Raw genomic sequence first — 68,193 nt, forward strand, 5'->3', positions numbered from 1 at the left:
TCCCCCCTAACTTTGTAATTCTTACTCAATTTAAAGGACATGGCGTATTCCCCAGGATCCAGAGATGGTAATAGGTTCTCTGCTTGATGTAGCTAAACACCTGGGCTCATTAAAGTTTCAAATCTGGGAGAGAATGCAGGAAATCATTCAATATAGTAAGTACTGTATATTCAGTATCAAATATTGTACATACTGAATATGGTCTATCTTTATACATGCTGTGATGTGTATTTTTAAATGCTGAAGTATTTATATACTGTACCATGTACATTTCAAAGCATTTTTAAGGGATTTTTTGACCATTATTGGTGTAGTAGTCATGTAAAAAATTAATTCATTGGACACTTTTATTTTATTTCTCCACACTTTATTGGACGACAACGTTTTTGACCACCTTCATTTGGCCTGATAGCCGGAGATCAAAAAGTCACTGTTGAATAAAATTTTAGAGCAACAACATTAGTGGGCCTCATCCATGAAATACACTATATGGCCAAAAGTTTGTGGACACCATATGTGCTTGATGAACATTTGATTTCAAAACCTTAGGCATCAATTTCCCCCTTTGCTGAAATAACAGCTTCCACTCTTTTGGGAAGGCTTTCCACTATACTGTATGTAGTAACATGGCTGCAGGGATTTGCTCTCATTCAGACACAAGGCTATCAGTGAGGTCCGGAACTGATGTTGGTCGATGGGGTCTGACTTTCAGTTGCTGTTCCAGTTCACCTCAAAAGTGATCAGTGGGGTTCAGGTCTGGGCTTTGTGCAGGCCAGTCAATTTCTTCCACGCCAGACACAGTAAACCATTTCTTTATGGACCTCACTTTGTTCACAGGGGCACTGTCATGCTGGAACAGAAAAGGGCTATCCCCAAACAGTTGCCACAAATTTGGAAGCACACAAAGCCCAAGCCATTACATAAAGAAACATTAAGATTTTTCTTTACTGGATTTAAAGGAGTAACCAAATTCGTTAATTAGAAGGGGGTGTCCACAAACTTTTGGCCATATAGTGTATGAGCAGAACAAATTTCTGTATGTCGTTCGTAAAGACATTATGTAAATAGTTTGAATTGGATATATTCGTGTTATATTAATGAGGCTCTTTTAGTCTGCATTGCAAGTTTGCTGCATTGTGTCCTGGACTCAACTTGATTTGGATGTGCACATTTTTTTATGTCTCATTAATAAGGGATAATGTACGGTCAGCCGGTCATCATTGCAAAATAAACCCAGACGGGGTGATCATGACCCTGGCACAAGTGGAGGGGTCTTGTAACTTTATTTTGCAATAATGACCAACTGACTCTACATTTATAGCTACTTACCAAATCGATAAAGATGGTGCCAGTTTGCTATTCTAACTTGCACTGGTATGAAAAGAAGCCTTGAAATGATACAAGAGACATAACAGTAGCACCTGTATGTTGCCATAGACAACGGCCAAATATACAGTTCAGTGATCACAAAAATATTTGAAAGCCACAACTGACCAATCAGAATCAAGTATTCCAGAGCAATGTTAACTTTTCGAAGTCACAGTAACAGCGGATTTAACCTTTCAAGCAATTGTTGTTCTGCAGCTCCTGTAACCCTCGACCCAAACACAGCTGCAAGCTGCTTCCTCCTGTCAGAAGATCTGACTACATTACAGTGGTGTTCTGAGACCTTTAAACTTCCAGACAACCCTGAGCGCTTTGACATAGGTGCAGAGATGCTGGGCAGTGAGGGCTTCAGATCTGGCCGACACAGCTGGGATGTGGAGGTAAAAAACAACACCTACTGGGTCATTGGAGTTGCAAGTGCATCCATCAACCGGAAGGGAAAGCACGTGCTGACCCCTGCAGAGGGATTCTGGACCATTCGACTGCGTAACGGGGAGTATAAAGCCTGTACTGCCCCATGGTCACCACTTACTATGAATAAGGAGCCGCTGGTGGTAGTGCGAGTTGTATTAGACATGGACAGGTCCAAGGTCACTTTCTACAACCCGCGAGAGAGGACAGCTCTATTCACCTTCACAGACATCATCGCTCAGAGAGCATTCCCTTATTTCTGCAGTGCCTGCAAGGAGCACCCATTAAAAGTGTTACCAGGGAGGCTGTCTGTTACGGTAGACTGATAGGACTGCAAAGAATGTCTCTCTCAGCATTTCTATCCCAAGACCGTCCCTCTCATGTTACATGTGTTGCGTGTGGGAGAGGTAGACAGAAATAACCATTTAGTTCCACTTGCTTTGGTTTTGCAAAATCTGATACACAGTACTGTGCAAAAGTTTTAGGCACTTAAGATGTTTCACAAAAACATTTGTCATGATTATTTATATCTTCAGTTTTAGTGTGTCAATAGGAAAAATACATTTTAGACTCCCAAACATTACTTTTACAAATTGAAAAGATTAGAATGGAAGAAAAGGGCGCTCTGCAAGAGATGGCATTGCCCCCACAAAGCCCCCCACTGAACATCAAGTCAATCTGGGATTACATAAAGAGACAGAAGCAACTGAGACAGCCTAAATAGATAGAAGAACTGTGGTGAATTCTCCAAGAAGCTTGATACATCCTATCTGCCAAAGACATCCTCACAATGCAACATTTTTCACAAGTGCCTAAAACTTTTGCACTGTAATATATCTGGATGACAGGAAGAATTTCACGAAAATGGTCAAGCAATATCAGTCATATTAACCCCAAAACAAATAAAATAAAAATTAGTTTTGAAAAAAATAAAATAAAATACAGTACGTATATCAAGCAGTTAAGCAAAATTCTTCCATTAAAAAGGTTTTTTTGTTTTAGAAACAAAATTGTTCAAACCTTTAATAGTGCAAATAAATGTACAAAATACATTTGTAAAGTACTATTTCTATACAATAAGTATAACGCTATATAGAAGTGTACTTCAAATATAAATCATGGTAGCATTTGTTGACTTACATTTATAATATAGCATATAATATATTTGTAATATATTTACAGCATTTCTTAAACTAAATGAAGTTTCCAGATATGTGAGTGTGTATACACCGATCAGCCACACCATTAAAACCACCTGCCTAATATTGTGTAGGTCCCCTTCGTGCCGCCAAAACAGTGCCAACCCGCATCTAAGAATAGCATTCTGAGATGCTATTCTTCTCACCACAATTGTACAGAGAGAGGTACAATTGTTGATGAGTGGTCAACAGAGAATGGCCAGACTGGTTCGATCTGACAAAGTCTACGGTAACTCAGGTAACTGCTCTGTAGAATTCTGAGATGCGGGTTGGCGCTGTTTTGGCGACACGAGGGGGACCTATAAAATATTAGGCAGGTGGTTTTAATGTTGTGGCTGATCAACATGACACACACACACACACACACACACACACACACACACACACACACACACACACACACACACACTAGAGAAAATCATCATACCCCTTTGGAATAATCACTTTTATTTGTCTTAAAGCCTGAAATCAAAACCCATTACAAAAAAAAAAAAACAACAACATTATTTTCCAGCTTTATTTACAAATCGTGCCTTACAACATTCAAGTAACAAACAAGGCATCAGTTCCAAAAATGTATAAAAGATGAAAAACTAGGATAACAAGGGTTGAATACTTTAATACTTGTAGAGCTATCTTTTACTTTAATGACAGCCATAAGTCTGTTTGGATATGTCTCTACTAGCTTCGCACACCTAGATTGGGGAATATTAGCCCATTCTTCCTAGCAGAATTGTTAGAGTTCAGTCAAATTGTGGGGTGAGTGGCGATGGACTGCTCTAAGTCCATTCACAGGTTTTCTATTGGATTTAGGTCAGGGCTCTGACTTTGTCACTCAAGGACTTTGATCTTCCTATTCTTAAGCCACTGTGTTGTTGTTGTTTAGGGTCATTGTCATGCTGAATATGAACCACCAGCCCATCTTCAGTTGTCGAGCAGAGCGCCACAGATTTTCCTCAAGAATTTGGGTGTACATGGCAGCATCCATTTTACCTTCAATACTTACCAATTGCCCAGTTCCCGCCGAAGAGAAACAATGCTGCCACCACCATGCTTCACAGTAGGACTGGGTATCACCTGGCATCTCACAATACGATACGGTTTGCAATACACATCACAATATGTTATATTGCAATACATCACAATATCATAATTTGATTAGATTACGAAGCAATTCCAATTCATTTGGGTATATTTCAGTTATATACTGATGTCTGATGAAGAGCATGTAACTCAAAACATCCCATTTTTCCATTTTTGTCTCTCAGTCACCTCATTAAATTGATTTGGAAGTAACAGTGCGCCAAGTTCGTTGTGTGTTTACATGATATGATATGAATACACAAGTAGTTGAATATAAAAATCAATGCATGGATCTAAAGTATCAATACAGAATCATGAGAAATGTTATTGCAATGTATCGATATTTGATTGTATCAACACAGCCCTACTTCACAGTAGGTATGGTATATTCTTGGTGGTGTGCTGTGTTTGGTTTTTCCAAATATAGCGCTTGGATATATAGCACCACACTGCCATACAGGCCAGCTTTGTGTAAAGCTTGGGAGATTGTTGTCACATGCACAGACCGATCAATCTCAGACATAATGGCTTGTAAATCCTTTAAAGTTGCATTTGGCCTCTTGATAGCTTCCCTGATCAATATCCTCCTGGCACAGTCATCCGGTTTGGAGGGATGGCCCGATCTAGGCAAGGTTTTGGTGGTGCCAACCATGGTGAATTCTTGAATTCATTACTAAGCACTACTAGTAATGGAATCCTCATGGAACAGCTGGTTTTATTCTGAAATAATCAAAACCACTACAACTGATGTCAGGTGGGGGACAATAAGCCAGGTATGTGATCTGAAAGGTGATAAGTTGCACCTGAGCAAGTCTGTAATGCTTACTCTTAGAGGGCTGATCACTTATCTAAATCATGTATTGTACTAATTAATTTATAATAATTGTTCAGAATTTTTTTTTAAAGTCATAAAGTGTAAATACAGCTGGAAAAGGTTAGATAGAATTTATTAAAATTTCCAGGGTGTAATGTGACAAATGATAAGGATTTTGACAAGGTATGATGACTTTCTATAGGCACTGTATATATATATATATATATATATATATATATATATATATATATATATATATATATATATATATATATGCACTGATGTGCCGCCAAAACAGCGCCGACCCGCCAAGGCATGGACTCTACAAGACCCTTGAAGGTGTCCTGTGGTATCTGGCACCCAAAACATTAGCAGTAGATCCTTCAAGTCCTGTAATTTGTGAGGTGGAGCCAACGTGGATCAGACTTGTTGGTCCAAAACATCCCACAGATGCTCAATCGGATTGAGATCTGAGGAATTTGGAGGCCAGGGCAACACCTTGAACTCTTCATCATGTTCCTCAAACCATTCCTGAACATTGTGTGCAGTGTGGCAGGGCGCATTATCCTGCTGAAAGAGGTCACTGCCATCAGGGAATACCACTGCCATGAAGGGGTGCAACAATGTTTAGGTAGGTGGCACATGTCAAATTGACGTCCACATGAATGGCCGGACCTAGGGTTTCCCAGCAGAACATTACCCAGAGCATCACACTCCTTCCACCAACTTGTTGTCTTCCTACAGTGCATCCTGGTGCCATAACTTCACCAGGTAAACGGCGCACACATACATACGTGATGTAAAAGAACTGTAGCATGATTGTTGGTGCCAGATGGGTTGGTTCGAGTTCACATCAATTATCAGAATGGGGAAAAAATGTGATCTCAGTGATTTGGACTGTGGCATGATTGTTGGTGCCAGATGGGCTGGTTTGAGTATTTCTGTAATTGCTGATCTCCTGGGATTTTCACACACAACAGTCTCTAGAATTTACTCTGAACGGTGCCAAAAACAAAAAACATCCAATGAGTGGCAGTCTGCGGATGGAAACACCTTGTTGATAAGAGAGGTCAACAGAGAATGGCCAGATTGGTTCGAACTGATAAAGTCTACGGTAACTCAGATAACCGCTCTGTACAGTTGTAATGAGAAGAATATCATCTCTGAATGCTATTCTGTCAGTGTGTTTTGTTTTAATTTTGGGGTGAAATATGATTGACAGTTCTTTGTGAGATTCACTCAACAATAAAAGTCCAAGATAATTTGAAACAAAAATGAGAATGTGTCTATAATAGTAAGAACTTTTATTTATTCATTGCATCATTCTGAACTCTTCAAATGATTAATATGATTACTCTAAATTAGTTTTCAAAACTTTTTTTTTTAAATCTAAACTGACTCATTAAATCAGTATCAGGGTACTGAATAGATCTCATTTCACACATGGGTAAAGAGGTAAAATCTAAGGCACTTTGTTGTGGCTCTTTATAAAGATACTCTGTATCTTCAGCCTTTCTAAAATCAAGTCACTCTGGAGATGAAAAATCAATTTTAGGCATTTTAACAATGTTTATGTAATAAAAGACTTAAGTCCGTTAACATCCACTCTTAATCATCTATTCAGTTAAAATATTCAGTCCTGCAATCAGCATGTATTGTTGCTATGATGTTAAACACTTTACAGTACATAGACCTCAGACATTCTAGTGGAGTTCCATCTGTCATTCTGTCGGCTTTAGTGTCTTTTGTAAAACTGGTTAAATTGGGAGTGCATATGTCCAGCAGTATATATTAGTTTGTACACTACCATAAAATCAGAACACATTAAAATAATCGTTCACTCTTAATGGTCTCATCTATTGCATATCAGACAAATTCAGTTTGTCATTTGCAAGGCACAGCTTGTGCTTTCTAATACTAAATTGAGGAAACCTCTTCAAATGCCATACTATTAATTAAAATAAACAGAAATGTGTCTGAATTCTAGCAGGACAAATCTCAGTGGCTTCAATTGCATTTTGGCGCATGGGCAGGTTAGAAGATGATCAGGTGTGTTCAGACTACCTGATCTTCATCTCAAAGGGACATCCTGCCCTCCTCGAAAGCATTGAACATCTGCTCATCCACAAGCTCATAACAACCTGCTCTGGTGTTGAGAACGTAGATCTGGTCAGTTGTGAGTCGTGGATCGTATCCCTCTCTCTGTAATCTGGTCTTCTGAATTTTAAAGGTTCCTGTGAAAGAAAGGGAGTAGGAAATAATGCTACAGACAAACTTTTAAAAAATATCTGATAAAACAGATACAGAACTAGGACTGGGTAATATAGCTAAACAATTTTATCACTATATTTTTTTAGCCTTTTGACATTATGTATTTGCTCTGAAATGGTATAAAAGGGTTGTTTTTGTTAAAATCAGAGGAACATTATTTCAACCAAATAGCAATTGAAGCAAGTGCATTCACAATGTTTAATACAAGAAGTAAAATACGTTAAAAATCTTGTTATACATTATCAAGGCATGTTTTTCACTACATGAACACAAGGAAAGAATGTTATTTAACCTTATAAAGCGTCACGTATCATATTTGATACATGTTTTTCTAAAGCCACTACATCACGAACATGATGAATATTTGGCTAAAAAACCTGTTGTATGCAATGTACCAGATGTCTACTGCCTCCTGGTTAAAGTTTCCATGATCTTCTGGAAGTAGAAGACCTTGTAATCCATTTCCAATATGTCTGCCTTCGTATTGTGATGCACATATTATATTGGCCAATAAAAAAATATTGTACATAGTAATAAACAGTAATATCTATCTACATATACGTATATTTTACGGAAACATTTAAATACATACTTTACATATATTTACTATGTAAAAAAATAAGATAAAATGCAGGGCCTTTAATAACCATTTTTAAGTGATGACGCAACAAATCGCTGAATCACCGTTTGGACTCGATTTACTGAAATGGACAGTTTGAACACATTCATGGAAATTAATCAAATTTATCAACTCTAACGCCACTTTTGCAACTAAATTACAAATCAGAGATGCTATTAAAACATAAAAAGTATATAAAACATAATTGCAATATTCATGGTGTTGCTTAATTTTATATCGCCATCAAAATCATTGTGAATATTCAATACACCGACCGCCCTGCCCTACGCAGAACATACTGTTAAAAAGTGTTCCATCTATGTCTAAGTGATATTTGCTAATCTGCCCTCACCTGTAGTATCTACACATGGCGAGATGCGTAGAAATACTGGCCGTGCGTATGGAGGCAGAGCTTGCTGAACCTCTCTCAGGAAAGATGCACAGTTAAAACTTCCTGTTGAGTCAGCGATGGCAGCCATACCAGCCTTCCCCTCCACACCTGCAGCGCACACACATCCACATTTATTCATTCATCGAATCTGAGTAGTTGTGAGTCCATGTAGCTTTAGGACAAAAGTTATTATTTCCCTTACCTGGTACTGCTACTCCAAACACTGCCACATCTGTCTGTCCCAACAGGCTGCTCAGTGTTCCTTCCACCTCAGTAGTGGAGACGTTCTCACCTTTCCAACGGAACGTGTCACCACTCCGGTCCCGGAAATACATGTACCCAAGCTCATCCATAACTAAAACATCACCTGAAAGACACCAAACCAACATAGACCAAAGTATTTCTTGAACTACCCAGTAAACTAAGTATGCCTAGTGCCTGAAACAATGAAGATATTTTTATATACTGCTACGATTTGTTTTTTATTTATCATTTTCTGAAGACAATGTGCGTGGCGCTTGCTTGTGCAATACTCGCTGCTATGATGCAAGGATGATATGGGCAGTTGCTAGGTTATTTTAGGTAGTAACAAGGGCTTAGCTAGCCAGTTGCCAGGGTGTTGCTAGGCAGTATCTATGATTTTCTGGGTGGTTGCAAGAACATTGCTAGGGTGATCTGGGTGGTTGTTAGGGTGTTTCTAGGTGATCGCCAAGCTATGCAAAAAGTTGCATGGTGAAATTTTGGGCAGAAGCATAATAATAATAGTTACAATAGTTATGGCTAAAACAAGCTTTGTAGAGACAGACAGAATCTTTTACTCCAAAAACATCCACAATATTTAACTTTGACACTTTTATACTGTTTTAGACACCGGCACTTCTTTGCAGAATGTTGAGGGCACACCTGACAGATATGCAGAGTCGTTTTTCTTGAATACATTATGGGCAATCTTCTTCCTGGTGGCATCCTGACTAGCATACCCATCAAACCGTCGCAGCGGATCCTGCTGATTAATTCTCCCCACTAGCAGACCGGGCTCTCCTGTGAGTGCAAGTAATGCATGAAGAGAATAATTAATGATACGGGAACAAAAAGACAGGAAAAGCTGTGGGAGAATATAAATTTGTTTCACATCGTTACTATATGATAGACTTCTATTAAAAAGATTAGATCTAAAAAATTATCCCAAACCTTTTGTATGAACATATTTTCAGGAAAATCAAGTAAATAAACTATATTTGCATTTCCAGAAAGAAAATACTAGTGCTTAAATATGCAAGGCAGATAAATATACGTTTGAAAAGCTTTTTGGCTTTGGTTCTGCACAAATGAAACCCTTTGCTGTTGTCATGACACAGTCACTGTGCAGTGTAATGGTGGCTATATATGGTAAAATATATGCAAAAAAGACAAGTCAGAATCACAGTTGAGTATGCAAATACATGCAAAAACAAAAAGACTTACATATCAGTTTGCAAATAATATGATGATGTCATCGCTTTCAGTTACTGACAGTCATTTTAAATGGTGAACATTTTATCAAGTCAATGGGAGGTCTTCAAACTTCCCCCTAAATTTCTTGCAAAGTTTAACATTTACAAATAACAAAAATAGACAGAACACTTAAGGCTGAAATTATCTACAAAACCAAGTTTGAATGGAGTCTGAATGGAGAATTGCAGAAGTTTGATAATTAGAGTTAGTGGTTTAGAACAAACCCTAACCAGAATGCAAGCACTGTAATAAAACAAACAGGAAACGTTCTTGGTTGTAAACGCACCAGGTTGGCAGGGCACACACAGTCCCTGCTTGTCTCGAACCAGTTCCATGGTTTCCTCATTTACTTTCACCAGACAGATGGGGTAGACATTTGGCAGAATGCGACTGTTAAACCCACATGCTCCAATCTGGTGAGTAGACAATGACACTGAAGTTACCAGTAAGTTTAACTGTTCAAAAAGCTACAAAACGGACAAAATGAATCTACATTTTTACAGAAAAACACTTATATTTGACCTTGCCATCCATGTTGGCAATGCTGCAGTTACACTCAGTGGCTCCATAGAACTCGCCGATCTGTTTGACCCCAAAACGCTCCATGAAGGCCTCCCACACGCTGGGCCGCAGTCCATTCCCCACAGCCAAACGAACCTGGTGCTGTCGCTCTGAGGGCTTCACAGGCTGGGACAGCAAATAACGACAAATCTCACCAATGTACTGCACAACCTGGAGGGGGAGGGTTGAAAAATGAGAAATGAACAGTTTTATAATTATGTTGGCTTGACCAACATCAACATATTGATGTTCTATTGCACTTTTAATCTTCTTTTGAGAACAAATCTGCTGTGGTGGGAGTTTAAGCATCACAAACCTTCAGGCTGTTGTGACTTAGTGTGCTTTATTTTTGTCTAACTGATCAGATTTATGGTGTTACCATGGGAAAAAAAATCCCCTGAAATCTCAAAATGCCTGTAGACTTTTCAAGTTATGTCCACCAAACTTCGCACAGAGCTTCACACCGTTTCTGAATTAGACTTTCCAACTGATCAGACTTTTCTGTATTAAACAATCCAAAATCTATCCATCCAATCTCAAATGACCTTCAAATTTTTACTTTCAAACTTAAAAGCTTCTTAAACATTTTGAAACTTTCAAACAAGGCCTTGTCAAGCCAACATCAAAACATCTGCTTTGATGAACAGTCCTTTTCTAGTTACTCATTAGTCATAATTCTATGCTAGAGCTGTCAATTGATTACAATTTTTAATCATGATTAATCACAGATTTTGAAAGTGCTCAAATTGGGGCTTGGCAAAATGGCAAAAAAAAATAAAATAAAGTCTTGATTTTTATCAAACTTATTCACGATTCTATTTTTCAACTTTTACATGTACTCCAACATGATTCAAATTGCATGTTCTTTTTTACAATGCAAGGCAACCTGGTTAGAGAAATCCAAGTTCTTTTCATTATAGGAAACAAAGGTGTGCAAGAACAATGTGCAAATGCACCACAGGGGGAAGTTGTCAACAGAGTGAAAATGTAAAATAAAATAAACCCAGATGTTCAGAAATAATAGAATAAGTAAATGGCAAAATAATTCTTAGCCAGTGTAGGTATTCATTTTATCTAAACCAAGTCTGTCTAAAAAGTTATCTAGAAATCAATATCTATAAATTATCAAGTTTACCTAGAAAGTACTTATTGTATATCAAACAATTTGTGTGTATATTCATAAACCCCTGCAGATAGAGAAATAATTTATCATAATTCAACTAGCAAAGTTTGTCAAAATGCTAGCTTGCCAAATGTTGGCTATAGACGCAGTACACTTGAAACACATCACAGAAAAAGCAATAATTAGCGATCTCTCTGAATCATCATGGCAAAAGGAGCAGTGGATGTTTGATTCCCCATATATAGCCTCTCCATGATTTGAAATGAAGTGCAATAACTGTCACGTATCTAACGCTTTTTTATGGGTAAAAAGAAAAGAAAGAGCCGAGGCTAGTTATGGTCTTTAGCCGGTGTATACCTGCATGATGGACGAAGCTGAGCTACAATCGCACGGTGTACAATCGTACTGGGAATATTACCACAGTCTCCATGTTGTTAACCTGTCACGTTCATTGGAGCGCCACACACGTGAAGCTGATCAGATCGGGAGTAGCATTAAGACCAGCTCTATTAATTCTTTTTCTCTTCCTTATTCAGCCTTTGGTGGATTTACAATGTATCTAATTTAAGCGTTTGCAATATTTTTTTGAAAAATCTCGATTTAAAAAAATAATTATATATATATTATATAATTATATTATATATATATATATATATATATATATATATATATATATATATATATATATATATTAGTCAAAACACAAATTCAAATTAATTGGAAAAATCTGAAAAACCGCCCAGCCCTAGCTCAAATGTGACTTTAAATATCCACTTTGCTACAGCAACCGTGAAGCCGCATTCACGATTCGCATCAGGGTGTCAAAGCCAGCACCAAGCGCCACTTTGAACTCCACATGAAAAGCCTTAGCAAACAATGTCTCCTTCTACATTTTCGTGATAGTTAAGACTTGACATGCTTCTGTGGTAATTAAACTGTACCTTACAGAGACTGCAAAGTACTTTTGTCCCATCTGGGCTTGTTTTGTACAACAAATAGTGTTAACAGGTCCTTTCCCCATCATTTGATCACTGACACAGCTGTCGTGTGTGTGTTTGTGAAGTGTGCGTCAGTGTAATGACTCCGGGCAGACACACCGACACATTACAACGGTTCCGCCCTTACAACCAGTGTCTATGCTGGTTTATGCTTTACTAACGGTATATGCATAAATCGTGATTAAGAAATAACGCGTTAAACTTTTTCTCCCAATTTGGAATGCCCAATTCCCAATGCGTTCTATGTCCTCGTGGTGGTGTAGTGACTCGCCTCAGTCCAGGTGGCAGAGGACGAATTTCAGTCGCCTCCGCGTCTGAGACCATCAATCCGCACATCTTATCACGTGGCTTGTTGAGTGCGTTACCACGGAGACATAGCGTGTGTGGAGGCTTCACGCTATTCTCCACGGCATCCACGCACAACTCACCACGTGCCCCACCGAGAGCGAGAACCACATTATAGCGACTATGAGGAGGTTACCTCATGTGACTCTACTCTTCCTAGCAACCGGGCCAATTTGGTTGCTTAGAAGACCTGGCTGGAGTCACTCAGCACACCCTGGATTCGAACTCATGACTCCAGGGGTGGTAGTTAGCGTCTTTACTCGCTGAGCTACACAGGCCCCCGCGTTAAATTTTTTTAATAAATCGCATGCGTTAACTTTGACAGCTCTAGTCTATACTTATAAATATTAGTGACTTACAGTACAGTTGTGTTTGATGCAGTCTTCCCAAAAGCGACTCGCAGAAAACTTCTTCTTGACCACCACAGTTAGACCATTAATGAGACACTGGCCCACCCCCATAATATTACCTGTAAAATACAAATGATATAGAAAGCATACGATGGCCAATCTGTAAAAAAAATAGCTATATTAATTTAATTAAATTTGAAATCAATAACTTTCAAATTCTTATAAAATATTCAAAACAATATGAAGCCCCTATGCATAACATACCTGCTGAGTGGTAAAGGGGTAAACAGTCATAGATAATGTCGTCAGGCCGCATTCGAAAAGAATAATACCCAAAAGCAGCAATCCTGTAATATCTAGAAAATAACAGTTGTTTATGAAAATTCAGTCCAAAATGGGCTTAAAAGTATGAATGTATCTGTTTGACACATGTATTCCATTTGTTTGTGAGCAGTTGTAGTTTTCAGGCTGACTTACCGACTGTGCACCACTATTGCAGCTTTAGGGAGTCCTGTGGTGCCAGAAGTGTAGATATAGAACAAATGATCTGTAAGGATGTCAAGAGAAAGGGTAAAACATTGATGAGACACAGGCAAAGTTTATAATACAAATGTACAGCTTACTCTGCAGTATGTACTATATAGTGTCAACTATTTCTTAAAAAAAAAAAAAAAAAAAAAAAAAAAGACGACATTTGCTGTGCCATGAAGGTTCTAAGGATCTGGGGCTGGATTCACGATATGTTCTTAGGAAGAAAATTCTTCTTAACTACCATTTTCTGCTTAATTTCTGTCTTTCTGGTTAGGATAACCTCACACTTGTCTAAAATTCTAAAAGGTTAAAGGTTTAATGAATTTACTGGGTCATTTCAAATGTGATGCGTTCTATCATGTTTTGGGAGACGCAATGGGCTGTTTATGTAGAAATTTGATTTTAGACCAAAACACTTTTTTGGGCTGTTTTGTGTTTTATGTTATTTTTATTTTCAGGTAATAAACCATGTAAATGTTATCACCAAATTCAAACAATAAATGTTGTTTTGAAGCTTCTTAATATTAATGCTAGTCAATTCAAACGGATGCGCTGCATAGCGCTCTCTCTCTGCGATCTTTAGAGTCCACAGAAACATAACAATTACATAATTAGAAAGCTGAGACTTTCTTTTTAATTAATCTCCGACACCCTTTTCCATACCCACCTCTTACTTTCTGACGTGATCTAATTATAATGCTTCCCAAGTAGAACTTTTTTCCTTGCAGTATTTTCCCCAACAAGAACCTCCAGCTCTTGTCTACTGAAGTTTTTGTTTCTTTTCTTTCGCTCCATGTCAAATTGTTACCAGCTAGTAAATTCTCCTTTGATGGGTATTGTTGTTAAACTAACACATCTCACACACTTTACATAAAAAAGAAAATAAAAATGATCGCGAGGTGCTTACTACTTTAAAAAAAAAATTAATAGATGCATTTATTGTTACAATTTACCAGTGTTGAAGTATTGCATTTGTTGTAGGCTATTAGATGAGATAACTTCATGAGCAGGCTAATCTGATCAGACAACGTCAAAGCCTATCAATTTATTCTTAAGAAAAGAAATCAAGATTTTCTTAAGAAAATCTTTGAGAACTTAAGAAATTTTCAAGAGTTGCACTTAGGAACATTCTTACGAACTTCTTATAATTTATCCGTAGAACTTTCTTAAGATTTAAATTGTTTAAATTTTTGGCCCGATTTTCCTAAAAGTAACCTGTGTGTTGTGTGTTATCTGAGAGTTTCTGTTTTAACTCCAGCTTCTAGACAACACGCATCTGTGATGTACTTTATTTATGTCCTTTCTTAATTTATTTTATATATCTTTTATTATAATTCATTTTATGTTTTTGCTATTGTCGTTTAATCCAGAGGTGGGAACAAATCACACGTGCAAGTCTCAAGTCCTATCCTTAAACTACCAAGTCAAGTCAGCACTGCATACAGTCAAGCAAGACAAGTCAGTCTTAAATCGAGTCAAGTCACAGAACAAAACAGAATCAAGGAGAGCGGTTATATTATTTATAGTTCACCCAGAAATTATGGAATTTCTCAATTATACATATCTGAGAACTATATTAATACTGGAAAATGGTTGAAGTATACTGTATATATATATACAGTTGAAGTCAGAAGTTTACATACACCTTAGCCAAATACATTTAAACTCAGTTCTTCACAAATCTTGAAATTTAATTGTAAAAAACATTCCCTGTCTTAGGTCAGTTAGGATCACTACTTTATTTTAAGAATGTGAAATGTCAGAATAATAGTAGAGAGAATTATTTATTTCAGCTTTTATTTCTTCATCACATTCTCAGTGGGTAAGAAGCTTACATACACTTTGTTAGTACTTGGTAGCATTGCCTTTAAATTGTTTAATTTGGGTCAAATGTTTTGGGTAGCCTTCCACAAGCTTCTCACAATAAGCTGCTGGAATTTTGTCCCATTCCTCCAGACAGAACTGGTGTAACTGAGTCAGGTTTGTAGGCGTCCTTGTTCGCAGTTGCTTTTTCAGTTCTGCTCACAAATTTTCTATCGGATTGAGGTCAGGGCTTTGTGATGGCCACTCCAATACCCTGATTTTGTTGTCCTTAAGCCATTTTGCCACAACTTTGGAGGTATGCTTGGGGGTCATTGTCCATTTGGAAGACCCATTTGCGACCAAGCTTTAAATTTATGGCTGATATCTTGAGATGTTGCTTCAATATATCCACATAATATTTCTTCCTCATGATGCCATCTATTTTGTGAAGTGCACCAGTCCCTCCTGCAGCAAAGCACCCTCACAACACGAGGCGGCCACCCCCATGCTTCAAGGTTGGGATGGTGTTTTTTTTCCTCCAAACATAACGATGGTCATTATGGCCAAACAGTTCAAATTTTGTTTCATCAGACTAGAGGAAATTTCTCCAAAAAGTAAGATCTTTGTTCCCATGTGCACTTGCAAACTGTAGTCTGGCTTTTTTATGGTGGTTTGTGCATTGACTTCCTTGCTGAGCAGCCTTTCAGGTTATGTCAATACAGTACTTGTTTTTCTGTGGATATAGATACTTGTCTACATCAGTGTTTCCCAACCAAAGATTGTCAGGTGTGCCGTGGAAAATTATCAAATTCCACAAAATAAATAAATGCATGAAAATAAAATAATAATAATTTCAGGGATCCAAACTCCTTACCTTTTGGAGAAATTCGCCGTTTTGAAACCATAATCGGTCACTTTTGTGATTGTGAAGAGCAATGATTAATGTGCAAAAGTGACTGATATTTATACGCATTAAGAGTCTTTCACATGACTCGCATCAGCGCTGCAGAATACACTGAAGTCTATGAAGTGACGTCACTTTACACCAAAGTGTTTTTCACACACACGTTTTTGCTTCACCAATAATGTCTTTGAGAGTACTAAGCAACAAGAAATATTTAAAAACTGTCCAAATTTGTGAAGAGACTTTGAATGTCTCATAATTTCTTTTAACTAAATATTACCTTATCGTTTACGAATATCAGAGACCCCAGTTATTGAACTAATTTAAATTCACCAAGAAAACGCTTAGACCTAAACATAAACGAGTCCTTTTATTACTTTCTGCTATCAAAAAAATCATATTGGGTATTGGCAATCTCACAGTCTGACCATAGGACGATCTGACTATGGAGAAGATCGCCCAACACTACTACAGTATATACTGCATAGTATTCTGTTTGTAAGCTACTAAGTAGTATGCTAGTACAGAAGAAGTATGTTATTCTGACATGAGTGTTTCTTTATCTATTTTTTTTCCTGTGATTACTTCCATTATTTACTTTTCACAAGATATATGTCTTCAAACAGCTTATAATCTCAAATCATCTTTAGAGGTCTTAACAACAGAACTGAGGACTAACTGATCAATCATAATAGCTTCTGAAGAGTGGAAATAATTTATTTGAGCTAACGCATCCCTGTGACTTGCAAATTAAACCTCTAATTAATATGCTACTCAAACTTGTGACTGAATCAGGGTTACCATGCATAATAAGCATTTTTACAGCAAGCTTATAATAAGTTCTGTAATAGGCAATCCACTCTATTTGTAACGTGGAGAGGACGAATGCAGTAAAGGAGAAGTGGAATACATTGTTATTGGTAGTGAGGACACCTCATACATATTTTACATTCTAACAACTGACAAACAGAACTTCCCCTCGGGATAAACAGACATAATTTATCAATCATTCGAATATTTTCTGTCTTCCATATGGATTTGAAATGAATTGTCTAGAAGTTTCACAACTATCTTAACTTACACCAGTAAAAAGGTTCATAAAGGCCAATAATATGAAGGTTTGTTAAAAAACTGCGGCAGCGGAGATCATAAAAGCAGCAGTCATAAAATCAATGGAACACTCTGAGTTGATTGTCAAAGTAATATGCACTTAATGATGCCAATAATACCTCCTGATCCATGCATCAGTAAATCAAACAGCTCTAAATGAACCATTAACTGAAGCAGGGGTATCAAACACACAGCCCATGAAGGAGTCCAATATGGCCGGGATGCTTTCAGGAAGATAATTTAAATTTTTATAAAATAAATTATTTAATAAGTCAAGACTGCATTTTTTTTTTTTTTTCACTTCAGAATCCTGATGCTTTGGCCTCTTGTGGAACTATTTTAGTTGGCAGAAAAAAATAACCGAAATAACTTGTCAAATCTGTCTGAAACATATGTTTCTTTTTTTTTTTTATCCCCTTTTCTCCCAATTTGGAATGCCCAATTCCCACTACTTAGTAGGTCCTTGTAGTGGCGCGGTTACTCACCTCAATCCGGGTGGCGGAGGACAAGTCTCATTTGCCTCCGCTTATGTGACCGTCAATCCGTGCATCTTATCACGTGGCTCGTTGTGCATGACACCGCAGACACTCCCAGCATGTGAAGGCGCATGCTACACTCCACGATCCATGCACAACATACCATGCACCCCACTGAGGGCGAGAACCACTAATCGTGACCACGAGGAGGTTACCCCATGTGACTCTACCCTCCCTAGCAACCGGGTCAATTTGGTTGCTTAGGAGACCTGACTGGAGTCACTCAGCACACCCTGGATTCAAACTCGCTACTCCAGGGGTGGTAGTCAGCGTCAATACTCACTGAGCTACCCAGGCCCCCTACGTTTACATACGTTATACGAAACATACGTTTCTTGATATTTAAGGAATATTCCAGGTCCAATACAAGTTAAGCTCAATCGACAGCATTTGTAGCATTATGCTGATTACCAGTTACAACAAAAATTGACTTTTCTTTAAAAATAGCAAAAATCTAAGTTACAGTGACCACGTTTACATGCACTTTGGAAAGCGGGTGTTTTGCAGAAAGCGCCATTTTGAAACATCATGTAAACGAGAACGCCGATTTCCTTACGCTGTTTAAAGGACTAAAATAAAGCGGTTTAACACCTAGGTTTCTCCCGGAGAACGTGGCTTATGTGGCCATGTAAACACATACGTAGTTTTAACAGGTTTTTGAAGGGTGCGGATGTGCAGACCAAATAACAAATGTCATAGGATGAAGCCCAACAACATCTCAACAAACCATTTCTGGGAGTACAGTGGGAAAAGCATATACACTATAAAATATACTCATTTATAAACACCTCTGTAAAATATCAACGGTCTCTCACATTCACATTTTTGCTCCTACTTTGAGGGAATCCCGGAGATTTACATAAGAGGTAAACCCCACTATTAAAGTGCAATTCCGCTACAGATATTGCGATAGAAAGGGGAGGAAACAAACACAGCAACAACTCTGAAATATCTGAAAACAAAGCAAAGCAACAGAGAATAAAACTGTGAAGTCTTCCTCAGATACCATGTTTGTTATTTACACAAGTGTCGCGGGGTAATTACGTTGCTCTGGAGAAAGTGCTTACTGACCGAGCCGCATGTATACGTGAGTAAAGAGTACGCCGCTTATACAGTACAAAACACTGTTTTTTTTGCAATACACAGCTTTCTCGCAATAACCCGCTTTCTGTTGTCCATGTAAACGTAGTTAGTAAGGCACTTACAATGTAAGTCAATGGGGACAATTTTTTAATGTTAATTACTCACTGTTTCAAAAGTATAGCCACAAGATGTAAACAATATGCGTGTTAACATGATTTTAGTTTGATAAAATCCTTTACCTTTAACAAATTTACAGCTCAAATAATACATGAGTATTAACAGAAGAATTAATGTTAGTTTTAAGCTTCTGCTTCTAAACCCTCCAAAAATTGGCCCCACTCACTTCCATTGTAAGTGCCTCAGTTTAACCTCGATTTGTGCTTTTTTTTTTTTAAAGAGAAGGTTAATTTTTGTGGTAGTCAACATAATGCCACAAATGCTGTTGATTGAGCTTAACTTGAATTGAACCTGGAATATTCCTTTAACTTCTTGTTTTTAGAACTGTTGTAACAAAAACATCACACTCGTAATCATGCTGTTGTACAGGAATGTGTAGTTTGACTTAGAAACAGAACTGTAATTAAAATTGGCCGTACAGTTTCTTTTTTGTTTTTTTGGACTAACTTTGTGTTAATGTTCAGTTTTTATCTCATTTCAGCTCAAATTATCCAACCAAGAGCTGTGAGTGGTTCTCTTTTCTCGTCAATATTGTTTTTGATTAATTTCCTTTTATTATCATTTTTTATAATCTACAGGTCTCTGTTGAATTCAATTCTGTTTATTCCATTGTTTTAAGAACAGTTTGACACCTCTGCTCGACAGGTAAAACGTTGAAATTCTGTGAATCTTACCACTGAAGCCCTTGGACTGGGTATAGGGTGGTGGGTGTCGAGGGGTAGATGCCAGAATGTAGTCAAGAGGCTGAGATTTCAGAGTGGCCAACTGGTCTGGTCTCAGGTCACCCGTGCAGAACCGTACCATGCTCTCGCTCAAGGAAGCGCTCACTTCAGACACGGCTACAAACAGACAGGGCATGTGCAATTACTTACATGTTGCAGGTAAGAATCACATTACCCTTTTCCACCGACACAGCAAACAATTTGGAACCATTCTGGCCGTTTCCAAAGAAAAGACAGTTCTGGGCTGAAAAACATTGGCCCAGCATTTGTCTCTTAAACCTGCTGATGTCAAACCATGAACGTCCACACCGAAGGCCACACCGCACACATAATGTCCACACCAAACAAATATTTCACAGAATCAACTCAAAACAAAAGAAGACTGTTAAAAAAAATAAACAAAGCTGTCTCCACCGGAAACGGCCTATGTTATTTTTCTCATCCATCTGAAATAAATGTTTTTTATTTACATGTATCTTATGTGTGAATTGTGCAATGCCTATGTTCACAAACCTAGTAGTAAGACTTGTAAACAAAGGCTCTTATGCAGACTGTTTGTTTGTGTGCAGTTAATGTATTAAGGGATAGTTCATTTTATTTACTTTCAGTGTATTGAAAAAAAAAATGCAATGAAAGTCAATGGTGACTGAGGCTAACATTCTGCCTAACATCTCCTTTTGTGTTCCACAGAACAAAGAAAGTCATAAGGGTTTTGAACAACATGTGGGTTAGTAAATGACTGAATTTGAATTTTTGGGTGAACTCTCCCTTTAACATAGCTATGTCACCGTATGAGAAACAAGCACCTGAGAAATGGCTAAGGCACACGCACCAGTGGTATTCTGATGGAAAAAGGTTAACAAAGAACTATCTAGATTAATTACTTGTTTTGACTCACCGTCTGCCAGCTCTGCTCCAAAAACCATCCCTCGGGATGCAGACACACCCACACAGTGCAGAAGTGCATCACGTCTGAGGTTGAAGTTAATTAACGCAGCCTCCACGCCCACTTTGGCCAGGCCGAGCCAGAGTGCCACTTGGAGCGGTCGGCTCTCCATGAAAAGCGCCACCACATCCCCTGAGGTCCAGCCCTGGCTCAGTGCCCAGTGGGCCACAGAATTAGAGAGCTGATCTAACTGGGTGAAAGTCCACGTTTCCCCGGTTGCTTCATACACAAGCGCAGGTTTGTCTGGGTGCCGAGCCACAGTTTGTGCAAAGATCGAGGGTATGGTGTTGCGGTGACGGATATGATGCCAAAGTGCCAGTTTAACCCTCATGAGCACATACAGACCACTGAAGGACAAAGGAGGGAGAAATCAATTATCCACACAAGCTGAAAATATTATATCGTCATTTATGTGTTTTGCCAAATATTATGTTGTCATTTATTCACCCTCATGTCCTTACAAACCTGAATGATGTTCCTCCATGAAACACAAATGGTGAAATTTTGAAGAATACCTTGACCGCTCTTTTTTTTATGTAATGAAAATGAAAGAAGGCAGGTGCTGTTAAGCTCCAAAATGGCATCAAAGCACCCTAAAAGTAGTTCATACAACTTGTGTGCTATATTCCAAGTTTCCTGAAGCCATATTATAGCTTTAAGCTTGGAGGAATTGAAATTTAAGTCATAATTCACTGAAAATATTTCACTCCATCGAAGCTTTCAAACTAGATTTGTGCTTGTGTTCAATTCAAATATGGCATGTAAAGATGCGTATTGCCAGGTTCCACGTGTACGATTTTGGCCACGATTTTGCCATCTGAAGCAAATTTCTGGTATGGTAAATAGTGCCCGACCGATATATCGGTCGATATTAGCCTTACACCGATATATCGGTATCGGCGTATATGTTTACCGATATGAAAACTTTTTTTTCAGAACATATATTGCAGAAAACAATGCTTGAATTGGTGTCATAGCGTAGTTTGTCCAGCAGAGCGCGCTCCGACTCCATTGTTTACAGAGCTGAGCTGACCGTGGCTCTGCAGACAGGGCGGAGTTGAGCTGTGTCTCTTTATGGTAAGCTGCTAACTAGTTTGTGAAATACATACTGGAAAGTTAATAAACAATGACCCCATCATTTTCCCTTTTCAATATTACTAATATAACGTTAACCCTGTCACTCATGTCTGTTTGCTGTTAGCCAGCTATAGTTTGTCAGTGCAGTCAGTAATGTAGCAGATTGAAAGGTAAACATCAGAGCATCTTTTTGCAGCTCAGCAGACAACGGTGCGGTGGTGGATTGTGTCTGTTCAGTGTTGATTTCACGCTATGTTATTACCTAGTTGGTGAGACACAATGCTGGAAAGTAAAATAAACAATATCCGTCTTTTGCTCTCCGTGACAATGAGCTTATAGCTAACTAGCTAATCACGTAGCTACTTTCATTGTTGTCAGCTGAGTGGAAGCTAATGAATAAACATGTATTCGCCAAACTGTTGTGTTTAGGATTCACAGTTTGGTACCCCCTTCAACTGAACAATTCCAGTCGTTGCATTTACAAAATGTAATATTTAAAAGTCTGGTTTTCCACCGTTGAAAGTTTCTCCTGAACTTGTATAGCAGAATACGGTGTAACACCGCTGCCTATCTTTTTATCTTGACTCGGCAGTATTAATATAGTCAGCATTTGACTGATACTAAACAGTGATACTGATGTTTATTTAGCTATTTATTGTTTTTTATTTATTCTTTATTTTAATGGTCAGCATTTGACTGATACTAAACAGTAATACTGATGTTTATTTAGCTATTTATTGTATTTTTATTTAATTTTATTTTAATGGTCAGCAACCGACTGATACTAAACTGTACTGATGTTAATTAAGCTATTTATTTTATTTTTTATCTATTCTTTATTTTAATGGTCAGCATTTGACTGATACTAAACAGTACTGATGTTTAGCTATTTATTGTATTTTTATTTATTCTTTATTTTAATGGTCAGCATTTGACTGATACTAAACATACAGTATTGATGTTTATTAAGCTATTTATTGTATTTTTATTTATTCTTTATTTTCTCCGTGTTCATTTCTAAAATTTGTTGGCAATGTATTATAATAATAATGTCAAATATTCTTTGATAAAAATACTTAAGAAAGTAGCCTACTGAGTACCTTTGCATAGTCATATCGGTGTAAAATTGGTGAACAATCCACATAGAAAAGGTCTGTTTTCATTCCAGCTCAAAAATTTAATATATCGGCCACCATATCGGTAATCGGTGAATGTCCCCTCTCTAAAATTGGTATCGGTCTCAAAAATCCTGTATCGGTCGGGTTATAATGATAAAAGACTTCTCTCGTCATAGGGCACAATCTGCAGTTTGATCGCTCAGTGTGAGTTTCACTTAGCCTTCTGCGAAGTTCTGGTACACTGTAAATACTAATAGTAATCTCAAATTATACAAAATAGTTTACTCTACTTAAATTTTTCCTATTCTTATTAGTTTTAATTAAGTTACCATTACTCTCTAAATCCTTAAGTTGACATTAATGAAAACATTTAAGTGGTTCTAATTAAACATTATTTGAAATGTCACATTTTGGAATCATAACTTAAATACGTAAGTTCTTTAAACTTTGGCTTAGAGTACTACTAACTCAAAATTACCAAGTACAAGTGTGGAATACCCATAAACCCTTGCGCTTGAATAAATTATGTTTGTTTGGAAAAAACAAGGGAACTTATGTAGTAAAATAATATTTTTTTTTTATTTTTTTATTCTTATGACTATTGTTGTTGTTTTGTTGTAGCTGGTTGATAACTGAGATTTTTGTTAAGTCACCATCAGGGTGATTAGTGTTACCTCTGGTGAACTTGGAGCCTGTTAAGTTTAAGCCATTCTTCTTTACTCAATTGTACTTTAAAAAGTGCAGATTTATGTGCACAAAGAAGTACTGAGTAGAGTCCAGTGTGCCATATGGCTAACTTAGAGTCTAGTCATAATTTCCCTTATACTGTATAACCCAATTTAAATAATTAAATCAAAACAATGATACTTTAATCATAGATGAGTTAAGCTTAAATGTAAAAAGTTAATGTTATTTAAAAAATTAAGTTCAGTTTACTTGAGCCAAATAAGTATGTTTACTTAGAAAAAGCATGCAAACCAATTGCCTTGAAAAATCTATGGTCAACTAATTAGATTCTACAGTGTAGTGTTGGAAACTTTGTGTTGCAGTCATGCAGTGTGACCGCTCCTATGACAATCTGATGAGAGAAAACCCCTAGTCAGTGCTCTCAATCAAGATGACTGGGACCAAAGTCCTGGTTACGATATGTATCGTACAATCTGACACTGACAACGTTTACATGCACTAAAGAAAACATATTTCAGGGTTTTTGCAGAAAGCGGTGCTCTGAAACGACATGCAAACGAAAACGCCGTTTTCCTTACACCGTTTAAGGGATTAAGAGAAAGCAGTTTAACACACCCAGGTTTCTCCTGGAGAATGCATATTAATGTGGCCATGTAAAAGCATTAGCGCCGTTCTTACAGGATTTTGAAGAGTGCACATGCGCTTTGAACAGACCGGATAGCTAATGTCATAGAATGGAGCCATACATCATATCAACAAGTCAACACAGGGAGTACAGTGGAAAAAGCTATAAAATATACCCATTTATACACACCAAATTAAAATATCGACTAATGTCCCTCATGTCTACGTGTATGTGCTCGTACACTGGGGGAATCCCAGAGTTTTACGTAAGAGGTAAACCCCACTAATGCAGTGCAATTCTGCCGCAGGTTGCGATATAAAGTTGAGGAAACAAATACAGCAACAACTCTATAATGTCTGGAAATAAAGCGAAGCAACAGAGAATAAAATAGCGAAGTTTTCCTCAGATCCCATGTTTTTTATTTACAGAAGTGTTGTAGGGAAATTACGTTGCTGTGGAGAAAACTGCTTACTGGCATGTTTACAGGAGTAAAGAGAAAGCCATGAACACCTTGCATGTACACCACTTTACAGTCTTAAGCAGCTTTATCACAATTAATGGCTTTCTGGTGTCCATGTAAACGAGTTCAATGTGGCTTTCACCCAAGATCTCATAACATATCTCATATGGTCTCATAACATAGTCAGACAAGCAACAATCATAAAAGGACCGTAAAAATCATACAGTGTGCAACAGGCCTTAAGGCACGTTTTGGGTTCAATTTATGTTGAGCTCAATCGAAAGCAAAGATCCCAATTAGCCTACTATGGACACTTACAATGGAAGTAAATGGGGCAAGTCCATAAATGTTTAAATACACACAGTTTCAAAAGTATAGCCATTAGACGTAATCATCACACATGTTAACTTACTAACTTAGCCAGCAGCCATATCACCCGGCAGCTCAAGACTAGTTGCCCTCTGAAGCTAAGCAGGGTTGAGCCTGGTCAGTACCTGGATGGGAGACCTCCTGGGAAAAACTAAGGTTGATACTGGAAGAGGTATTAGGGAGGCCAGCAGGGGGTTCTCTCTCTGTGTGGGTCTTAATGCCCTAGTATAGTGACAGGGACACTATTCTGTAAAAAGGCACTGTCCTTCGGATGTGATGTTAAACTGACTCTCTGTGGTCATTAAAAATCCCAGGACACTTCTTGAAAAGCGTAGGGGTATAACTCTGGTGTCCTGGCCAAATTGGCCCTTATCTATCATGGTTTCCTAATTATCCCCATCCATTAATTGGCTCTGTAACTCTACGCTCTCCTCTCCACCAATAGCTGGTGTGGGTGAGTGCACTATGGCTACAGTCGCATCATCCAGGTGGATGCTGCACACTGGTGGTGGTTGAGGTGAGTCCCCTGTTCACTGTGTAAAGCACTTTGGGTGTAGTGTCAGAAAAGCACTATATAAATGTAATGTTCATTCATACAACTTACTAACTCACTTGCTAACCTTGGCTGGGTTTCCAGATAATGTTGCAACTTAAGCTTTAACGATCATCTTAACTTATGTAGCTTGTAATTTTACAATGGAGTAATGCCTGTTTCCCAAACCAGCACGTAGATTGCTCGTTAAAAAGTACAATTTAAGTGCTTTGTTACGGGTGCTGTCCATTCCAAAGGTGCTGATTACTTTGGCCAATATGTCCAGGTGTTTGTCTTCTCAAATGAAAATAAGGTGGAAATACTGACAAACATGGAAGTTGTTTGTAACCTTTGAGGCACCGAAATTTATTACCTAACTATTACAGAATTTAAAGAAATAATTATGAATTTAGTAAGACAGAGTTTCAGATTGATGCTCAATCATAGCGATTAATGAAAATGACGCAATAAATGCATGTAACGTGAATGTACCCTATGTGAATCATAAGGGGCTCTCATGCAGCCTAAAGTTTTGCTCCTTTGGCTGGAAACTGAACAAATGCACACAGAACAGGATTAAAATCTCCTTTGTTAACCATATTTTAAATATTAAGGTATATTTATTTAAGTTTTAAACTGCGTGGTCACATTACTCACATGTCTTCTTAATCGGTTTAAGGAGAATGTGTCGTCTTTCTATTGCCATTACAATTATGCTTATCAAAGAAGGCTAATATAACGTTATACTGTATTACGTGTCTTGTAAATTTGTGGAGACTGCGGAGACTGCCTATTGATTTCATAGTGATTTTTTTCAACACTTTTTCTTTACCTTCTGAAATAGTTTACAATGATTTTCCAATGATCAAAATATATTAATGCAATTTATTAAATGTCCCATTGTCTTTGATAAACTGTGAAAGATGCCAGAAAGATACATTTAAGTTGCACTTAATGGACTTAAGAGCGGTTCAAAGCTCTTGTTAATTTTATGAACATTTTTGCGAACTACTTAGATAACTATGCTTTTGGGAAATGCGCATTAGAGATTAAGTACTACTTAAGTGCTACTAATGTTCTACTTAGTGCTTCGGGAAACCCAGCCCTTATCTGTGTTAAGTTATATCCAATATTACAACTTTGTTTGAGGGCATCTGGTAAATGCCCTAAAACTATTAAATCCCTGATTTTATCACACTGAAATGAAGTTATAATGGTTACGTCTTATGGCTAATGCTGTTGAAACAGTGTGTATTTTAATGTTTATGGATCGGCACCATTCATTTCTATTGTAAGTGCCTTACTATAACCTCAATTTTTCTTTTTTTTTTTTTTATAAATAAGGGACACGTCAAAAATATATTTTGGTGGCAATCATTATGTCACAAATGCTGTCGACTGAGCGTAACTTGAATGGAATCACAACGTTCCTTTATGGTTCTGTATGGCTGAAGAAACAAGTTGTTTAGACCACTTGATAGTAGTGGTCTCCATTTACTTTCATAATTTGTGAAAGAGCAGCCATTGAGCCATGTGTGATTATATAATTCTAAATTTCACCTTTTGTGTTCCGTAGAAGGAAATTCATACGGGTCTGGCACAGCATGAGGGTGAACGCATGATGCCAGCACTATCCCTTAAACATAATGACTCGGGAAACATCATTAGTTTAACGCAATATGACATCCAATATATCAGTCACTCACTTGATGTCCCGTTTAGCTGTACGAACCACCACATACAGGTAACGCCACCCTCCTGTTCCTAAATAAACACTAAGACCCGCTGCGAGGCTCCAGGACCAGGACGCCCCGAAGAGACGGAGCAGGCCCAGGGAACCAAAGGACAGAGAGGCACTCGCCACATAGCGCATCCTGAGAAAGAAATATGGTGTTTAACTTACTTTTGCAAGTGTAAAATCACTGTGATGTTAAGAGACACATGGGATAGACAATATTCTAGACACTGCACCTTTATAAAGTGTATAAAACAGTGATAAAACTTACCTATGGTAGAGAGATATGGTTCAGCCAGCCCTGATCTGTCAAGACATGGGACGACCGTGCTGTGTAGTTAGAGGGTGACAACAGTTATGTCCAAACTACTGTCCCTTACGAAGATAACACGAGTGTCTGCTCGCGGAGGCGGGAAAATGTGTTACTGAAAACTGGCCTCATATGAATACAAGTATACTGCTCCGTAAATATCTTACAATGTGCAGCACGTTTTAGACAATTTTTTGTTTTTTTTTTTACAAACAAACTGCCACAGGCTGTCTGGAGCAACATGAAGCCAGTGTAGGTTGAGAAAGCGTTTCAAAATGGCTGAAAGAGTGGCTACATTCTGACATCTGCCCCTTTTTTTCAGAATAAAAGTGTGAAATTCGTTGTACGATAACATGGAAGGTGATGGTTATTGACAAAACATTTCGTCTGAATGAGCAGTCTTTTAAAAACACGTTTTAAACACGTTTTCCAAGTTCGTAGACATGTTAGTTTTATGACCTTGTTGATTTCATAAATTTTTTAAAACATTTAAATAGCATTTTCTACAATTATGTCAAGTGGTAAAAATAATACGTTTCTTGCACCTTTAATATACGTGAGTGTACACAACTTAACCCTTGTGCGTCAATTTAAAAAAGTTACTCAGAGGTCCTTAGAGGACAAAAATGTCTGCGTCAAAAAACTGCCATAAAATATTATATATTAATATTATTTTCCACTTTCACTGACTTGGATTTTTTTAACCAACATCAGTCCTGATCATAACTACCAAATATTCAATCATTTTCAGGATTTTAACCCTTTAAATTACAGTTTGGTTTTTTACACACATGCAAACACACACACACGCGCACACAAATTTCTCAATACACACATTCAAAACACACTCTGAGATTCATACCAACACACCCACACAATTTTAGCTGCATCATTTATTCAATTGGCCTGCAGTGCTCTATAATACAGCAAATAGAAAATAGGAAAAAAGCATGTATTTGCTCCATAGGCTAAACATGAGAAAAATGGTGCCATCTGGTGGAACATATATATATATATTTTTAAATTTGAAGTCAGGGCTTCGGAATGAAAGCATAATATCCAACACACTCTCACAGCGAATTCGTCAGGATCCGTACAACTTTTCTAAATTTGGCTAATTCATATGATATCGTGTGACTTTCACTACAGCCAATGACGTCGCTGGACATTGTTTCCATCTAATACACGAAAATGACTTGCTTCTGTCACACACAACAGCTTCCAATCATGTCTCTATTGATTGGCTAAGTTTAGATAAGAGGGTTGGGTAAGGGCATAATATTAATAACTATGTCCTTAACGCCTTGTGCACTGAACTCACTCTTACTTCCGCATTAGACATCCGGGAATTTGCACGTGATGAAGTCGTACGAGTTTATGCGAACAAAATCGTGCGAGATCATACGTAATAGCCAACTCATAAATTATGAATGAATTTTCATGGGATCGGGTTGATAATATCATAGAATTCATGACTTTATGCTTTAATGGCACTGGGATCAAATATTGCACTTTTAATGGGTTTCAGTGGGGACATTTTTGTCCTTAAGGTCCTGAGTTTAACAGTTTTGTGTACACAGTGTATTATAGATGTATTATAGGGTTAGGGTTAGGTTAGGGTTAGGGTTAGAGTTAACCTTTGGCAAAATTTATGCCGTTGGCATTAACACGAAATGATCAAAAAAACAAAAATGAAAAGACAGAAATGTCCCAAAGGTCACACAAGTGTTAATCATTATTTTCAAAAAAGTTTTACAATATATTTTTCCGAGTTAAAAAATAATAAATATGTTTTTAGGGTTCTCCATTTGACCTGAAAAATATGTGCCTTTTCATAAAAATGTCAAAATATCTGATTTTAAAAACTAAAAATTAAAAAAACTTCACAAGCAGAAACAAGGGTATAAAGGGGTCTTCTTTCTCTTTTTTTTTTTTTTTATGTTTATCATCACATGACAACAGAATGGCTGACGTTGACACCACCTGACTTTGATTTGGTGGACAAACATTTTTCAAATATCAATAATTTTTTTAAACAATATTGTTTCACTGCTTTTGTATTTAAAGAAATCATAATAAAATATTATTCCATACTACATATGCCAACAAGAATTTCAGCTTTTAATGAGATATTTTATTTATTTGTTATTTACAAAAAAAATAACAAATAAATAAAATATTAAAAAACGGTTATTTACCGTTTTATTTTACTTTAATCCCCAGGAAAATAAATAAATAAATGATCAAAATGACTTTGAACTCAGGAATTGAAAACATGTTCATCATAGTAAAGAGTATAAAGTAATTGTTTTGTGTGAATTGCATTTTAATGTATTTTTGAATAACAATAGATTTAAACAAAAATAAATAAATAAAAATAAAAACAGAATCACATCATCAATCCACTTGTGACTACTGCAGTTCAAGTCATGCACGTCTTGCTTTGATCAAGTTCTGATATACAGTACACACAGACAGTAAAGACATCACTGTAACTTTCATGCACAAAAGATTGTGACAATAAATAAACAGATTTAATGCTGAATAAATAAATAGACCACTTGTACCCCTCCCCCAACCCCCTTTTAAAAATGTACCATAGTATTTCCACCATAATTATTGTTACTAAGCCATAATAACATAATAAATAATATCAATAATTATTTAGATTATTACATTATAGCCTAATAAATAAATAGTTACAATGATTATTTATTTATTGATTCATTCATTGGTTTATTAATTATTTTTATGACAGAGGTGGCTAATAGTGCCAGTTTAGTATTTTTTAGTTATTTATTATTGTTATTATTATTATTATTATTAACTTTTTTATGGCACCAGTCACAGTGTCTTTGGTTTCCATAAAAATGTTGTAAGGTCAAACCCATTTTTTGTAAACTCAACACTTTCATGCTAAAAAAAGAAAAAAGTGCAACAGTTAATGAACAGATAAAAAAAAAAAGTCCTTTTCACATTCTCACTCGTTCTCTTTTGACAGCCAAACATAAACACAGAAAATAATTGATTTAAAATATTATTGGTGCCTGACCACATATGTAAACATATTCGCAATTAGCATAAACAAAAGTGTAATCAGTATAAACTAATCTGCTTTCTATTTGAGTCTGTGTAGGAGCAACTTGGTGAAAACACAACTTTTTCAGGCTGTAGCAGCTGAAGGACTCTGCGCAGAACTGCTCGCCGTAGGAGGATATAAACCCATGGATCCAGAATCTGGTTCCAGCTAGCCAAACGCAGGGCAAGTAGAAGAAGCTTCTCACACTGGTGCACCGGTCTGGTGATTCCTTCATAAAACCTGATCACAGATATGAGGATGTAGATCTGTGTAATAAAGGGGAAAGTTGTCATCAACTAGTCAATCTAGAAAATCACAAATGCAGTAAAAATAGTCTTCGAATGCTTGCGCAACTATGGCCATTTTATGTCATAGGGGTGATTTTTTTATATATAAAAAATGCTTTTCTTTTCATTATATGGTCACATTAACCCTTAAATGCATACCTCTGGTCTTTAGTGACCCAAGACCTCATTTCATCCCCTTTACCCCACAGAGCTATGCCTCTTTAATAGTCCTCAAAGAAAAACTGCAAATATGTACAGTATATACACAGCTTTGGAAAAAATAAGAGACCACTGCAAAATTATCAGTTTCTCTGGATTTACTATTTATAGGTATGTGTTTGAGTAAAAAGAACATTTTTGTATTATTCTATAAAGTACTGACAACATTTCTTCCAATTCCAAATAAAAATATTGTCATTAAGAGCATTTATTAGCAGAAAATGACAACTGGTCAAAATAACAAAAAAGATGCAGTGTTTTCAGACCTCAAATAATGTAAAGAAAACAAGTTCATATTCATTTTTAAACAACAAAATACTAATGTTTTAACTTAGTTCAGGAAGAGTTCAGAAATCAATATTTGGTGGAATAACCCTGATTTTCAATCACAGCTTTCATGCATCTTGGCATGCTCTCTACCAGTCTTTCACATTGCTGTAGGGAGACTTTATGCCAGTCCTGATGCAAAAATTCAAGCAGCTCGGCTTTGTTTGATGGCTTGTCGCCATCCATCTTCCTCTTGATCACATTCCAGAGGTTTTCAATGGGGTTCAGATCTGGAGATTGGGCTGGCCATGACAGGGTCTTGATTTGGTGCTCCTCCATTCACACCTTGATTGACCTAGCTGTGTGGCATGGAGCATTGTCCTGCTGAAAAAAAACAGTCCTCAGAGTTGGGGAACATTGTCACAGCAGAAGGATGCAAGTTTTCTGCCAGGATAACCTTGTACGTGGCTTGTTTCATGTGTCCTTCACAAAGACTAATCCGCCCGATTCCAGCCTTGCTGAAGCACCCCCAGATCATCACCAATCCTCCACCAAATTTCAAACACATACCTCTAATAGTAAATCCAGAGAAACTGATAATTTTGCAGTGGCCTCTTAATTTTTTTCCAACGCTGTATATACAATATATATATATATATATATATATATATAATTGGCAAAAGTGTATGGGGTCGTTAGTGACCAGAGATATGTAAAAGTGTTGCAATATATATTTGTGGCTCCATATTTTTATGACTATTTCATATCTGTATACGTTTACTATCACATGATATCTATTGCTTTGTTACATAACAAATGACTACTATATCATCTGTCATGTCGATTTTCTGTGCAACAATAGTAAATTATCAGTTTATGTGTATACACATACATACAGGTGCATCTCAATAAATTAGAATGTCGTGGAAAAGTTCATTTATTTCAGTAATTCAGCTCAAATTGTGAAACTCGTGTATTAAATAAATTAAATGCACACAGACTGAAGTAGTTTAAGTCTTTGGTTCTTTTAATTGTGATGATTTTGGCTCACATTTAACAAAAACCCACCAATTCACTATCTCAAAAAATTAGAATACATCATAAGACCAATAAAAAAAACATTTTTAGTGAATTGTTGGCCTTCTGGAAAGTATGTTCATTTACTGTATATGTACTCAATACTTGGTAGGGGCTCCTTTTGCTTTAATTACTGCCTCAAATCGGCATGGCATGGAGGTGATCAGTTTGTGGCACTGCTGAGGTGGTATGGAAGCCCAGGTTTCTTTGACAGTGGCCTTCAGCTCATCTGCATTTTTTGGTCTCTTGTTTCTCATTTTCCTCTTGACAATACCCCATAGATTCTCTATGGGGTTCAGGTCTGGTGAGTTTGCTGGCCAGTCAAGCACACCAACACCATGGTCATTTAACCAACTTTTGGTGCTTTTGGCAGTGTGGGCAGGTGCCAAATCCTGCTGGAAAATGAAATCAGCATCTTTAAAAAGCTGGTCAGCAGAAGGAAGCATGAAGTGCTCCAAAATTTCTTGGTAAACGGGTGCAGTGACTTTGGTTTTCAAAAAACACAATGGACCAACACCAGCAGATGACATTGCAACCCAAATCATCACAGACTGTGGAAACTTAACTCTGGACTTCAAGCAACTTGGGCTATGAGCTTCTCCACCCTTCCTCCAGACTCTAGGACCTTGGTTTCCAAATGAAATACAAAACTTGCTCTCATCTGAAAAGAGGACTTTGGAACACTGGGCAACAGTCCAGTTCTTCTTCTCCTTAGCCCAGGTAAGACGCCTCTGACGTTGTCTGTGGTTCAGGAGTGGCTTAACAAGAGGAATACGACAACTGTAGCCAAATTCCTTGACACGTCTGTGTGTGGTGGCTCTTGATGCCTTGACCCCAGCCTCAGTCCATTCCTTGTGAAGTTCACCCAAATTCTTGAATCGATTTTGCTTGACAATCATAAGGCTGCGGTTCTCTCGGTTGGTTGTGCATCTTTTTCTTCCACACTTTTTCCTTCCACTCAACTTTCTGTTAACATGCTTGGATACAGCACTCTGTGAACAGCCAGCTTCTTTGGCAATGAATGTTTGTGGCTTACCCTCCTTGTGAAGGGTGTCAATGATTGTCTTCTGGACAACTGTCAGATCAGCAGTCTTCCCCATGATTGTGTAGCCTAGTGAACCAAACTGAGAGACCATTTTGAAGGCTCAGGAAACCTTTGCAGGTGTTTTGAGTTGATTAGCTGATTGGCATGTCACCATATTCTAATTTTTTGAGATAGTGAATTGGTGGGTTTTTGTTAAATGTGAGCCAAAATCATCACAATTAAAAGAACCAAAGACTTAAACTACTTCAGTCTGTGTGCATTGAATTTATTTAATACACGAGTTTCACAATTTGAGTTGAATTACTGAAATAAATGAACTTTTCCACGACATTCTAATTTATTGAGATGCACCTGTATTATACTTGCTATTTGTAACTCAAGGTGGCACTGTTGTTTCAGTGATTGACTTGATTTACATTTGACATTGCTATTTGACAGACACAACATGGAACAAACCTATAACAAATACAACACATGAACATTATGAAATGGCTACTGCCATTTGGGTGTACTACTGAAATTATTTAAGTTGTGCATCTGACTCAATAAGTGCCTGAGAAAATATTTGGGTAGCTTATATGTTGCTTATGTGTTATGTGTATCTCTTTAAATGTACATTTCTTTACAAATTTCACAGTAATTTAGTGGAAAAGGAACCCTGTTCTATCATTTGTTGCATCATATGAAAAATAAAACATAAAAATATATCAGAATATATTATATTATATTATTTTCAAATTGTCTTGGAAATGCTTTGAATTATTACACATTCTGGGCATTTTGACAAAATTGTAGTTCCGTTAGTGATAAATATATGTGCCGGGTCGCTAAAGAACTGAGGTAACACCCTCCTGCCCAGTAGGTGACGATATGCATAAAGAATGTGAATCGCCAAAAATAAAGAGGTAAAGAAGAGAGGTAACACCCTCCTGCCCAGTAGGTGACGATATGCATAAAGAATGTGAATCGCCAAAAATAAAAGAAGAATGTGAAAGTGAAAGTGGAAATTGATGGTAAAAAAGGACTTGAATAATGATCTGTTTCTCATACACACTTATCATATAGCTTCTGAAGACAGATTTAACCACTGGAGTTTATGCTGCATATATTTGCTTTTGGAGCTTAAAAATTCTGGTCACCATTTAATTGTATTGTATAGACCTACAGAGCTGAAATATTCTTCTAAAAATCTTAATTTGTGTTCAGCAGAAGAAAGAAAGTCATACACATCTGGCATAGCATGCGGGTGTGTAAATGATGAGAGAATCGTTTTTGTTTTTGGTGAACTAACCCTTTAACGAAGAGAGAAACCACAATCCATTTCAATATCTATTGAAAATTATTTATGATTGTCCAACAATTTTGCCATTAATAAAGTTATGACAGAATTCTCCATGTACAGTATATCCACTGTTGGACATTTTTAGTGGACAAATTAAATAAACTAGTGAGAGTGTGAAAACTGTGTTTTAATAAAGATTATTTTAAGTCCACAGGGCAAAATTGCTTAAAGTTAAAGAAACAACTGTTTATCAAATGCAAAATGCCTCACTCACAAGAAAAGGATTCCAGCAGACACAGGAAACCACTGTTATCCCAGCCAGCTGTGTCATCATCTCAACATCTAATGAATGCAGAGACGAGGTCGAAAATGATCCATGTCTCCGAGCAGTTGACTTAACACGTTGGTCCTTAAGCCTTGCCTGGAGCAATTTCAGCCCACTCATAGTATTGGATAGGACTGAGACAGTCAATGCTACAAGCCCCAGTAAAGAAAAGGCCAAAGCAAGGCTTGCATCGGCTATGGAGAGTGGACCATTCACTGGTAAGAAACACCAGGTACCGGGGAACTGGGGTTTGTAGTTGCCCACATTCAGCAAGGGGAGTCCCGCCAACATGAGAGCCGTGGAGGTGATCAGGAGTACAGAGAAACGGATGTGTGCTATGGTAACAACAGTCGAGTGCAGGAGAGGTTGTGTAATGCCTATGCAACGCTCCACTGCCATTGCACTGCCTAACAGTAGAGGGCAAAGGCCAAAAAACACCATGCAAGCACCAAAGAGTTTGCAGTAATTCTGAGGAGGCTCTACTACTATTGCCGCTCCGTGATGCTTGACTCTACCTAGATGTAGGTGCAATGCCAAAGCACCAGTGATCACGTGACCCGCCAGGTCACTCAGAAGCAGGGCTGAAGCTAGCAACAGGAATGGTGCCTTGGCACGCAGACGGAAGCGGGTGTAGGAATGGGCAAGGATTGCTAGTGCCGTCAGGTTTGAGAGTGCACCGAGGGTCATAGTGAAGTAGGACATTCCAAAAGCAGGTGGGTTAACCAGACCAGGAGATGTTGAGTTGATAGTTTGGTTATCGGGACAGAACGACGTGAGATTATAGTCTCTAGAATGCTGGCATGAAACAGTGAACAGAATATCCATGGTGTGACAGTCAAGCAATTCTAGGTTAGTGTGATCTGAAAAAGATTTCAAGAAGCTGTGATAAATCATATATTTCCAGGACTGTTGTGAGTAAAAGTGGATATCTACTAACATTTCCAAAAAAAAATTCATAAAGTCTGAAACCACAAGTTTTATAGTTCGCCCCAAATTGAAAACAGTGCCATTCATATCTATTCACCGTCATGTTGTTCTAAACCTGTGCTGCTAGGTTTACTTGGAACAATAAATGAGAAACTGTAGAAGAATCTTTACAAACTCTTGCTAGTTTAGGCCTGTTTCTCACACAAATGTATTGTGTGGCTTCCGAAGACTTGGAATATAGCTCAAAAGTCATAGGATTACTAATATTCAACAATAAAATCTACTTTTGTGTTTCATGACAAAAACAACAGCATACAGATTTTGAATGACATGAGGGTGAGTAAATAATAATAATACAAATTTTGATTTACCATTACAAATTATATTTTCAGCATAGTAATTTGAGTAAAAGTTCAATTAAAAATGTATTAATTTCTTAGTATTTGGTATATCCCCTTTGAAAGCATGCATTCAAGCTGGCATGGACTGGCATGAAAGTTTGTGTAAAACCTAATGATTCATGTTATCTTGCATGATTTGAGAATCTATGTGCTTCAATGGAAACATAGAAATCTGAAATTTTTTACAAGATTTTTAATGTGATCTCAGACTTTTGGACCTCACTGTATGTATTCAATGCCTAACTCTTTATTAGAAATTAAGACCGGAATTATACTTTTAAAAAACTTTGGCATACTTTGTGTATAACAAAAATATGCTTGCACAGCGGCTATATCCTTACTTGAAGACGTGTCATGGATCATGGATAAATAATGTGTAATAAAACACATTCCAAATACTGCTGACAGAAATACACAGTGGAGAATGCTGCTTGGCATAAAATGAACTATTTTAATACAAATGTGACACTGAAAATGTGTTATTGCTGACAGGAAGAAATGGAGTAAATCTGCTTAGCTTTAAAATAAATTATACAAATTTAACACTGCAAATATGTTAACAATAATTTGAAAACCCCTCTTCAGAATCACAATCAGCCAACAGTTACATTCACCTTACTGTCAAGTGTATTTGTCTGTGCTAAAAAAATTGTTTGTCTGTAGTCTAACAAATCAAGAGCAAGACCTTTAAAAATGTATGCAACAGAATAAATAAATAAATACGAATGCATTTTAGGTTCGAATGAGATCTTTTGGTAAACTGAAGCTTTGTTCCAGCACACAAATCTGATTTGATTTTTAAATCTGATCTTCAGGACAGACTGCCTGCACTTCATTTCATGGGAATGCTCTTCTTAAACATAAGCCTCAGTAATACAAATCACCAACACAAAACTTTTATTGAGGTTTTAAAGAAGATTGGATGCTCAATTACAAAAAGAATGTAGTGTTGGAAAAACAGACTGATCTCACAGTAAATTTAAAAACAGTATATTGACTTTTCTTGAGCTAAAGTCAGTCTGTGCTAACTGCTTACCAAATCTCTAAGCACTGCCCCCAGTGGCCGATGTGTTTGTGCACCTACTGTACACTACATGACTCAAGCTCGTCTCCTGTGATGTTTTGAGTCGGCAACGAGAAGTCTCAGATCTCACGATGAACGGTCTTGTTGTGTGCACACTCCTGCAACATGCTGAGGCGAGCCCCAGATGTTACAACAGTTTTCAAAACAGCTTGATATCTAGACGTCTTGTCATCAGGTGTGTACACAGTCCCGACGAGTGAAAGACGGACAATGAGACACAGCAAATTAAATACAGAGAGAGAGCAAGAGGAGGGCAAGGTATTAGGAAGCAGAAGACAAAAAATTATTAGAAAATGAGATGAAACTTCTCCCACTTCTCCCTACCCGCTGTCTTTATTATTTTAGCTGTTTTTCTTAAATGTATCCTTTTGAAAATACCAAAAAGGGCGCAAACCGTTCTTTCATGTTTGTAGAAAGAGGAGAGCAAGGTTTGGGTAGCAGGAGACAAAAATAATTATAAAATAAAATAAAACATCATCCATATCTCCCTACCCGCTCTCTTAATTATTTTCAGCTGTTTTAATTTTTTTCCCCTTTGCAAAGGATGCCAGTATGGGCGAAATTGGGCGAGAGCCGTGCTTTCATGTTTTTTTTTTACATGTTATCAAGAATAAATTGTGCGAGTTTGTGAATGAATTTCGTTATCTTAATTTTAAGATGCATTTTAGACAATTTGAAATGGGACATTGTCAATGTTACTGCCGGTTTTTCACTGGTTACATGTGGATTTAAAGGGAAATAAGTATATGATTGGAGAATTTTTAAAAAAGCGAATGCATGATCATGCACAATAGGGACACAGATATGAGCAGCACACACATTAGAAGCTCAGTTACAGGTACTGCACTAAAATTACTCAAAATGCTCTAAACATCATGTTTGCAAATAATGATGAGAAACTGTGCACCGGTTTTTAGCGCTTTCTTTCTAGTCTTTTACTTTTTTGTGCATTATTATCATTTAGTAAAACACAGATGTAATGATTGATGTATGTCCTCATGAAAACAGAGACTCTCTTCTCGAAATCTGAAACACAAATGGTCAAAAGAGTTGACCAGTTTTAACGGTGATTTCTCACTTGTACATTTGTGACCGGATCACCCAAGATACATCTTTTTACCAGTGTACACACGGTCTCAGTTGGAGAACAATGGTCGTGTAGTTGATACTCTACAGTCCTGTAGTGTTCGCACCAGCATGACGAAAAACAGATTTCGCAGGGCGCCGACTGCAAGTAGTGTAGTGTACGCTTGGCTTAAGGACATGTATTTCTGGGTGAAATGCCTTCAGAGGGGCACCAAAAATTAATTGTAAATCAGGTTGTTTTTAGCTAAAGTATGAAATACAGTGAAATGGAATGTGTATTTTATTAACTCTACCCCCAAACCCCAACCCTAAACCTAACTGGTTTCAGGAATGTCTGATGGGAGATGGTGCTTGTCAGTAACTCGGCATAATGGGGCCAATGTCAGGGTACTGCAATATTCAGAAGCAATATTTTCCGACTTCCCATGTTATCATGTTGTGAAAAATGCATTTAAATATTTGCAAGGGTCTGTTTTATGGAAGGTCCCACTTTAGCATTATGTTAAATAAAGTGGAACACTTTTTAAAATTGTTCTGATGGATTATGATCATTATTTATCATACTATTGTGTGCTAAAATGTCACGAGCCATGTATGGCACCAGTTTGGGGACCAATGTATTTTCAATCTAAAAAAAAAAAAAAGTACATTGATTCTGAAAAATAAAAATGTAAATGTATATTTCTTTCAGGTTCAGGTTTCAAAGTTCATGTTTTATTTTCAGTAAGCAAACATAATTTTTGAGGTTGCCATTTTAAACTTTCAATTTTAATTTAAAATGTGACCATGGCATGCTGTCAGTTGATTTTGTATCGCCCGGTGGTGTAACTAGGATCTTATGGGCCCCAGTGCAAAAACGCCCCACCACCCCAACAAACAGCCTACAAAATACATTTAAAATACACAAAATAATACATTTTTGTTTACTCAATATTGCTACTATATGCCTCAAGTCTACCCCCTTAAGGCACCTTTTCACAAACTATGAGAAATTAAACTGTGTGTCCATAAATTATAAAAATAGAAATTTAAAAAAATAGTTGTGTTCATTCTCTTTGTTTATTCTGAAAGGCTGCACTTAATAAAGATACATATAGGATAGACAAATTAACTGTACCATAAATCCAACTTGGTGAAAGCTAGTGGTGTTTTTAACTATATATTTTCAAAACCAAAGAGTAGAGCTGTGGCACATTCTTAATGTTTATGCTGTTGACAGTATGCACATCAGTGTTCCTGTGGGGGCTCAGGGGGGTATTCCAGAAAGCAGAGTTAGCTACTAACCCGGGTATGTTAACTCAGAGCTGTTAACCTAAACATCTAGTTACAAAAAAACTGAAGTAACTTTCAGAGGAACCATAGCAACTTACTCTATGAACCTAACCTGCTCTGGAGCAGGTAGGGTTAGTTCGGTCTGGGCAAATGTCAATAAGTTTTAGAGCTTATTGGTGCATGCGTGCCCTTTTGGTAACAACACAGAAGCACAAATTATGCATAATATTATAATTTTACTATATTATGATATACTGTAATCTTTACCTCACAAATGTTCTTCTGCCTGGCATTTCCAGTCTCAAGCACAATGGATTTGTATTAATAAGCAAAGAAATTGTGTGCATTTATGTGTTTTGTTTTTGTTGTTGTTTTTTTATTTTTTATGGTAAGTTTTTAAACTGTAATATCGTGAAGCACTTTGTGCTAAATTGCTAATAGGTGCTATATAAATAAAGTTATTTGCATGCAGCTGTATCAATACAGTATTATACTGAAATTTACAGTAAGAACTAAAGAGCTGTACAAACAGTTAATTACATAATATATACATTACAGTAAGTGGCTGTCAACCCTGCTGACAGAACTGTACTGCACTTACTCTGAATAACAGCAGCTGGCAGTATTTGATGAATACAGTAAAAAAAAAAAAAAAAAAGTATGTATGCTTTACAATTAAGTCTACTGTATATTTGCAGTAATTGGGTGGGCCTTTCCCACCACATCATGAGCCTGGCCCACCCAATCCCGGGACGGCCACATTTTGGAAGGGGTTGTTTGGCTTAATTTTCATTCTTTGTTGAAAATCTTTGGTGGAAGAAACATTAAGGTATCCTAGCTAGGTGCAAATGAAAGCTAAGTTTCTTATTTTAAGTTATTTTAATTTGTTATGTTATTACTATTATACATTATTTTATGGAATACTGTATATGTCCATGTATGTAGAGATATTAAGTTGGTAAATAGTGTATGAAGATTATGAATTGTTATCTACTCTTTTTTTTTTATACACAATGTGCCACCCAACCCCACTTGCACTCTTTTTGTAAATTATGTTAGCCAGCTAGCATAGTTTATCACAGGCTTGCAAATCTTATTTCAAAATATAACGGATACTCATGACGATTAACTAAAAATAATATATTTTAAAAATCTTTCTAAGTATTATTTCTATAACATTTTAGCAGAAGTTTAATTTTTTTAATTAATTAAATTAAGCCTTGACAGAATCATTCAGTCTAGGTCAAAAAAGCACATTTAGATGTTATACTTTTGTGAAATTAATTACATAATTACTTTTAAATAAAATGTATCACCAAATCTGTGCCAACCGACCCCTGAAGCCAACCGACCCCAGCCTTCCCTACATACAAACAGAAGAAATGGTCTGTTTTAAAAACAATTGGATGGAACATGTTTTTTTTATTTTTTATTAGTATTTCTCAGAATGGACCAAATTAATATAATGAACTGCCATGGTTTACTGAAACCGCTTAAAGAATATAGATAAACCATATATTATCGTAATTGTCGATTTATTGGCAACACGGTTCTTCTGTCCTAATCATTCCTTTTGTTGTTTTCATTAACATCATTTTTTTTTTTTTATAGAACATGAATCATGAACATGAGCTTTCTGCATTTTATAAGAGCTAAATGCATGGCAGGATTAAGTTTGTTTTTTCATGAACTGCCATAGTGCACCCCAACATGCTTCAGAGATAGGATGGCCAGAGCTCTGGGTTAGCACAGAGTGGAACTTGCGTGAATCAGTCAGACTTCACCATATTGCGGTGGCAGATCATTATGAATGGGCTGAACTGATGGAAATGGAAGTGTAAGCGATAGTTCTCGCAGAGGACTCGTGGTAGCATTACGTCAAACATTCATTCAGTTCTGGAATCTCATCCTATCTTGATCTAGCCTGTGTCTCGTAAGGCCCACAAGTCTGTTCCTATGCTCGTACAATGCGCGTCTTTCACCCACCTCCAACCCAACTCCACCAGTTTAGGTCCCTTCCTGGTCTAGGGGTAAGCTCCTCTCCCCTGCTGTCTTCGCCTTCTGGCAGGATCTGATGGTTTGAGCGAGAATCTTGACGCTGAACCGTAGGATGGGGCTTATGCCAAAGAAAACTAATTTATCACTAACTTATGTTATTCCATACTATCGAGTCCTCTGAGAGAAGTGGAGAGACTATTTAAAGAGTTAACAACCAACCGACTCGGACATCACCACTTTTGGTCACGTCCATATCAAAATGAACGTGAAATGACTTGAAACATGTAATGGTGTGTCAGTGAGTAGTGTGGTGTTTTTAGTGAGCATTTGTTCTTAAAGGTACAGCTCTGGCCCTTTATGACAGCTGCGGTTGACTAATGATGTTCCAAAAGTAAGGTGACTATAAATAAAATAGGCAAACAGAAAAAAGATACATGAAAAATACTTGCTGCTGTGTTATTGTTGGTATTATTTTTGAAGCAATGTAAAAAATATTATAATAAATGCATAAACTTAATGAGTCTTTGATTTGACTTGATTTGAAACAAAAATATAAGTATTGTATGCTTATAAACAGTGTAAGACAAGCCTATATGGCAATGAACATAAATACTCCTTAGACCCGAGCATGACTGTTGTGTGCATTTTCCATTCCTCCTTTTTTTTTTTTTTTTTTAACTAGTAGCACCTAATAAACATGCAAAAATGTTCTATATAAAGCCTCTGGATGCAATTTGTTTTTTCTTGAAGTGAAAAATGCAAAGTAAATATAGGATTTTTAATGAAAACTTAGTGCTATTGTCCACTATAGTATACAGTTTCATGATAATTCACTCAAATTTAAAAAAATGGCATACTGGATGAAAGTAGAGACTCTAATCTTTTGACTCAAACAGGTTTTAATGTAAAAACGTAATTAAGTTTCTTACCAGATGTAGTTTCTCCCAAAGACAAACTCTGCTGTGGTCAGCGCCATGTTGTTTTGTCACATGACTCTGTGCGTCGAAAGTTAACCCTTTATTGACTTTAGACAGTTTAAATTAAATTAAATTATGCATTGTGTTGAGTGAAGCCAGAATACAATGGCCACGCCTGTGGACCCGCATCCAACAACATTGGACAAGAGGCATTCCAAGAGTGCTGATAAAGGATTCGTAACAACACTAGGATGGTTTACTGTTTGTATCACCCTGCTTGCATTCGTAACATTCTAAATTAGAGTAATGAGAGAGATTTTGATTCATCCCAGTGAAATTACACATTTACTTCAAGAGATGACAAAAAATGACTGTCGTATGTGTATGAGAGATTCTGGTGAGACTCAGCATTGTCTGTCAGCGAGCGGTTTACTAAGTAAAAACACCCACATTTTGATCTCATGCTGCCTTCACGTGCTATAGGGATTATCATACATGTTTACTTGGAAGATAAACATAAATGCTTTTTGTTTATGTTTAAAAATAAAATAAATAAAAATAGAAAAAAATCCTGAGATAGCACTTTGCTTCCTCATTTTAAAAGTCCACCACATGACTGCATGGCGGAGACCACAAAACATTGTGACCTTTTGTTCTACAAAAATAAATAAATATATTTTTAGGTGCTGTGGAGGAACTTAAACATATCAAACTGCTAGACAAGCTGACATTATAAATAGCACAGACAAGGAAAAGAGGAGACATCATACATCAACATCAAACACAAGTCTTTTTAAACTACACATCCTCGCCCTTTCTAAAATAACCCTAACCCTAACAGTCAGAATATTATAACTAGCTCTATAGAAATAAGGTGTGATTTAAATTAAATTAGCTTAGCTTGATGTTGAACACCTTTGATGTTGAAGCAGGAAGCCCTCAATAATATCCATTCTACTGGGAGTTCAACATCAGAGAGAAAAATAAAAAGAACCACCACAGACAAATTGTCATTCAGGTATTCAGGGTATACAGTGATGTCATCAACAACGTCACTGGAGATAAGACTGAAGCACTTTCAAAAATGCCAGCATGATGAGAAAGAGGAAAGGGAAGACACTAAGTTTGTTGATTTTTCCTCTCTACTGGATCAAGACAAAGGTTTCGATTATCAGCTGCCTAACCTAGTGATAGGCCGATACACCAGGCCGATTAATTGTCCAATATTTGGCCATTTCGTGACTATCGGCATTAGCGATAACCATGTTCGCTTGCCGATTAACAAGAGTGTCAACTTTCACATGGGTCAGTTTTAAAATATACCAATAAATTTGTTAATGGATAGGCAACACTTCCTGTTTTCAAGATTTTTTTTTTTTCAAGTTTAAGCAAATTTGGGGAAATAGTGCACAAAATAAGTGTTTTTATCACTTTAGAAATTTTGTGTACATCTTATTTGCTATTGTCAAATTGTATTATGTTTATCTGCATTTATATCAGCCATTGGCTATTCTGCTCTCTAGATACTGGTGTCAGCATCGGGCATTGAATAACCTGTATCGGCCGACCATTAGCCTAAACACTATCATTGTGCATGCCACCTACTCAGCTTGGTCTCTACAGCTGACATATTGAAAGCAAACACATCAGAGCCATACAAAAAAGTTGCACAGATACATTTTTTGCAGTGTCATGCACTCTAAAATAATAGTGGAAGATCCACTGCTGCCATGGTGGCAGGATACTTCACATAATCAAAGAGAAAAGAGAGATGACCATCATGCTCTGTGTTGAAGATTCCATTGTAAGTATGTTTATGCTGTTTGATAACGTGTAATTGCATTATTATTTATCATTCCCAACTTCTCTCAACCACATCTTCTTCCACATCTTCTTCAACCACATCTTCTCGCCATTTTTTGGACTCAAGATGGCGCCGAGTATGGCTGCTGCGTTGCGAGCTCCGACACAACTTAGCAATGGTTTGTTTGTTTTGTTTACAATTCTTATGTTTCTTGTCTTGGATGTTGCCTGCCTTATTGTCTACGACAGACAAACACTTTTGGACATTGGCTCAGCGATCTCACACCGTAAACCGGACTTCACATTCCTCAATGCCGACCCGCTGTTTACAAACACGCAAGCGGAGCCCTTTGTCTGGGCAGCACGGCCGCGGAAACGCAGGAGGAAAAGGGGAAACAGAGCCGGCGTTCTCATCAGAGTAAGACGCCGCGCAAATCGACCCCCGCTACCCACTATTCTACTGGCAAATGTTCAGTCTCTGGATAACAAGCTCTGCGAGCTGAAAGCGCGGATCTCTTTCCAACGAGAGACGAGGGACTGCTGCGTTATCTGCCTTACGGAAACTTGGATGTCTGCGGAGATTCCAGACTCAGCCATTGAACCCGCGGGGTTCTCCATGCTCCGAGCGGACAGAGCGAAAGACCTCTCAGGTAAAACTAGAGGAGGTGGTGTATGTTTTATGATCAACAAATCCTGGTGTGATCAGAGGAACATACATTCTATCAAGTCTTTCTGTTCTCCTGATCTGGAATTTCTTATGCTTCTGTGTCGACCATTCTGGCTACCGAGGGAATTCACAGCGGTCATTATCACTGCTGTGTACATCCCCCCACAAGCCGACACAGACCGGGCACTCAAGGAACTGTATGGGAGTATAAGTGAGCAGGAAACCGCGCACCCTGAGGCCGCGTTCATTGTGACCGGGGACTTTAATAAAGCCAGTTTAAAATCAGTCGCACCAAAATATCACCAGCACATTAGTTTCAACACACGAGGGGACCGGGTTTTGGACCATTGCTACTCTCCGTTCCGGGATGGCTACAAATCCCTCCCCCGCCCACCATTTGGAAAATCGGACCACTCTTCCATTCTGCTTCTGCCCGCTTACAGGCAGAAACTGAAACAGGAAGCACCCACCCTCAGAACGATCCAGTGCTGGTCGGACCAATCAGACTCTACGCTACAAGACTGTTTTGATCGCACGGACTGGGAGATGTTCCGGTCCGCCTCTGATGACGACATCGAGCTTTACGCTGATAGCGTAATGTGCTTCATCAGAACGTGTGTAGAGGAAGTGATTCCGACCAGAACTGTGCGAATCTATCCGAATCAGAAGCCGTGGATCAACAGCGATGTTCGCGCAGCACTTAATGTGCGGACCTCCGCTTTTAATTCCGGGAACGCGGAGGAGCATAAACAAGCCAGTTATGCCCTCCGAAAAACTATCAAAACAGCAAAACGCCAGTACAGGAGTAAGATTGAAGGACAGTTTAACACCACCAACTCTAGAAGCATGTGGCAGGGAATTAACATCATCACGGACTTTAAAGGGAATAAAAACTCCGCCATGAACACCGCTGCCTCTCTACCGGATGAGCTAAATACTTTTTATACTCGTTTCGAGGGAAATAACACCGCCCTCACGGAGAGAGCTCTCACGGCCGAAGCTACAGAGGTTAGTTCACTCTCCGTCTCTGTAGCGGATGTAACCCGATCCTTCCGACGGGTGAATATCTGCAAAGCCGCGGGTCCAGACGGCATTCCGGGCCGCGTCATCAGAGCGTGCGCGAACCAGCTGGCTGGTGTTTTTACGGACATTTTCAACCTTTCCCTCTCTTTGTCTGTAGTCCCCACATGCTTTAAAACATCCACCATTGTGCCTGTTCCAAAACAATCGAAAATAACTTGTTTAAATGACTGGCGTCCTGTTGCTCTGACCCCCATCATCAGCAAATGTTTTGAGAGACTAATCAGAGATTACATCTGCTCTGTATTACCACTCAATCTTGACCCGCTGCAGTTTGCTTACCGTAACAACCGCTCCACTGATGATGCCATTGCATCTACAATACACACTGCTCTCTCCCACCTGGAAAAAAAGAACACTTATGTGAGAATGTTGTTTGTAGACTACAGCTCAGCATTCAACACCATAGTGCCCTCCAAGCTAGATGAGAAACTCCGGGCTCTGGGCTTAAACAGCTCGCTGTGCAGCTGGATCCTGGACTTCCTGTCAAGCAGACGCCAGGTGGTTAGAATGGGCAGCAACATCTCCTCATCACTGACCCTCAACACTGGAGCCCCGCAGGGCTGTGTTCTCAGCCCACTACTGTATTCCCTGTACACACATGACTGTGTGGCAACACATAACTCCAATGCCATCATTAAGTTTGCTGATGACACGACGGTGGTAGGTCTGATCACTGACAATGATGAAACAGCCTACAGAGAGGAGGTGCACACTCTGACACACTGGTGTCAGGAGCACAACCTCTCCCTCAACGTCAGTAAGACAAAGGAGCTTGTGGTGGACTTCAGGAGAAAAGACAGAGAACACAGTCCAATCACCATCAATGGAGCACCAGTGGAGAGAGTCAGCAGCTTCAAGTTCCTGGGTGTCCACATCACTGAGGAACTCACATGGTCCGTCCACACTGAAGTCGTTGTGAAGAAGGCTCATCAGCGCCTTTTCTTCCTGAGACGGCTGAGGAAGTTTGGAATGAACCGCTACATCCTCACACGGTTCTACACCTGCACTGTGGAGAGCATCCTGACTGGCTGCATCTCCGCCTGGTACGGCAATAGCACTGCCCACAACCGCAAAGCACTGCAAAGGGTGGTGCGAACTGCCAAACACATCATCGGAGGTGAGCTTCCCTCCCTCCAGGAAATATATACAAGGCGGTGTGTGAAAAAAGCTCGGAGGATCATCAGAGACTCCAGCCACCCGAGCCATGGGCTGTTCTCACTGCTACCATCAGGTAGGCGGTATCGCAGCATCAGGACACGCACCAGCCGACTCCATGATAGCTTCTTCCCCCAAGCAATCAGACTTCTGAACTCTTGATCTCCCACGATCAAAATACATCATCCCTGCACTTTATTACTCTTTTATCTCACACCGGACTGTCATAAATTATATTACTGTCATTATATTATGTCTCTCTTAACAACTGACTATCAACCGACAGCCTGAATGTCAATACAGTACAATACTGTACATTCTATATATATACTTTTTTCATATATATTTTAATTTTTATTGAATAATGTGTATCTATATAGTATCTATATAGTAAAAAACAAAAAAAAAACAAAAAACAAAAACAGCATATTGTATACTGTGCAATGTATGTTATTATTGTATATTGTTGAGTGTAATTGTGTATAACAGATGTTTAAATTGTGTTGTGTTAATTTGATGTTTTAAGTTGTGTAATTATGTATAACAGATGTTTAAATTGTGCTGTGTTAATTTGATGTTTTAAGTCGAGTTTAATTATGTATAACAGATGTTTAAATTGTGCTGTGTTAATTTGATGTTTATTGTAGATTGGCGTATGTCTCATCACTGTCACGACTGCTATGTTGATCGGAACTGCACCCAAGAATTTCACACACCATTGCACTTGTGTATATGGCTGTGTGACAATAAAGTGATTTGATTTGATTTGATTTGATTCTTAACCTCTAGTCAATACTAGAATAATATATAGCCCCTGTTTATGTACTTGTTCTCTCTTTGTCTCTTTTTAACACCCTGTATGCCATATTGCCAAAATCCTTTTTCATTCATTGTCTTCTTTTCCTTCCAGCAGAGCAACTCTCTACATTCTTTTAATTCACACTGCTGTCTTATCCTCTCCCTCAAATGTGTTTGTTAAAATTAGATTTGTTCTGTGAGGCAGAACAGTGGGACTTTCAGCTCTGTTGCTTAAAATGTCTGTTCCCTTTTGTGGTTTTTGCTTTAAAGTTAAAAATTTATAAAAAAAGAAATAATCTGTTTGTACTCCAGTTCTGCTTGGCAATGAACTAACTGATTAACACTATTAAAAGTGAAAAATGCACAGCTGATATCTTAACGGGCCATTTCTAACTAATTTGACATTTAAAATGGACTTTCGTTGGTGTAAACTTCATTAATCATGTTAATTTAGTAAAATTAATATTTATGACTTGAATAAAACTAGTTTATTAAGATGCAGCCATTTACTTCTGCATTTTTCGATTTAGCAGATGCTCTTATCCATAGTGACATATAAATGAGAATAATGCAAACAAAAGTGTTTAAAACTTGGTTTAAGCAACAGATGCACATTTTAGATTAACTGAGAATACTTTTGTTGTATAACATTTTGAAATTCAGAGGCCTCAGAAGTTCATTTTCCTTAACACACAGAACAGACTGATCTTACAGGGTGCGTCTCAATCAGCTCCCTAGTTTAGTAGTCAGGGCACTGATCAGTGCGTCTCAATCGCAAAACCGTTCCAGTGCACTGAAACATTACCTCCTTAAAAATTCCCAGAATGTACTGGAAAAACCAGATGTCATGATCCTGTCATTTTGATCTTGTGTTATTCTTGTTTTGGCAGGGTCGTGACAGTTTCCTCCAACAGGCTCTCAGGTTGTCCCATGAGCATATGTTTTCTTCTCTCCCTCGTGGTTCCTCAGGTGCTGCTAAGCAGCGCAATCAGCATTGCTATGGCAGCGCTGATTAGCGCTGCTTGTGTTTACGGGCAGCACCTTGTTTCAATCCTTCCGTTTCCTTTATATTCCTTCCTTTGTCGTGTCTGGTTGTCGGATCATTTTGTTTCTCTGTTCCAGTCAGTTCTTTGAACTCCAGTTTCCCCGGTCAGTTATTATTTTGTTCTGTTTTGTCTTGTTTATATTTTCCTCCATTGAAAGAGTTTGTTTCCCTGTTTGTTTTTGTTTTGTTTAATAAATATTTTAGTTATCCTCATTCCTGCATTTGGGTCCTCATTCACATTACCAGTTCCTGACATAACGATCTGACCAACCATGGACCCAGCAGGAATTAGTTATTCTTTTTTTCACATCCTCCCACACGTCATAAAGCAAAGCAGTCCAGGAAGCTCTTTGATCTGCAGCAGGAGGACAAGTCGTGAGGGGGTATGCGTTGGAGTTTTTGGTGCTGTCCTCGGGTCTGGGTTACAATCAGGTCAGCCTAATGCAGGTCTTAAGGGCTGGTCTGCATGAGCCCATTAGATCTTGTATCCCAGGGATGGGTGAAGGGGGAAGTTTTGCTGCTACCATCAAGTTGGCCATGAAGTGGAATGAGTTCCTCTCAGCATGTGCCTCAGAGGACTTCCTTCCTTCACCCCAGCCCGAGGACATCGTACTCCCTCACAAGCAGTGGATGGGGTGGCCGCTCTTCCTCTATCGCTCGCAGGAAGAGAATTCAGGCTGCTGCACCCATGCCCGCTGCCAACTGCCAGAAGTCTGCGGTCAATACTACTGCAGTACCTCTTACCACTCATCACTGCCAGTGCTCATGGCCACGGAGGTCATTCCCCCGTCACTGGCAGTGCTCACGGCCACGGAGGTCATTCCCCTGTCACTGCCTGTGCTCACAAACTCTGAGGTTGTTCCCTCTTCACTGCCTGTGCTCATGGCCATGGAACCGCCTGTCCGGTTCCCTGTGGCAGTGGATGAGTCCATCCAGTTCCTTGAGACCATCCCATTCCCTGAGGCTGTGTGTTTATGGGCAGCACCTGGTTTCAATCCTTCCGTTTCCTTTATATTCCTTCCTTTTGTCTTGTCTGGTTGTCGGATAATTTTTTGTTTCTCTGTTCCACCTAACCCAGTTCTTTGAACTCCAGTTTCCCCTGTCAGTTATAATATTGTTCTGTTTTGTCTTGTTTATATATTCCTCCATTGAAAGAGTTTGTTTCCCTGTTTGTTTTTGTTTTGTTTAATAAATATTTTAGTTATCCTCATTCCTGCATTTGGGTTTCACATTACCAGTTCCTGACACCAGAGAACATCATCATGTCTTCTGAAGTCTTACAAATCGTTGACTATGAAGTCAAAGTCTTATTTTCTCTTTAAAAGAGATGTTTGTAATGTATTTCACCCATTATGACCACGAAAGGGAAGCAATCTTTTAAATATCAGAGTTGTTAGAAGGTTTAAAATGCACTGCTTTATATTTAATTCTTTGTTCTCATTTATCTTTCATAATAACACTATGTCTGAATATCTACTATGAAAATGCACGACAGTGTCATTTATACAGCAATGTTTAATGTGCGAGCACATGATTGTGTCGCAGGTGATTGAGTCATAACTGTCCCAATGTTCAGCAGGTAATCACCCTTGCCAGTGCCTTAATTCATGCTGTCGTTATACTGATTCACAACAAAGGGTGCTGATTGAAGTGAGCTGATTGAGATGCACCCACAGTGAAATTGGAAATAGTAGGTTGACTTTTCTTTAGCTAAAATTGGTCTGTGCTTATCATAATGTGAAACACTGCCCCAGTGGCCAAAGCGATAACAAAGTGGTTAGCCACAGTCTGCCGGCAGATTAATATTGTGGAGGATGAGAGTTTAAGAGATTTAATGCCCATTCCACTGAATACGCAATCTATTACATGTAATTCTTTTACATTTAAAATATCCATCTCATAACATTATGCATTTGCAACTGCTGTGTAAATTCATTTATTCCTGCTCTGTGAAAATACACCTAATTGCCACTTCAGAAGCTGCTTCTGTGCCACCTTTGTGTAAAGATGGTTTTAGTCCCCATAGATTGAGTATTCATTGCAACGGGCATTAAATCTCAAACTCTCATCATCCACAATATGAATCTGCCGGTAGATTGTGACTATCTGCTTTCCTCTGCAATTGTGAAGCTGCACTCATGATTTACATCAGACTGTCAACGGCAGCGTCAAGCGCCGCTTTGAATTCCACGGAAAAATCAAAGTGATAATTAAGACTTGCCATGCTTCAATGGTAATTCAAATTCACTGTGCATAGGCTGAAAATACTTGATTTCTATCACAAGTCCCATCTAGGCTTTATTTGTATATCATATAATAGCGCTAAGAGGTCCTTTCTCCATAATTTTATCACTGGCTGTGTCTCGTTTCGAAGGCTTCATGCTAGGTAGGATGCGTCCTTTGAAGGCTGTGGTATACCGAGTGTCCTCCTTTAAACAAGTCTTGTTTAAACGAGACAGCCTTCGTAGGACAAACGGAAACGGAACATAACATGGCTGCTATGACAGCACGCCACTCTTTAACAAGCATGAGTGCTTTGAGTGAGAAGGGAACAAAGTCCCTTTAGAAGGAAATGTATGAGGTAAATTTTAGGAGAGTTCTAAAGATGTAAAGAGAAAAGAAAATAGATTTTACAGTTGTACTTTTAGTCTAATACTTTATTTTAATTATATATTAATATAATTATACATATTATATACTTTGCACCCATCTACTGAGGTACTTCCACTTGGGAATTAATATTCCTTGCGTTTGAACATCATATTTACGGGCAAATTGGCGTATTTTTTTTTTAGACATTTCCGTTGAAGCAAAGAATTGTGGGTTGTGAGTGCCCACGAAGGATACACCTCATGCATCCTCCGAATTCCCGTGAAAGAAGGTCACATTCGAAGACTGCATTCAAAGTGTCCTACTCGCTTTTATGAAACGAGACGTATGCGGCCGAGAAATGCGACCTCCGGAGGACGCAGCCTTCCAAACGAGACACAGCCAAAGACAGTGAAAGTGCTGTTGTGCTGTGTGCGTCAGTGTAATGACACATCGACACCTTACAAAAGTTCCGCCCTCCCAACAAGTGTTTATGCTGGTTTATGCTTTAATGGTGATTAAGAAAAATTAACGTGTTAATTTTTTAATTAATTGGATGCAATTAACGCCTCAATTCCGACAGCTCTAAAATAAATGCATTTTGACAGGAAAAGTATATATATATATATATATATATATATATATATATATGTCAAATTTCAGAACTTTCAAAATCTGCAATTAATCGTAATTAAATATGAAAAATTATGCTAAATAAGAGAAAATGATGAAATGGTTGAGCACACAGTTTTAAAAATGTCTGTATTTTTAATGTTAAAAGAATGTAAAAATGCTGCAATAAAAAACTTCAAAATGTTAACAGGTAAGTTACCTTAAAATATACAATAAAAAAAATATTATATATTTAACAAGACAATACATGCAATTTTATGGTAAAATATTCAAATATTGTTTAGATGTAAAAAGTATGATTTTACCATTTAATTAATGGTAAAAATGAATATGTTTAACAAGAGAAAGACGAGTCGTTCTCGCGCATCTTGTGACCAAACGTTATGACACAAGATGTAATGCACACCAAAGCAATGTGTACACAAAACTCCAGCATAACTACAGCAGCAGCTCGGCAAGCGCTTACACACTGACTGCGATTTTGGTGCGTGACAAAGCTGCAGCTCTATACAGAAAACAGTAATTTTGGATTACTATATTGAACATTTCCTTTATTGACGACCATAAATTATGAAATGATTAGCCACTGAGAATTAATACAAACTTGATCATCTTGAAATCGAATTTACATGAGAAGACGGATCACATTACATGCAAATGGTGATTAATCTAAACAAAAGGAAACGCAAATCACAAAGTGTAGCTACAGTAATTAATTTAGTTTTAATGAATAGAAAGTGTGTTTGTGTAACTGTCACTGCGTATGAGACTTCAAACAATGCATGAGTAGTTAGCTCCAGTATTTTACGTTGCTTAACTAAAGGCTACATTGCAACCTATTATGTGGTTAAATAGGTTAGTAGTGCATTTTAGCTGTATTTTCTGCAGAAAAAAATAGGTTACCCCAAACTCTCGTCCCACTGTCTGGGATGCTCCTGCTACAAGGCAACACATGGCTCATGCAGCCAGTGTGAATACTCAAACCTGTTAACATGGGCGTCGGAAAAAATTATGCTTATGAACTGTTTTCGCATGTGGCATCAAACAGGCCTTGTTGACATGTCGCCATATTAGATTTGTGCTTTTTACAGTAATTTTATTTGATTGAATAATAGCTTCAATTTTGGTCTGTTCATCATACAAAGTAATTGTATTTCTTCAGAAATGGAATATACTTTTATGACATTTATGCTTACTTTTAAGTTTTAAAGTGAGGCACTATCCACTGCTTTGTATTGAAATCAGCAAACAAAACATCCTTCATATATCTCCTTTTGTGTTCTGCAGAAGAAAGACATTTATGTGGGTTTGGAATGACATGAGAGTGAGTAGATGATCACAGAATTCATTTAATTTGGGTGAACTATTCCTTTAAGACTTTAGTACAATAGCATAAAAAGATGACCCCAAAGCTAGACATGGATTAAAAGCCACAAGATGCCAATTTTGATTTCATGGGGTCTTAAAGATTTTGAGGTAAGTGAGATTGAAACATTTGTCATCCTGCTCTCTTAACACCGCTCTCTTATCTACTATGAAGATGTCATAGTATTCCCCCTTTTCTAAATGAAAATGCTACCCAAGCTTGTCCAACTGCACCTGACACTCATGGGTCATCCATTAGGTACTCACAGTGGTAATTTCCTCTTTCAGCCAGACTAATATGAGATAAGTCCCGTAGAGGTCTATATTAGTTTTTTGCACTCAGAAAATGGACTTCTGAGACTTCAGAGGGCAGACGTAGTATTTTCTTTTTCTTCACTTTTGTAAAACTGAACAAAATGACACGCTGTGGTACACAATGCTCTAAAATGAATCTGCTGAGAGACTATAATGGAGTAATCAGTGTGCCATGTCTTGGTATATTGTAATTTTTTGTTATATGACTACTCTATACTGTGTTCTCCTTCTGCCCAATTACACATTTCATTTTTAAAATCTTTTCTGCTTTTCTTGGACAACATTGGGCCAATCACAGTGTCCTTAGTCAGGGATAATTGTTAACAGATGACTAACAATAAGCCGCAATCTCTTTGTAACAAAATAAATAAAAATGTGCGAGTACATTACTGAGAGACCATACTGTGCAACATTTCTCCTTAGGAAGCCAGTATGACCATATCAGGTCAGTGAGAGAGTATCTGTCTGACAGGAATTTCAAGAACATTTACAGTAGCTCATTTAAAGTGGCTGTGATGTAGCCTTTTTACTTTAGTGCAATGGCACACTGCTAAAATAAATCAGTCAGTATCAGACGTTTTATTTTAAAAGTAGCAGTTTATAACCTTAGGAAATCTTTTTGGTAACCCTTAAAATAAGCTTGTTTACGTAAACATTATTTAATAGTTAGCATTAGCAATAGTTAACATGAAATAACACTTTTACAGCATATATTAATCTTGGTTAATGTTAATTTCTACATACTAAAACATTTTAACATTAAAAGTTAGAGTTAATAATTAACTATAATATATTTATAAACCTATTGCATTTACTAATGTTAACAAATACAACCTTATTGTAAAGTTTTACCAACATTTCTGATGTTTTGCCATGGAGGATAACGCTCAAATTCAGAAATCTTACAGAATCAACACTCAGTGGTTAGAAGACCCATTTCAGAGATATTCTCTAAAAGTTTGCTTACATCATCATTGTTTTCCCACAAAGTCCCTCATGATTTGATTGACAAAATCCTATGATATTTGGATGCATTGTACAACTGCATTAGTTTGTTACATGCACTGGAGCTGACTGCAAACACCCCCAATTACCACAAGAATAGAAACTGGCTCCAAGACTAATCAAATGAATTTAGAGCTAATGCTGGGGGATACTGATGGTAGTCGGTCATGCAACCATGACATTAATTATTAATAAACAAGGTTCAGCTCTGTTTGCTTCACATACTGTAGTTGTTATCAAAGATGACCAAATCCTTATTGAGATGTTGAGACATAAGAAATAAAGTACTTAAAAAAATAAAAAAATAAATAAAAATAATAATAATAAAGAGATATGCTTGACTCACCCAGTATCCAAGAGTCTGTTTCTCAGCTGTGCACTTCTCTCTAGGCAGCTCTACCTTTGATCACTCTACAGTCACTGAGCAAAATCTCTCACACTCTCTCTCTTCTCCATCTTCTACTTTATCCTTGAAAGGCGTCCACATTTTTTTAAAGGCACACCACATGTTTCTCTAGATTTTCAGTGCTGATGTTGCATATTCATTTGTCAATCAGTTTAATGCCAAAGACCATACTAGTGAACAATTACATTAAAGGGATAGTTCACTCAAAAATGTAAGTTCTCTCATCATTTACTCACCATCATGCCAACACTACACAACTCAATCACTGGCAACTGAAATCTGAACAGTTACTAGCCATCAGTACTGGGTAGATTACTTTTGAAGTGTAATCTGGCACTGATTACAAATTACAAGACTAAAATTTGAGTGTAATTTAATGTAATCTCTTGGATTACATTTAAAGGTAATCTAATCTGATTGCTTTTGGATTACTTGTAGATTACTTCTGAACTAATTCACATGCATTTGAGTAGGATAAATTGTACCATTTTGACATAATGTTGCTTAATTGCTTTTAAGAAAACTAAATTGATCAAAATATTAAAATGTATATGATTTTTTGTGTTTTACTTGCTATTTGTCTTACTCCATTCAAAAACAGTTGAAGAATTATTGAAGGTATATCACAGTAGGCTGATTTAGAATGTCAAATTTTAAATATTTAAAAAGAAAAAAGAAAAATTAGAAGGGTTAATAAATTATGAACAATTTACTGTTTGCCTGATTAATATGTAATCATGTAATCCACAAAAGCAATTTTAATCTGATTACAAACATTTTAAAATGTAATTTAATGTATTTAAATTACTGTTGCAGTTAGGGTTAAGATTGTATGCTCATAGCCTACTGTCTTGTGTAGGATATATATATATATATATTTTGTTTGTATAGTGCTTTTCACAAACCACATCATTTCAAAGCAGCTTTACAGAAAATTATGCTATAATAGAAAATTAAGTTGTAATATCTGTAATATCTTATAGTCATTATTGTGCGGTTTGATAAAAACGTGATTGTAGATTGTGCCTTAAAAAAGCAAGTAAATAATATATAATTATATTTAGACCCCCAGTGAGCAAGCCAAAGGTGACTGTGGCAAGGAATAATATGTTGGTTAATGGAGAAAAATAACCTTGGGGGAAACCAGGCTCACTGTGGGGGCCAGTTCCCCTCTGGCTAAACAGTGAATATAATATCAATATTAGTTATTTATGTGTAGTACAAGTCATGGTTTAAAATTAGTAAACTACATAAGTGTAAGGGGCCAATGTTTAAACAAAAGATTTTTTTATAAACTGTAAGATTAATGATTAAACTCTTTGAAGTCCATCCTGAATTATCTGCAGAAGTGCACACAGATTCATTGTCATTTGTTATTTGGCTGATGAAGGCTTTCATTGCCAATTCATTAATTGTCTATGTATTCCATTTTAGGAGTGTTTCCATTTTAAGGGTCCATCCCTTTACCAAAATGATACAGACACAGTGAAGGGTATCACAATTCGTTTGGCAACTAGGTCAGAACTTCAGGCAGCGGCCAGTGAATTATCCCATGTTAATTTGACATCACTCAGCAACACGTAGTAGTGGGAGTCGGGCATAAGGCAGGACCAGATCTGGATCTGGCAGGTTCTGGTAACCTCAGGACATGCTTCCCGAGGTTAAGAAAGGGAAACAAGTAGAATAATATTAGCGTAGATTCCATTCATTTTAAAACAGAATTATAGAATATGAGAAGTGATTCCTGTTTGGCAGACCTAACTAATGCAGCATAACTATGAGTTAGATGTTTAGGTGTATGCCTGGCTGAATTAGGCATATGTCTGGCTGAAAAAATGAGTCTTTAATCTAGACTTAAACCGAGAGAGTGTGTCTGAGTACTGAACAATGCTAGGAAGACTGTTCCATAGTTTAGGAGCCATACAGGAAAATTATATCCCTCCTTTATCTCCATTTCCATATATTTTGCTATCTTACCTACTACCTTATCTTACTTTTCTATCTTACTCAAATCTTACTATTGTAACTATTAGTACTTTATTAGTTACAGTAACCCTTGGGGCTGCACTAGCAGTGTGTTCTGTAAATTGTTTATGAAATAGCTTGATATTGTGTGATCTTGTGTGCACCCTGCGTTACTTCATGTGTTCATTTCAGGAGTTATTGGATAGTTTGTGTTGTGCGAGTGTATGTGGTGAGGGGGCAATCTATGGGCCAAGGGCACTAAGGAGTCTTAACCCAGCCCTGTGTGGAACATCATGAGAGTAAATAATGACATTTTCATTGTGGGTAAACTACAGTCTCCCTTTAAAGAGTGATTCTCAGTGGGTTGCAACCCCAAAATAGGTTTCTGACCTATTGATAAAAACAGTGCTAAATTAAAATAATACAATGCAACAAACCATTGTATATAGATAGGATAACAAAATAAACAGGCTTATAAACTTAGGCTTATTAAAAAGACTATGCTACTCATATCTTCTGTTGTTTATGTCAAAGACTTAAGCAAACTAGCAAAAATTGGCAGATGCCAACATGGTCAGAAACCATAAACAAAATAATGCAAAATAAAGGCGGTTGGTGTTTGAGGGCAGCAGGGGAGCCTGCCAGACAGCTTTTTGGCTGCTGAGAGCATGAAACCATTGAAATTGGATAGACATTTAGAAACTAGATATAAAACCATAATCTACAAGTAGAAACCATTGAATAAATTTCAATGGAAAATCTGGGTCATGAACAAAAACAGAGAACCACTGCTTCTACCACTGTGGATACAACAGTTTAATTTATTCTGTTCAGATGACACATAGACAGTCTACTTAAGGCAATTATTAAGCTCAAAATGGGGAGAGAATATAATGAAGATAAGTTTGTCAGTCTTTTCATAACAGAGCCATTAAAGGTCCACAAAGTTCAATTCATAAACACATTAATTTTGTACTCCCCAGTGGCTTGGCTCTATGAATCATAATAATACCACGTTCTGCTTTATGAATCCCTTCTTGATGAAATGTTAATACTCAGTGACTACTGAAGCACAACGTAATCCATGTCATGTTGCGATTAATCGCAATTTTTTTTTTTTTTTTTTTGTTAATCGTGATTAATCACAGATTTTGACAGTGCTGAAGTTTGACACCATATATACTCATTTTCCTGTCAAAATGCATGTATTTCCATCTTTGGAAAGAAAACAACAATATGTAACAATATAATGCTTTATTAACATTTTCCAAAAAAAGCCTTCAACAATACAAAGACAATGCACTAAAATATCACCAATTCAAGTAGCCTAACATTAAACGTTTCCCAAAGTCTTAGTGGGAGTTTGACTTTCTGAAAGAATTAGTCCCCATAGGTTGAGTATTCATTCATATTTTCATTCATTTCATATTTCTATATTCATAATTTTACATTTAAAATATTCATCTCATAACATTATTTATGCATTTGCAACTGCTTTGTAAATGCATTTATTCCTGCTCTGTGACAATACACCTAACTGCCACTTCAGATGCTGCCTCTGTTCCACCTTTGTGTAAAGATGGTTTTAGTCCCCATAGATTGAGTATTCATTGCAATGGGCATTAAATCTCTTAAACTCTCATCCTCCACAATATTAATCTGCGGGTAGAATGTGACTATCCGCTTTCCTACAGCAATCATGAAGCTGTGCTCATGATTCGTGTTAGAGCGTCAACGCCAGCGTCCAGTGCCGCTTTGAACTCCATGGAAAACGTGAAGTGATAATTAAGACTTGCCATGCTTCAGTGGTAATTAAAATGCGCTGAAAATACTTGATTTCTATTACAAGTCCCATCTGGGCTTGTTTTGTACATCAAATAATAGCGCAAAGAGGTCCTTTCTCCATAATTTTATCACTGACAGGGAAGCGCTGTTGTGGTGTGTGTGTCAGTGTAATGACTCCGGGTGGACACATTACAAAGGTTCCACCCTCCCAACAAGCGTTTATGCTGGTTTATGCTGTTTTAACGGTAAATGCGTTAATCGCGATTAAGAAAAATTAACGTGTTAAATTTTTTAATGAATCACATGCAATTAACGCGTTAATTCTGACAGCTCTACTAGATATACAGCGTATATATATATATATATATATATATATATATATATATATATATATATATATATATATATATATACACACACACGTATATTATAAAGCTACTCTCAAATCATAATATAAAAAACTTAAATCTTTAATTTCTTGATGGGACACTCTGCTGCCCTGGCAGATATGTGCTTCACTGTCACTTCTGAATTCCATCACAACTTTAGTTAAACTCTGAAGTTATCTGTCATGTTTTCGTGATGTAATGACAACAACAATAGGGCATTTCTTTTTCAAAAAATCCAATCTGTACACATAAATACCAAATTAACTGAAAATGTTTTTAAGTTCTTAGGAAAAAAGTGCAATGGAAAATGTATCTGATTTTTATTCTTATAAATGTATTGTTGAGAACAGTTCCAAAGTCTGGGTTAGGGGAAAATTCTGGCAAATGCAACATTTCAAAACTGAAAGAAAGTAGGATTAAGTACTTAAAGGAATAGTTCACCAAAAAATGAAAATTTGCTGATAATTTACTCACCCTCAGGCCATCCAAGATGTATCTGAGTTTCTTTCTTCATCAAAACAGAATTTAAGACTTTTAGGATTTCATATCAGGCCTCCTCCTCTAAACAATGCAAGTGAATGTACTCCATTAAAGTTCTTCTGAACCCAAACGATTGATTATTTTTAGAAACAAAACAATACTTATATACTTTTTAACTACAAAATGTTTGCTTCCATCACGTGGAGGAGGAGGCAGGAAGCGCGTCATTGTTTACAAGAGGAGCGCTGTACAAAAGTTTAATTGTCTTTGCTGTGGATTTGTATAAGTGTATTGTTCAAAATGGTCGTTTGGCGTGTGTATCCTGGATGCTTCAACCTTCAGAAACCCCAAAGAAAATGCACGCCGGGAAAAATATAAACTTTTCATCGATTGCTTATACATGATCGCGCTGAACCTGGATAACAGTACACCCCTACATTCTCTCAAATATTGGAGGGTGTGCAGTGAACATTTTACACCTGAAGATTTCAGACCATCGAAAGAAACAAAGGGTCGATATCTGAATTCATGGGCTGTGCCCATGCTGTTTTTCCGAGAACTCGGGTATGTGTGAAAACTTTGTCATTGTCACGCCTCCCTCGGGCTCTGCTCCTCCCTCAGTGCTCCGTTCCTCATCACTCGATTTCTAATTCACCACACCTGCACTCAATTCACTCGCTCATCACTGCCTGCATAAATAAGTTTGTATAGCTTCTCTTCTGTGTGATATCACCTTTACCATTGATCTCATTGTGTAAATCCTGTGAATCTCAGTAAACGCTCTTGCACTTGGTTTCAATAACTACAGCTTGTGTGGCTAGAATTCCTGGCAGTCATATAGCCTATATATTTCTGCTAAAGAAAAGCACAAGTAGATTACGCAATGGCATTGTTTTGAAATAAAGGATGGTTATTTACTGCAATAATGTTCTTTTTATTTTTTATTATTTGGACATTGTTATTTTTTATTTTATTTTATATTGTTTTGAAATGGTTTAGGACTGTGGTCTGTGCAAGTTTCTCTTGTAAACAATGACACGCTTCCTGCCTCCTCCTCCACGTGACGCGTGACCTTACCAACAAGCTTACGTCATCTCTCTCATGAGCGCGTGTCACAGTGATGTACGGAAGTGAACATTTGTAGTTAAAAAATATATGAGTATTGTTTTGTTTCTAAAAATAATCAATCGTTTGGGTTCAGAAGAACTTTATTTGTCGACTGGAGTCGTGTGGATTAATTTGATGCACCCTAAATATGCATTTTAGACCGTCAAAAAATGGAGTACATTCACTTGCATTGTTTAGAGGAGGAGGCCTGAAATGAAATCCTAGAAATCTTAAATTCTGTTTTGATGAAGAAAGAAACTCAGATACATCTTGGATGGCCTGAGGGTGAGTAAATTATCAGCAAATTTTCATTTTTGGGTGAACTATTCCTTTAAAGACACATTAAAAAGGTTGAAATCTATTTCAATCTTATTTGTATTTTTTTATTTTTTCCCCTTTTCTCCCCAAATTGGAATGGCCAAATCCCAATGCGCTCTAAGTCCTCGTGGTGGCATAATGACTCGCCTCAATCCGGGTGACGGAGGATGGATCTCAGTTGCCTCTGCGTCTGAGACAGTGCATTTTATCATGTGGCTTGTTGAGCATGTTACCATGGAGACCTAGCGCATGTGGAGGCTCAAGCTGTTCTCAGTGGCATCCAAGCACAACTCACCAAACGCCCCACCAAGAGCGAGAATCACATTATAGTGATTAGGAGGAGGTTAACCCAACGTGACTCTACCCACCCTAGCAACTGGGCCAATTGGTTGCATAGGGAAGCCTGACTGGAGTCACTCAGCATGCCCTGGATTTGAACTTGCGACTCCAGGTGTGGTGGTCAGTGTCTTTACTCGCTGAGCTACCCAGGCCCCTATTTCAATCTATTCTTTAAAACTAGCACTTTTTTCTTTTTGGAATTTTTTTCCTCTCATTAAAATCTTATTCTTAAAAATAAACATAGAATCACCCATAAATGTTAGCTAATGATGTTGGACTTTGAATCATGAGCAAGCAGAAGAAAGACTCTCCAGCATTGAAATAATACTAATGATGCTGATGAAAACTTGTGATCTACTTGCAGCTATTGAATACAGTCTGAAGTTAATGAATGGTGCCAATTGGTCTACACACTAACTGCAATATATGGAAGAATTAAACTTTGCTGTGTTTTTGAATCTGAGGGATATCCTGCCAGATTTTGTTTAATGTTAACCAAGACATAATTCAGTGCATCTGTTCTGACTGTATGCTTGATGAGAAAATGTTAACTCATTATTTATTTTAACAAACTGTAACTTATGTTCTTTAGCAGATGTGTGACTTACTTGATTTAAAAAAAAAAAAAATACTGAGAGCATTTTCTGTTTTCCTATTAATGGGGCAGTGTTTTTTAAATTGTGTCACAATAGCTACATAACTAACATTATTTAAACATGTTTTGCTTGCGTCCAGAATTCATACTTAAAGTCTTTAAAATTATATTGCTTTTCTCTTGACTTTATTTACATCTGTGACCTTGAGGTAATCCAAAAGTAATTAAAAGTAATCTGATTATATTGATTTCTAATGATGTAAATTTGATTAGGTTACTGATTACATTTTTACTAAGTAATCAGTATTTGTAACATCAAATACATATAATGTGAAGATATGTATTTCGTTTATTTTTCTTTCATACGTGGTAGCCAGGTGAGTTTTAACAGAGATATTTAGCCCAAGACGGAGGAGCACTTGTGTTAAAATAAATGGGACAAATTGAAACACCCAATAGAGCTGTTCAGGTTGTAGTTCAAAAACCTGGTAGAGAATTTGCATTTTTGATGCATGGGTTGCCTCAGGATTTTCCTATGTGTTTTTATAATGGCAGTTTTGGATTTATGAGTAAAATAAGGTATGTGGTAAACATTACTTGAAGATACTTTAACGTTTTGTTCTACAACATTATTTACACAGTCATACCTCAAACGTGAATTTTATAGCTGCTGTGTTTTTTTTAACTACGACAGTTTTCCATTTCATCAGGCATGTTCACTCACATGCTTGTGGTATTTGTAGTCCTTATCTACTGCAGCAACTCGTTAGCAACATAATTGTTTTTTAAACACGGCGGCTTCACAATTCACATTTGAGTTATGACTGTGTGTAATTTATGTATCTTCATGTAATGTTTACCACTGACCTTATTTTACTTATTAATACAAAACTGCCATTATAAAATCCCATAGGAAAATCCATTGGAAACCCATGGTGAAATAGCCTTTTGGGTTCACCTACAAATTGACATCATGCCTGAACAGTTCTTTATGGTGGGTGTAGAAAAGGAAGTCCCGCCTTACAGGTAAAAGAGCCAATCACCTTTCACATACCGACATCATTTAACTTGTGCATGCGCATTCACAGGACCGTTCTGAAAAATTACGTTTTAGTGTGATTTGAGCTAGAAGCACAATATATGATACCCAGTGCTGGGTAGTAATGGATTACATGTAATCTGGATTACCTAATAAGATTACAATTACAAAGTACTTGTAATTGGATTAAATTACATTTTGATATACTCATAATTTGACTACAGTCACTTTTTTATAGATTACATGATTACATATTAACAAGGCAACAGCAGAACATTTTTTAATAATTTATTGATAATATCAATATCATCATATTCTTGCCCTTAAGTGCAATAGTCTCACAGATGAACATTTTGATCATGTGCTCCTTTTACGTTACAGCAGTATATGCACCTCAGCTAAGGACAAGGTGATGGACTGTTACTAAGTAGTAAGTGTCAGAGTTTTGAGCTTTTAGCTTTGACCAAGCAATGTCATTGCTGCTGATTTCAGGTTCATTGAATGAACTAGATATGTAAAAAAAAAAAACATTTCTTACAACCACACCAATGGTGTGCTCACAGATTTAACTGAATTGCTTCAAAGGTTCTAGTGGATGCCATCTCTAAGGGTCCTGCCCGCAGGGTACACAAGATCAACTGCACAATGTGCAGCAATATGGAACAAAGCCCATCGCTCTACTTTTGCTGCTGATGCATTGAAGTCCACTGCACGAAACCTGAAATAAAACTTGACACAATTGTTCCTTGTGTGACTCGGTGGAACTCTGCTGTTTTAAAATATTCTGCTCTTTTAGAATATTCTTGCTGTTCAAAAGATAATATCTTACACCTTAGCTTTGGAATAGGTGATGGACTATCAGTAAGCAGTAAGGGTTTTTAGATGAAAGCTTTGACCTAGGCTATGTTGTTGCTGTTGATTTTATGGTCATTCATTTTCGTTCATTTTATGATTGTTTTATGTTGATTTTATGGTCATTCATTTTTGTTATTTTTATGATTGTTTTATGTTGATTTTATGGTTATTAATGTTCATAAGGCTGCTATTGTTTTATGCACTTAAAATGAACTTGATGTCTCAGTGTTTTGAATTATAAACTTTGCCCATGCACTTTCATTGCTGTTAGATTTAATATTTATTTAATTCAAGTAATGTTTAATGCACTTTTTGAAAATGTCATAAGGAGCTCTTTTTGTGAGGCTCTTTTTGTTAGTAATAAAGAATGGAATACATTTTCTTCCTCTTTTTACTTTTATGTAAAATGATTATCCTACTCAAATGCATATGACATAAAAAAAGATTAGGTTGAAAGTAATCCAAATGTAATTGGACTAGATTCCCCCAAAAATGTAATCTATGAGATTACGTTACTGATTGCATTTTTTGTATCACCTGTTTTTTGTATTTTTTCATCACCTGTATAATAACTGTTTTTGTTTGATTGTGCCATGTGCTGACTGTGATCACTGGGTTTCCTCATAGGGGCAATCTCTGTGGTTGCTTGTCAGCATGATGTGCCACACCTATACCCCATTCCACTTTGATTAGTTTTCTCCCTATTTATTCCCCTTACTATATGTGTGCTGTTTTGTGCCAGAGCATTATTTGTCCTCATGCTATCAGCAGCCAGCCTGATTACCTGCTTTGTTCATATTGTCTTGCTCTTATTTCTGTTGGCTCCTGAATTCTTGGCCTGTTTTGACTACCCTCTTTGCCTGTCCCTGCCTGGTTCAGTCAGCCTGATCTCCAGCCCTCCTGGCCTTTGTTCTCTGCCTGTCTCTGACTCTGAGTAAGCCTGCCTTTTGCCTGGATCTCTTTGCCTAGCCCCCTTCAACCCCCTGGATTTACTTCTCTGACTGCCCCTGACTTCATCTGTGCTCATTCCCAGTCTTTTCCTGTCTGCTTTGTTCTCTGGTCCCTCTGACTATCATCCTATCATCTATCATCACTAACGAGCTGCCTGTTCCCCTGTCTGCCCAGTCCGTCTTTTCTACTGGCTTTGATCCCTTCGGCCTTGTCAACCTGCATTACCTGCCTGTAGGTTGCCAATCTCACCTATTTGTTGGACTGTTCCTGTTCTCGCCCTACGGGTCGCTTCGAGTTTAGTTTTTTACTTAAAGTTTCTCTGTTGTGGATAACCTGCATTTGGGTCCTTCACCGGTCCTGACACTTTTGTTTTAATCACTGCACAAATGCCAGAGGAGGCTGACAGCATCAAGGCTCTGCTTAGTAAACTTACCAATCAAAATAGATTTTCAAATGATGCAACGTCATTTGCTTCTGCTTAAAATGTGTCTGATAAAGGCACAATAAAATGTAGCTTCCTTCCACATTAATTACAGATAATTATCTGAGGTAACCTTTTAAGTCAATCAGCTGTCAGTGTCTCGTTTGAGCGTCGTGAAGCCTGGCTGTGGTTAACGCGACAGGTAAAGAAAGTGAACTTTAGCTTAATAACATTAAAATCCAAATTATTTAAGGATCTCAAAGTGAAAAACTGAACAACATATATTCTGCTCAATGTGGAGGATGGTGTTGCTTTAGCAGATGATGGCTGGAATGGGGCCTTCTATTCTTTTATAAATTGGTCTGTCTGTAGATGCCACTGTGGGATTAAATTGTTCTATTTCTTTACTACTTTGATAAGTGTTGCGTTGGTGATCAGAAAGATAAAAACTTGGGCTTTCAGTTTAATACGTTAATCTAGTGCGATTAATTATGTGAAAAATAACATGTTAAATAAATTAACGCAATTACTCATGCACCTTGACCATACATAAATTCTGTGACAAGGAATTCTCCTACCATTGAAGCAATCCAAGCTTGATATACTGCGAATTCAGGGCAGTAGGGGGCAATGAGCACCGCCTCACCTTGCGACTGTACTGGCAACGCGCGAAGAATATAACTGCATGCAGATATATGGAGCCCTCAACCCTTTCCCTAACCCTAACCATGTGTGGTGTTGGTGCAAGCCCCTTTTGGAGTAACCACGCACCTTCTGGAGTAACCCTGCACTCTTTTGGAGATTCTGCCCCCATTTGGAGATCTTCGGCCTGCAGCTATACCTACTTGGGCAGTGCTGTGCAGCATCGACCCGCCGAGGCATACAAGACCCCTGAAGGTGTCCTCTAAGTCGCGAGGTGGAGCTGCTGTGGATCGGACTTATTGGTCCAGCACACCCCACAGATGCTCAGTTGGATTGAGATCTGGGGAATTTGGAGGCCAACACCTTGAACTCTTTATCATGTTCCTCAAACCATTCCTGAACAATGTGTGCAGTGTGGCAGGGTGCATTATCCTGCTGAAAGAAGCCAGTGGGAATACCATTACCATGAAGGGGTGTACCTCTGCAACAATGTTAAGGTAGGTGGCACATGCCAAATTGACGTCCACATGAATGGCCAGACCCAGGGTTTCCCAGCAGAACATTGACCAGAGCATCACACTCCTTCCACCGACTTGTTGTCTTCCTACAGTGCATCCTTGTGCCATCACTTCCCCAGGTAAACGGCACACACGTACATGGCCATCCATGTGGTGTAAAAGAAAACGGGACTCATTGGACCAGGTGACCTTCTTCCACTGCTCCAAGATCCAGTTCCGACACTCACGCACCCATTGTAGGTACCACTTGGACCATTGTCGGTAGGTACTCACCACTGCTGACTGGGAGCACCCCACAAGCCTTGCCGTTTCAGAGATGCTCTGACCCAGTCGTCTGGCCATAAAAATTGGACCCTTGTCAAAGTCACTCAGGTCTTTACTCCTATCCATTTCTCCTGCATTCAACACGTTGACTATGAGAACTGATTGTTCGCTTACCATTTAATCTACCCAGACCTTGACATGTGCTTCACCTGTGAGTGCTCATGATGTTTTGACTCATCAGTGTATATATATATATATATATATATATATATATATATATATATATATATATATATATATATATTATATATTCATATAAGCCCTTTTTTATCCTTCCACCCGTCCCTTTAAATGATCTTTATTTGGGGGCCTTTCTCAGTAATTATTTATATATTCCATAAATTAATTCAGTTAAGTAATCGGCACATCATGTAATTAATTTGATTAAAACTTTTAATCGATTGACAGCCCTAATTTAAACGCATTATTAATTATCAAAACTATTTTAAGTCATCAAAAAGACCCTATCTCTGTACAGGAGCACAATTATTAGCAAAAAAAATCTTTTATTGATTTGATCAATAAATTAAAAAACTATAATAGAACCTGAAATCTTTTATTGGTT

General features: G+C 37.5%; 3 protein-coding genes across 3 annotated transcripts in view; 1 reads left to right on the plus strand and 2 right to left on the minus strand.

Moving 5' to 3' along the window:
- Window positions 1–3,394, plus strand: part of trim35-13 (tripartite motif containing 35-13) — a 7,436-nt gene extending 4,042 nt beyond the window's left edge. Inside the window, exons 5-6 of the mRNA XM_051716620.1 lie at window positions 37–155; window positions 1,585–3,394. Of these exons, the coding sequence (XP_051572580.1) occupies window positions 37–155; window positions 1,585–2,123 (658 nt within the window). The 3' untranslated portion in view covers window positions 2,124–3,394. The remainder of the gene's footprint in view (window positions 1–36; window positions 156–1,584) is intronic.
- A 2,786-nt stretch (window positions 3,395–6,180) lies between these two features.
- Window positions 6,181–28,035, minus strand: slc27a1a (solute carrier family 27 member 1a). The gene is made up of 13 exons (XM_051716612.1): window positions 27,732–28,035; window positions 27,432–27,599; window positions 20,810–21,204; window positions 19,864–20,028; window positions 13,523–13,592; window positions 13,310–13,401; window positions 13,055–13,164; window positions 10,191–10,400; window positions 9,955–10,081; window positions 9,078–9,215; window positions 8,377–8,541; window positions 8,136–8,282; window positions 6,181–7,127 (listed from the first exon to the last, which is right to left on the minus strand). Exons 2-13 carry the CDS (start codon window positions 27,596–27,598, stop codon window positions 6,970–6,972), a joined length of 1,944 nt encoding a protein of 647 aa, XP_051572572.1. The 5' UTR covers window position 27,599; window positions 27,732–28,035; the 3' UTR covers window positions 6,181–6,969.
- Window positions 28,036–30,096: 2,061 nt separating this feature from the next.
- LOC127451727 (prostaglandin E2 receptor EP1 subtype-like) lies at window positions 30,097–55,904 on the minus strand. The gene is made up of 3 exons (XM_051716634.1): window positions 55,841–55,904; window positions 35,301–36,211; window positions 30,097–31,115 (listed from the first exon to the last, which is right to left on the minus strand). Exons 2-3 carry the CDS (start codon window positions 36,174–36,176, stop codon window positions 30,867–30,869), a joined length of 1,125 nt encoding a protein of 374 aa, XP_051572594.1. The 5' UTR covers window positions 36,177–36,211; window positions 55,841–55,904; the 3' UTR covers window positions 30,097–30,866.
- Window positions 55,905–68,193: the final 12,289 nt, after the last annotated feature.

This window comes from Myxocyprinus asiaticus, chromosome 14 (assembly GCF_019703515.2).
Source record: "Myxocyprinus asiaticus isolate MX2 ecotype Aquarium Trade chromosome 14, UBuf_Myxa_2, whole genome shotgun sequence".
NCBI classification, from domain to species: domain Eukaryota; kingdom Metazoa; phylum Chordata; class Actinopteri; order Cypriniformes; family Catostomidae; genus Myxocyprinus; species Myxocyprinus asiaticus.

Coding starts and splice junctions, on each gene's coding strand:
- slc27a1a (XM_051716612.1), bottom strand. CDS start 27,598: ATGCGCTATGTGGCGAGTGCCTCTCTGTCCTTTGGTTCCCTGGGCCTG. Junction 20,029..20,809: donor TGGAGCAGAGCTGGCAGACG/GTGAGTCAAAAC, acceptor GTCTGTTTGTAG/CCGTGTCTGAAGTGAGCGCT. Junction 9,216..9,954: donor GTGTGTGCCCTGCCAACCTG/GTGCGTTTACAA, acceptor TTGCACTCACAG/GAGAGCCCGGTCTGCTAGTG.
- LOC127451727 (XM_051716634.1), bottom strand. CDS start 36,176: ATGGATATTCTGTTCACTGTTTCATGCCAGCATTCTAGAGACTATAAT. Junction 31,116..35,300: donor TCTGCTGGAATCCTTTTCTT/GTGAGTGAGGCA, acceptor TTTATTACACAG/ATCTACATCCTCATATCTGT.